This window comes from Lactuca sativa, chromosome 7, assembly GCF_002870075.4.
Source record: "Lactuca sativa cultivar Salinas chromosome 7, Lsat_Salinas_v11, whole genome shotgun sequence".
NCBI lineage: Eukaryota > Viridiplantae > Streptophyta > Magnoliopsida > Asterales > Asteraceae > Lactuca > Lactuca sativa.
Window position 1 is genome coordinate 103,232,042 of NC_056629.2, and position 72,089 is coordinate 103,304,130.

Here is a 72,089-nt window from a genome sequence, read left to right on the forward strand (position 1 = left end):
ATGCTCGAAACCCAACAAGAGCAACAAACGAGTACTATGTATGCCACTACAACGCCTGCTGCTTCAGCACCTGCCAGTCGATATGCTGGAAGCCTTCCGAAGTGTGGAAAGTGCAACTATCACCACACCGGGGTATGCCGGGAAATACAGTGTCTGAACTGCCACAGAAAGGGACACACAGTCCGTTTCTGCAGGGTACCGGCTCAACCGATCTCACAAATCCCCGGAAGTTGAAGAAAACTAAGCGTGCTATGGCAGTGGCGAGACTAGATACTACCAGAGGGACTGCCCGATAGTAAAGAACTCAGGCGCAAATGGACGCATTCTGATAATCACCGCAGGTGAATCAACCTCGAAGTCGCCAGCGAGCAGCGGTACGTTTTCGAAATAGTAATTATTTTAAAAATAAATTAATTTATATTTATATAAGATTAAAACTTGGGGAAAACCACTTAAAAAGTAATTATAATAACTCCCATATTGAAATAGATCACAGTATTCAAGAGAACTAAAAGATCTGTTCAAAGAAGCTATGATGGCTTAGCATATACATCAGGGTTGTGCCTAGCTAAGATGTTGTAGACTGAGAGTGAGTGAGTCCGCCTTAATTCATGTTCCTTGTTTGGTTGTGGATTTGAGGCAGATTTACTCATTCGACTGTCTTATTTATCATAATTATTCATAACTTGTATGTAACAGGCGATCATAGTGGTACCAAGTAGGATCGTAGTATAAAGTATCGACACCAGTTATGAAAACACTTTCATTGTATGTACTCGCACATATCGGTACGATACATAGAAATGTTAACATCAGAGGAAAAACAGAAAGCACTAGAACATTTACAAAGAATATATTGTCGAACACACTAGCGTTACATCATCGTATAATAGACGTTTCTTTCAAATTGGCCAAAACTTTGTACAGTAAAGAGTCTGTTACTATCATTCGTCATGAGTTGGTGTGGTCCTCACCATACTAAGTTCATATGTTTCTATCGCCTCGATCGTCAAGTTCTCGAAACCTTCATCATTCGTATCGACAGTCCGACCTAAACCTCGGTTTTATCTTTGGTATTCTAAACACCGAGGTACTCGTGCGAAGGATACTTTGTCCTCCGAAGCCTTATCGTCAGATGTCTGCAGGCCGTCACGAAATACCACTTGTCCAGCAGACCAAGTTCGAGCACAGAGGATAAGGACGAATACAGCCCACCTATCACTATTCAGTGTATACGCGAGGGTGGTATATGATTATGATTACGCATATCTAGTATGTGTGTTTCCGCCCTATCTCCTGTTCCTTGTTTGGTTGTGGACCTGGGGCAGAGTCGCACATCCGACTGTCTTACTAATCCTAATTATATACGACTTGTATACATGAGGTAATGATAGATGGACCGAGTATGAGTCCAATCATGAACACTAGGGTAGAATTTCCAGGTCTACAAGTGGGTATTCTACAAGTCAGAAGAGTACAACACCAGTAGTACTGTAAGAAAGCTAACTTCGGGACGAAATTTCATCTAACTGGGGGATGATGTGACAACCTGAAAAAAAATTTCTTTGAAAGCTCAGTCAGTCAACTCAAATGAGTGTCAAACTCATTCTTGCTATCATTTAGCTTTGTTTAGAGTCCGTTCAAAGGTTCAAAGCTCAGTACATTCAAGAATTGAGTATAGGATTGGATCGCGTACATGTAAAGCACCAAAATTGAGCCTTACACTCCAACATAAGGAGTGTACGGCGGCACACCCCTCTCCTGGCAACACACTCACGTTTATAAGTATAGATCTCAACCTTCTTTCATTCCTTCTCACCCTCCTAAGTCTAGAACTCGATTTCTCTCTCAACTAGCATCTATTGTCAGCCTAGAGCTTCAAGAACGTAAGTACTCTTTCCCTTTTGCTTGAATCTTGTTTAGAACACTTGATTAATCTTAAAAAAGGCCCAGAACTCATAATCATATGGTGTGTGTGGCTTTACACCCCTCAAAACACCCTAAAAACACCCCTAAAAGCTTCCATATCGTGAGTACCATCCTCTAAGCTTGTTACTTACTATATAAGAGCCTTAGAAAACGTCCAAACCAAGATCATCAAGGAGTGTGCAGCCGCACACACCCCATGTGGCCGTACACCCCTTTTTTTTGTGCTTAAGGGTCTCTAAAGCGCCTTTCCAGCTTCAACACTTGATGAACACTAGTCCTACAAGCCTCCCTACCATTGGAAAACGACCTTGTGCACTCTTTACCATGAGTGTGCGGCCGCACACTCCCTGGCCGCACACTCCTCAAAGTGGCCATACACTCCCCTTAGTTTAATCACATGTGATTCCAACACTTGGTCAAAGTGTTTCCTAGTCCCGTGAGGTGTTTCCTTGCATTTGTTTACTTCTAAACCCTATATTTATGTCAATATATGTCATTTAGGAGTTGTTAAGTCTTGGGAGTTCGTTCGTGGAGATTCTCATCCTTACACACGTATTCGTTTGATTCACCCATATCAGGTGAGTTCATACCCCGTAATCAATCGTTTAAACTGTTTTAAATGCTTTTAAGGGGGGGATACAAGTTGAACACAATTCATAATTCTGTAATTGTTTGTTAAAACATATTTCAAAGGTCGCTTATGTCTTTAATAAGTGATTAAAACATTTCAAAAACTCTTTTAAAGTTATGTTACTTTTTAGTTTAACAAAACTCCATCTATAAAGTACACGCATAACTTAGTAAAATGAGTCTTTTCAACAATAGTTAAAGTAAAACATTAGTAAACTTTAATGGGTATAGTTTTGTAATGCCCGAGTTTTAGGGCTAAGCATTTTTAGACAATGTAATAGTCTAGTTCAACTATTGTAAATCTTTTTGAAGTAATAAAAATGAAATATTTGAATTCTATGTGAATTATGTGTATTTGTGTGCTTATTACCTAATTATAAAGATATAGTTAATAAAGGATAAAAATAAGCATCAAAATTAAAGTGTGAAATAAGTCCGATATCTTTACATAAAATTGTAGTGGTCGAAACAAGGGTTCCGTACATATAAAGAACGCCGAAATCCGAGTTATAACGAAGAAGTTATGGCTCGTCGAAGTTTTACGGCAAAACCAGCACGGCACCCGGAGACATAAAAAGTGAATTTATGATAGAAGACTTTTTAGCCTTAGTGATCTAAACCAAAGTTGTATAGTATGTTAAACCGAGAAAATCCATGAAAAAGAACGCCTAAATCTGACTTCGTATGAGGAAGTTATGATTTTTCGAAGTTTCGGCTTAGCAGTGTACAGCCAGAAAGTCGAATTTTAGTTCGAGCGGTTTTTGGCTTACGCGACCTAAATGAGAGTTGAAGATCTCATTAATAGGAACTCAATGGTAAAAATATAGACAAAAATGGAGTCCGTATGAAGGAGTTACGAATTCTTCGCGGTCATTTAGCAGTCTAATCTCCTCCTACTGTTAATTTTAAGATCGGTCGAGAATTAGCCGATGGAGTCTAAATGAAAGTTGTAGATCTTGTTTTTACCTACGTGTGGAAAAAAGAACGTCAAAAACGGAGCTCGTATACAAGAGTTACGATTTTTCTAAGTCGGGAGGCTGCTGTGCGAAATCGGATGACGTGGCGCAATCCTAGCCGTTGCTTCCTCCCCAAGGCTAGCCACCAGATGGTGACACCTGGCCTGGAACTCGATGATTTTGAGGCCAACTTGACGAGTTTTTGGCTTTTCCAGCCTATAAAAAGGGAGCTGGGGCACCCTCATTTTTCACACCTTTCCCCACTTCTTTCTCTCTTTAAAATCTCTCTCTCTAACCCCCCCAAACCCCCCCTAAAAGCCTAGGTAAACCCCCTAGCACCCGAAGAAGCCCCGAGGCTCCCGGAGTCCCGAGAAAAAAGGGTCTTCGGTTCGGAAATGCTGCTCCGAGTAAAGCCCGGTTTTCTTTAAAATCCGCTATAAGTGAGCTACGCTTACACAATTTTTAATATAGCTTTCAAATAATTATAGTAATGTTATTTGGTCCTTAAAATAATTATTTGGGCTATTATTATGATTTATATTGGGTATTATTTAACGCTTATATAATAGTAATAACAGTCAGACTATTAATTTGTTGCGGTTAACGTTAGACTAAACCCTAGTGGTATTGACACTAGGTTTTATCGTGGGATAATTGTTTTGAGATAACGAAGCGCTGCTCGAAAGCAGAATCACCACCTTTTTCAGGTGAGTACATAGTTACTTTCAGCTTACACATAGATATGAAGTATTTTATATAAATTACATGCTATGTGTGCATATTATCTGAATACTTGCTATTTATGCTGGACGAACGTTTTTATACATGTTTTCAATGATTTAAACTGTATATGTATTTTATATCTACGAAAATGTAGGGGTAAAACATGGGTGGATGTAATAGGTGATGTGTGATAAAATGATGAGAAGCCTCAATGTTGATGTTGTTGATTCTGTCATCTAGCGGAGTGTGGATGACGATCACGGACTCTTCTAGACAGTCCAGTGGAACGCTAGCAGGCTCGCAACCTGTAGGTGTTTGTGAACGATGTGTTCACCGGTGTACTCCATCCCCCACATGGTTGCCTTAAGGACATTTATTTTTGAGGAATCCCCTTAGCAATAGTGTCCATCCCAATGATGATCCTTAGGCTAGGTCCCTTATGATAGGTGTCTAGGGATGTAAAGTGAGGATAACGGGAACAGGTAATCAGGTTATTGTTCAAAATAAATAACTTATTTATTGTGGGTTGAAAACCCTATGTGCTCACCAGGTTCCCAAGCCTGACCCACTCAGTTTCTTGTATTACAGGTAGTGGCGCATGAGCATAGATGTGATGTTTTTGGACGAGGGATTACGAATATAGTGATATGAACTAATGTAGTAAGGCTTATATTGTACTGTTTATGCTTTTGATCTGAAACGAACATGACATCCCAAGTCTTTTAATGAAATACATTTCTTTGGAAATGCTTTTGATAAATCTTTATCATATTTTGTTTTGGGACAAATTCCGCAACACTTTTATTTAAAATATTACTTTGATTTTCAAACAAAGCATAAACAAAATCGGTATTTTCTGGCCGTGAAAATGGGGATGTCACAGTTGGTATCAGAGCATTAGTTTAAGCGAACTAGGAATTTATAGGATTTCTAGACGTAAACTTAGAATGTTAAGCGATGATTGTGAGCTGTGAGCACTAGCTTATTTTAGGAATTATGCCTAAAATGCTTTTATGTGCTAAATGCTTTGTGCCTTATATGCTATTAATTATTCGGATCTATGGTATGTTGCCGACCGGATCTAAACATACGACTACGATATTAGAACTAGCATGTAAATGTTTCGGAGTGATAAGGATGATTTAAACGTCTATCCTAAATAAATATCTAAATTCACCTTATTCGGTGTATAGATCAAGATGGCAAGGACCTGTAGCGGAAACGTGAATGCAAATGGGAACAGAAACCAACCCCCAGTGGTTTATCAAATACCTGTTGTAGAAGAAGTTGCACCCGAGCCAATCACCATGGCTGGAGTACAAGCCATGATTCGGGCTATGCTAGCTGAACAAAGGGAAGAAATGAGATAGATGTTCCACGAAAATAGGGACGAACCTACCATACATGTTGAGCCAACCGAGCCAATTCCTGAGCAATCTGAGAAAGGGAACTACAACCGCCATGTGAGTCAAGTAGGGACTCAAGGTGAACGAAGGGATGGACCGGAAAGGAGAAACGACAAGGATGGGCGAATGTACAAGAATTTCTTGGGTGTGAAACCATCAAGTCTCTCAGGAAGCCCAAAGCCTGTTGAGATTATGGATTGGATCTTCGACATGGAGATGGTGTTTGAGAGCTGCAACTGCAGCGAAAAGCAGAAGACCGTCTTCGCTGCGAGACAATTGAAAACTGGAGTCTTTAGTTGGTGGACGCTATTGGCGGATACAATGCCGCGAGGAGAAGCTTTGAAAATGTCATGAGATGAGTTCTTAAAACAACTGAAGGCGCAGCACTGTTCGCACATAGATCTAATTGATCTGAACAAGGAGTTCCAAAACTTGAAGAAGGGAAGAATGAGCATCAATGACTATGTTGCTGTGTTCACAGAAAAGATGAAGTTGTTTCAATACGTAGTGCCAACCGAACTTTCCAAAATTGAGAAGTTCGCAAACACACTGCTGGCTGACTTTGGCCCAACAGTCAAGATGGCAACCACTCTGAAATCAGTTGTTCGAGCGGCTAAGAATGTGGAGACCCATCAGAATGAAAGGGGTCTGGAGAGGGCCGAAGTTGGTGAGAAGAGGAAATTTGACGGATCCTTGAGGTCCGGAAAGAAGAGTAAATTCTCGAAATCTGGTTGGAGAAGAGGAGGATCAGAAGCGAAGTGGTGTGACAAGTGCAAGAAGAAGCACTTTGGGAAGTGTGACGCAGGGGTCACTTGTTTCAAATGCGGAAAGCCTGGGCACTATGCCAACGAATGCAAGTTCACTAAGAAGGTTTGTTATGAGTGCAACGAGGAGGGGCACATTTCAAAGGATTGCCCAAAGAAGAAGGAGGTAGGAAGACCCAACATACCACCGAAGCCGAAGGCGAGAGCCTTCCAGATGACACTCGAGGCTGCAAAGGAGGCAGCAGACGTCGCTTCAGGTACCTTTCTTGTAAATGGTTTTCCTGCCAATATACTATTTGATTCCGGAGCCAACTACTCCTTTGTGTCGCATAAATTTGGTGGGAAATTAGCATTGCCTGTAGAAAAACTTGATAATGCGCTGATTGTAGAAGTTGCCAGTGGCAAATTCGTACCTGTTAGTAATTGTATTGGGAACATTGTCATCGACCTAAACGGAAATGAATTCCACGAAGAGCTATTACCCATAGAGTTAAACGGTTTCGACATCGTTTTGGGTATGGATTGGCTTAGCGCCAACAATGCTGAGATTCAATGTCGAAAGAAGATAGTAAGGGTGAACCCACCCGGAAAAGAATCATTTATGGTGTACGGGGACAAACGCAAAGTGAATTCTGGAATCATCTCCCTGATGAAAGCCAGGAAATTTTTGCCCGAAGGATGTGCATCATACTTGGCATTCATAATCGATGCTAAGAAAGAAAAGCAAGAGGTGCAGAATATACCGGTTGTGTGTGATTATTCGGAAGTCTTTCCCGAAGATCTTCCCAGATTACCACCTGATACACAAGTAGAGTTCCGAATAGACTTGTTACCAGGGACGGCACCAATAGAGAAAGAACCTTATCGGTTAGCACTGACGGAGATTAAGGAGCATATGACGCAACTTCAGGAGCTGTTGGAAAACGGTTTCATTCGACCTAGTTCATCACCCTGGGGAGCTCCGGTGTTATTCGTGAAGAAGAAGGATGGAAGCATGAGAATGTGTATAGACTACCGAGAGATGAACAAGGCAAAGGTGAAGAACAAGTATCCATTGCCAAGGATTGATGACCTATTCGATCAGCTGCAAGGTTCGAGCTACTTTTCAAAGATCGATCTTAGGTCGGGATATCATCAGTTGAAGGTGAGAGAGCAGGATATTGAGAAAACTGCATTCAGAACTAGATATGGACACTACGAGTTCTTGGTTATGTCATTTAGACTAACCAATACTCCAACAGCGTTCATGGATTTGATGAACAGGGTTTGTAAACCATTCCTTGATAAATCCGTGATAGTGTTCATCGAAGACATTCTGATCTACTCGAAACGCCAAGAGGAGCATGGAAAGCATCTACGGGAAGTGTTGGAAGTGTTAAAGAAGGAGAAGCTTTACGCTAAGTTCTTCAAATGCGACTTTTGGATACGAGAAGTCCAGTTCTTGGGTCACGTGGTTAACCAAGAAGGGATAATGGTTGACCCCGCAAAGATCAAGGCTGTGATGATGTGGGAAAGTCTGAAAACTCTCACAGAGATTCGAAGCTTTCTAGGACTAGCTGGATACTACCGACGATTTATCCAAGGCTTTTCTTCGATAGCCTCTCCATTGACAGCTTTGACCCACAAAGGAGCGACATATATGTGGAGTGAGCAACACAATGAGGCATTCGAGAAGCTAAAGAAGAAGTTATGTAAAGCACCGATACTTTCTCTACTCGATGGAGTTGAAGACTTCGCAGTATATAGTGACGCATCTGGAGTCGGGTTGGGTTGTGTTCTGACCCAAAGAGAAAAGGTGAAAGCATACGCATCTCGACAATTGAAAGAGCATGAAAACAACTACCCCACTCATGATCTAGAGTTGGCAGCGGTAGTATTTTACTTAAAATATGGAGGCATTACCTCTGTGGCACGAAGTGCAAGCTTTTCACTGATCATAAGAATCTACATTATCTCTTTAATCAAAAAGAATTGAACATGAGGCAACGATGTTGGCTAGAGTTACTCAAGGACTACGACTATGAGATACTTTACCACCCCGGTAAAGCAAATGTTGTTGCTGATGCTCTCAGTCAGAAAGTCAACCTTGAAAGGAAAAGGCCAAGAGCGTTGAGAATTGAAGTTGTCTCGACGATTGTGGAAAGTATCAGGAAAGCTCAAGAAGAAGCTTTAGAGAAGAATGACCGAAAGGAAGAACATTTGGGCAAAACGTTAGTGTTCGGTACAAACAGTCGAGGACTGAAGGTATTCCAAGATCGAATTTGGGTACCTAAGACGGGAGGAATAAGAGACCTTCTAATGGAAGAAGCACACAAGACCATGTACTCGATTCATCCCTGTAGCACTAAAATGTATAGGGACCTAAAACCCTACTACTGGTGGCCGACGATGAAGCTCGATGTTGAGAAGTACGTGGCCGAGTGTGTGACATGTGCGAGATTTAAGGCACAACATCAGAAACCGTATGGAATTTTAGAACCTTTACCTGTACCCATGGGTAAATGGGAAGACATAACCATGGATTTTGTGACTAAACTGCCCAGGATGAAGAACGGACAAGACATGATTTGGGTAGTCGTGGATCGTTTCACCAAGAGTGCACACTTCATAGCAACCAACGAGAAGTGGTCTATGGATGAGCTCACAAATTCTTACGTGAAGGAAATTGTAAGACTTCATGGTGTTCCTCTTACAATTGTATCAGATCGTGATAGTCGTTTCACGTTGAGGTTTTGGAGGAGTCTACAAGGAGAATTGGGTACGAAATTATGTTTGAGTACGACTTACCATCCACAGACTGATGGTTAGAGCGAAAGAACAATTCAGACACTGGAAGATATGCTGAGAGCATGTACCCTCGAGTTCCAAGGGAACTGGGACGAGCACTTACCTCTGGTAGAATTTTCCTACAACAATAGTTTTCACTCGAGCATCAAGATGGCGCCTTATCAAGCCTTGTATGGATAGAAGTTTCGTACGCCGTCTTATTGTCTTGAAGCCAGAGAGAAGCAGTTTATGGGCCCCGAGATAGTCCATGAGACTGCTGAGAAGTTAAAAGTGATTAGGGAAAGGATGTTAGCAGCTCAAGATCGTCAAAAGAGCTACGCTGACAAGAAAAGATGACCAATGACTTTTGAAGTTGGGGATTCCGTTTTGCTTAAAGTCTCACCGTGGAAGGGACTTATAATATTCAGGAAATGAGGGAAGTTGAGTCCAAGGTTCATTGGACCCTTCAAAGTTTTTCAGAAGATTGGGAACCAAGCTTACAAGCTGGTATTGCATGAAGAAATCGATGGTATTCATAACACCTTCCATGTGTGTTATCTGAGGAAATTCATGGGAGATGTTCCCGACATAATCCCGATCTCAAAGTTAAGGATGGATGAGAACAAGAGGTTGATTGAAGAGCCTGAGGCAATCGTTGACCGCAAGACTAAGAAGTTACGACGCAAGATGGTCGAATTAGTGCTAGTCCGATGGAAACATTTCAATGGGCCGAATCTCACATCTGTTTGCTAATTCATGATTCCGGGACGGAATCATCCTAAGGGGGAGAGAATTCTAACGCCCGGGTTTCAGGGCTAAGCATTTTTAGACAATGTAATAGTCTAGGTCAACTATTGTAAATCTTTTTGAAGTAATAAAAATGAAATATTTGAATTCTATGTGAGTTATGTGTATTTGTGTGCTTATTACTTAATTATAAAGATATAATTAATAAAGGATAAAAATAAGCGTCAAAATTAAAGTGTGAAATAGGCCCGATATCTTTACATAGAGTTGTAGTGGTCGAAACAAGGGTTTCGTACATATAAAGAATGCCGAAATCCGAGTTATAACGAAGAAGTTATGGCCCGTCGAAGTTTTACGGCAAAACCGGCACGGCACCGGGAGACGTAAAAAGTGAATTTCTGATAGAAGACATTTTAGCCTTAATGATCTAAACCAAAGTTGTAGAGTATGTTAAACCGAGAAAATCCATAAAAAGAACGCCCAAATCTGACTTCGTATGAGGAAGTTATGATTTTTCGAAGTTTCGGCTTAGCAGTGTACAACCCGAAACTCGAATTTTAGTTCGAGCGGTTTTTGGCTTACGCGACCAAAATGACAGTTGAAGATCTCATTAATAGGAACTCAACGGTAAAAAGACAGACGAAAACGGAGTATGTATGAAGGAGTTACGAATTCTTCGTGGCGCAATCCTGGCCGTTGCTTCCTCCCCAAGGCTAGCCACCAGATGGTGACACCTGGCCTGGAACTCGACGAGTTTGAGGCCAACTCGACGAGTTTTTGATTTTTCCAGCCTATAAAAAGGGATCTGGGGCACCCTCATTTTTCACACCTTTCCCCACTTCTTTCTCTCTCTAAACTCTCTCTCTAACCACCCAAACCCCCCTAAAAGCCTAGGTAAACCCCTAGCACCCAAAGAAGCCCCGAGGCTCCCAGAGTCCCGAGAAAAAAGGGTCTTTAGGTTCGGAAACGCTGCTCCGATTAAAGCCCGGTTTTCTTTAAAATCCGTTGTAAGTGAGCTATGCTTCCACAATTTTTAATATAGCTTTCAAATAATTATAGTAATGTTATTAGGTCCTTAAATAACTATTTAGGATATTATTATGATTTATATTGAGTATTATTTAACGCTTATATAATAGTAATAATAGTCAGACTATTAATTGTTCGCGGTTAACGTTAGACTAAACCCTAGTGGTATTGATACTAGGTTTTATCAAGGGATAATTGTTTTGAGATAACGAAGCGTTGCTCGAAGGCAGAATCACCACCTTTTTCAGGTGAGTACATAGTTACTTTCAGCTTACACATAGATATGAAGTATTTTATATAAATTACATGCTGTGTGTGCATATTATCTGAATACTTGCTATCTATGCAGGATGAACGTTTTTATACATGTTTTCAATGATTTAAACTGTATATGTATTTTATATCTACGAAAATGTTGGGGTAAAACATGGGTAGATGTAATAGGTGATGTGTGATAAAATGATGAGAGGCCTCGATGTTGATGTTGTTGATTCTGTCATCTAGCGGAGTGTGGATGACGACCACAGACTCTTCTAGACAGTCCAGTGGAACGCTAGCAGGCTCGCAACCTGTAGGTGTTTGTGAACGATGTGTTCACCGGTGTACTCCATCCCCCACATGGTTTCCTTAAGGACATTTATTGTTGAGGAATCCCCTTAGCAATAGTGTCCATCCCGATGATGATCCTTAGGCTAGGTCCCTTATGATAGGTGTCTAGGGACGTAAAGTGAGGATAACGGGAACGGGTAATCGGGTTATTGTTGAAAATAAATAACTTAGTTATTGTGGGTTGAAAACCCTATGTGCTCACTAGGTTCCCAAGCCTGACCCACTCAGTTTCTTGTATTACAGGTAGTGGCGCATGAGCATAGATGTGATGTTTTTGGACGAGGGATTACGAATATAGTGATATGAACTAATGTAGTAAGGCTTATATTGTACTGTTTATGCTTTTGATCTGTAACGAACATGACATCCCAAGTCTTTTAATGAAATACATTTCTTTGGAAATGCTTTTGATAAATCTTTATCATATTTTGTTTTGGGACAAATTCCGCAACACTTTTATTTAAAATATTACTCCGATTTTCAAACAAGGCATAAACAAAATCGGTCTTTTCTGGACGTGAAAATGGGGATGTCACAAGTTTAGAGGTTCAATTCGTACTAGATACGATACATGATAACATAAGAGAACACTATAAAGAGAAACAGGGAGGAAAATACAATACACGATAACCGAAAGAACATACTAAGATACTATAACAGAACAAACATAATAAGGTGCTATAGCATGGGACAACTAAAGGATCTAATTATAGCAATGAATCACTAACACATTTTTCTAAACAAAAGGTGATAGTTATATTGGGTATACATGATCATATAACCTTAGTGTGAAGTTGCACAACCTAGCAACTCATTTGCTGAAGTCAAGTTTGGTTCCAGAATCTTTTGACAAGGAGAGCGTTTAGTATGGGAACTAGCCTTCACTTATATTTTCCTATTACTTTCATAAAGTGACAGTTCCACTTGAAAGTTAATGCAAACTATTTTCAAGTCAAGATAGTTTTAAACTAGGGAAAAACTTACATCTTTTCAAACGACAAACAGAACAGTCGAATCTAGTACATTCAGTGGAAAGGGACCATAATGCTAACCTTATGATTCCTTAATGTATACATCAAGATATATATATATATATATATATATATATATATATATATATATATATATATATATATATATATATAATAATATCTGATAGGTAATAGGATGTATGCTTTCTGCTTCATTTCCTGTTCCTTGTTTGGTTGTGGGCTTAGAACGGATTCACTCAGCCTATTATCCATTCGATATTAGTTATATATATGTTTCATATACATTAAGTCATCATAAGGGGTACCAGGTATGGGTCAGGTCATAGGAAACTAATTCAATGCATAGTTTTCTAGTATAAAACATACTTTTCAAATCAGAACTTTGGATATACAAAACTAGAAACTTACTAGTAAAGGGTTTAATTCATTTTATTAAACCATCATTTTAAAGGACCTTAGGTAGTTAACTCTATAATACCTTAGTTTATACATCAAAGGTTATATATAATTAATATCCAATAAGTAGTTGGATGTGTGCCTTCCGCCTCATTTCTTGTTCCTTGTTTGGTTGTGGGCTTAGGGCAGATTTACACAATTAACTACCTGTTCGATATTAGATTATATATAGCTAGAATAAACTAAGTGATTATAGAAGGAACCACTATGGTTACTATCTTATTATAAGAAATAAGGGTTTTCTTAAAGAATCTTTTCATAAACTATAAAGGAACTATTACAGTTAACTCCATGAGTACTAAGGGAATACTCTAGGGTTATATACAACAAGGATCTAACAACCAATGGGATGTGTGTCATCCACCTAATTCCCTGTTCTTTGTTTGGTTGTGGGCTTAGGGCAGATACACACAATTGATTGCTTGTTTACTCTGAGTTTTATATAAGTTGTATCCATTTAGTACTCATAGAAGGGATTGTAGAGTCATTTTTACTTATCTTTCATCAATGCAGGAAATATAGGATTTTATGGAGGAACAGGCGAACTTTTCTAAAAAAACTTACAAATTACTACATTTTTCAACAACATTTTACAACTTATATACATCACTAAAATCTTATGAACTCACCAACTTAATTTCTAATAAACTCTTTCAAATAACTTGTGTTCTCAGGAAACAAGTAGACAGGTACTCGCGCTGGGAATTCAGAAGATGGAGCAGTATAGCTCCAAGTCTTGTTTTTTTATTTGCTTATGTACTCTATGTTTTGTGAACACACACATTGAAAACACTTCTTTCTAATGAAATGGTTGTTCATTACTTTGCTTACTATGATGCATGTCTTGTGATACTAAATAAGACGTCCTCCACCCCCGAACATTTCCGTCGTTCCAGTTTTGGGGTGTGACACATAACACTAGCAGAGATTAAAGAGACCAAATTTAAAATCCAAGATATTTTCAGTTTGTTATTCCTCATCGAAACAATGTAATTAATCGCTTCAGAAGCATTGGCTTGGGTAGAGAACCGCCAATGAATCCAGTCTTATTATTAATAGAAAGAGGAATTTACGTTGTTTGACTCCAAGTATTATAGTTTTCACCAGTAAGCAACTATGATACAAGGACAAAATCAAGGCTATCAGCATTATGAAGATAATACAGATGCATATGATCTTCCAAAGGTGAAACAATGGAATCGGAATTGGTAGAATTAGATACTGACATTTCGAAAGAACACAATTAATGATAACAACAATAGAATGAGTAATTGGAATAAAAAAAAATAGAAGAAGATGATCGGAAAAAAAGATCGAAGAAGATAATCAGAGAAACGATCAAAGAACTAACAAAAAGGAAAGCAGTTATTGATACTCTCTGATACACAAATCAATGAGAGATAAACTGTGTGTTGGATTAACAAACAATGAGCAAATCTCTTACAATACATATACAACTATATGGATGGAAATGGGGGGGGGGGGGGGGTTTGGGGCGGGGTTGACCCGAATCAATGAGAGAGAAATTGTGTATTGAATTAACAAACAATGACAAAATCTCTTACAATACATATAGAACTATAGGGATGGAAATGGGGCGGGTTTGGAGCGGGATTGACCATCACTATCCCCATCTCCGAGTGTCTAAACTTTTCCCCACCCCCATCCCCATCCCCGACGGATGCGGGGAATTAAGTCCCCTCCCCTTTGTATTTTGGGCTTTTCCGCAGTCCTTCTGTCACACCCTAAAACCGGAACAGCGGAAATGTTTTGGGATGGATGACGTCATGTCAAGTATCACAACGCATGCAGTTTAGTAATCAAAGTACAACAACCATTGCATTAATAGTAATAGTTTTACATAAGTTACATTTCATAGAGTCATTAAAGTAATACAGAAACTAGTGTAGAGGCAGCCTGATTCTAGACTGACTTCGCCAAAGCTCCCAGGTGTACCTGTCTATTGCTGACCTAAGAATACAAGTTATTTTGAAAGTGAGTATCAGCATTTTTATAAATGCTGGTGAGTTCATAAGTATTTAGTGTCATTTGTGTAAGTAAGCATTTTTATTCAAAATAACTTTATGAAGAGTAGTAGTTTAGAATCTACGGTGTATTAGCGTCCTTTCCAGAAAATCCTATATTTTCTAAATACAAGCAGTCTTCTACCAAGAATCGACAGAGTTAAGTTTTAAAGAGTAATTTTCCCTTACATACTATCATTACCAAAATATGGTATTTGACTTTAAAGAAAGAAGGAGAATATCACTAGTAAAAATATACTAGGGGAAAAATAACATATGCCTCAGCAGAAATACTGCTGACTAAGGCAAAAGAAAACATAGACTCCAGGCAGCTACACTTGCTGTAGTGGGGAAGGTTTCCTAGGTATGGTCTTCTTGAAGTCGGGATGGAAGGGCTGGCAGGGGTATTGACTGTCTCGGCTTGTTGCCCTTCGGAAGGTCCTTGAGCCGAGGTACTTCCCTCCTCGTTCTTGAACTTTCTCTTCAGTGGATTTGGTTGAGGTTCTTGGGTGGCTGGGTACACAGAGGTTGGTTACTGCTGTCCATTACTTGGATCGGGAATCCCGATAGGGCTCTTGCTAACATTGGCGTTGTTAGCATTTAGATGAGCCATGACAGCTGCTACGGCTTTCGAGACTGCAGCGTGGAATGTAGCTTCATCGAATAGGAGAGTCGGTTTCTCGCCAGCGGATTGGTTACGCTTCTTCAGAGGCATGGTTTTCCTACACGGAAAGGAACACAAGCTGATGAGAGTCGATGGTTAACCCTAGACGTATCTATCCTTACTATATTAGGCATAAATTTTTCCCACGCCTCAGATATTGGTTGTCTGAGTGTCGACCTACATCCCTATGATGTAGTCCGGGTATTCAAGGTAGGAGTAAAAGTATCGGAAAGCCATGAGATGGAAGTCGTTCCTAGTAGGTTATCTTTATGCTGGAAAGGTTCGCTCTCCGGCTTTGGAAAGATTTGAGGGATGCTCGGATAGAAATCACCGAAGAAAAGGCTCAATTGAGGTTTTGAGATCTGATCTAATCGTATGACTTGCGACGGGAAAAGGCGATTTACCTAACACATAGTGTGAGTAGTGTAATCACTAAGTCACTAAATTGTATTATTTTATGGGTGTATTAGCGCGACAATAACGAGGAAAATACACTTCTCAGGTTCCATGTATTGGCTCCCTCTATCTTCCTCCTATCCTAGACTGAGACAGGCATTGGTTTTCTTCAGATAGATACCTAGGGTTCTCTCCTCATGTAGACATACCGAATCTCTACTCCGCCTTACTTCTGATCCTGACTCTGAGTGTCATCGCTTCATGATGGATGACTGGAAATCTCGGAAGTTCAGGCGAATTTCCCACCGATGTCCCTAAAAGGTATAGGCAATTGGTGGTTTCAACAGTCTTGTCTTGGTTCATTTATTTCCGAACTGGAAATCTTCTCAATGAACCTCTTCTAGGTCTGAATCAACTCTTCTGCCGAACACTGAAGTGGATAGGGTTTTCTACCGGGTTTGTGCGAGAATGGAAATGTCTAGAGAATCCTAAGAGATTATTAACATTTCACTGGGCGATCCACATCGATTCCTGCTACAATTACATAGGGTACACAAATTATATATAACTTAGATCTGATAGGCCTTCAAATATGTGATACTACTCTATATCCACATCCCAACGAGGAAAAGGAAGTAGAGCGAAACCACGCATTCTCAGCCTATGGGATCCTTACTATGCATAACCTTGGAAGTATACTCTCTGAAATCATAGGTATATCGATAAGGATCTTTTTAGTTTTTCACACAAGGTTATCTATGGATCCTAAAATACCCCTATGGTATTTTATTTACTTGTTTGATTCTTAACTTCTAAATATAATTCTGGGATTAATGTGAGTCTTTTAGTATTCCAAAATACTCCCATAGTATTTTAAGCTTTATGTTTGGCTCTAGCATTCCTATTTGGTAAGTTTCAGACCTGTTGCAACCCCACTATCACTCCCTAGAACACGTTCATCGCATCTCGAATAAATGTAGTTGATCAGGTTACATTTATTCCAGCTTATGATTACATAACTGCCTAGTTTTCACGGTAATGCTCAACATCTAAAGACTTTTATTCTTGTTCTTCTTGTGATACTTCGTTCAGGTGCTTAGATTCTGGATGTTCTTATACTTTGGTAAAATATGGTTATATTTTAAAGTATAATTCTTGGTCAGAGTGTTTTATCCCTATGTATTTATAGGATGTATATCTTTTATGAATTGATATACTGAGCTCACTATAAACAATGCTTTGATACCAATCTGTCACACCCCAAAACCGGAACATCGGAAACGTTCTGGGGTGGATGACGTCATGTCAAGTATCACAACACATGCAGTATAGTGATCAAAGTACAACTACCATTGCATTAATAGTAATAGTTTTACATAAGTTACATGTCATAGAGACATTAAAGTAATTCAGAAACTAGTGTAGAGTAACCCTGATTCTAGACTGACTTCGCCAAAGCTCCCAGGTGTACTTGTCTATTGCTGACCTGAGAATACAAGTTATTTTGAAAGTGAGTATCAGCATTTTTATAAATGTTGGTGAGTTCATAAGTATTTAGTGTCATTTGTGTAAGTAAGCATTTTTATTCAAAATAACTTTATGAAGAGTAGTAGTTTAGAATACGGTGTATTAGCGTCCTTTCCAGAAAATCCTATATTTTCTAAATACAAGCAGTATTCTACCAAGACTCAACAGAGTTAAGTTTTAAAGAGTAATTTTCCCTTACATACTATCATTACCAAAATACGGTATTTGACTTTAAAGAAAGTAGGAGAATATCACTACTAAAAATATACTAGGGGAAAATAACATATGCCTCGGCAGAAATACTGCTGACTAAGGAAAAAGAAAACATAGACTCCAGGTAGCTACACTTGCTGCAGTGGGGAAGGTTTCCTAGGAATGGTCTTCTTGAAGTCGGGATGGAAGGGCTGGCAAGGGTATTGACTGTCTCAACTTGTTGCCCTTCGGAAGGTCCTTGAGCCGAGGTACTTCCCTCCTCGTTCTTGAACTTTCTCTTCAGTGGATTTGGTTGAGATTCTTAGGTGGCTGGGTACACAGAGGTTGGTTGCTGCTGTCCATTACTTGGATCGGGTCCTGATAGGGCTCTTGCTAACATTGGCGTTGTTAGCATTTAGATGAGCCATAACAGCTGCTACGGCTGCCGACACTGCAGCATGGAACGTAGCTTCATCGAATATGAAAGTCGGTTTCTTGCCAGCGGATTGGTTAGGCTTCTTCGGAGGCATGGTTTTCCTACACGGAAAGGAACACAAGCTGATGAGAGACGATGGTTAACCCTGGACGTATCTATCCTTACTATATTAGGCATAAATTTTTCCTGCGCCTCAGATATTGGTTGTCTGAGTGTCGACCTACATCCCTATGATGTAGTCCGGGTATTCAAGGTAGGAGTAAAAGTATCGGAAAGCCATGAGATGGAAGTCGTTCCTACTAGGTTATCTTTATGCTGGAAAGGTTCGCTCTCCGGCTTTGGAAAGATTTGAGGGATGTTCGGAACGAAATCACCGAAGAAAAGGCTCAATTGAGGTTTTGAGATCCGATCTAATCATATGACTTGCGACGGGAAAAGGCGATTTACCTAACACATAGTGTGAGTAGTGTAATCACTAAGTCACTAAATTGTATTATTTTATGGGTGTATTAGCGCGACAATAACGAGGAAAATACACTTCTCGGGTTCCATGTATTGGCTCCCTCTATCTTCCTCCTCTCCTAGACTGAGACAGGCATTGGTTTTCTTCAGATAGATACCTAGGGTTCTCTCCTCGTGTAGACATACCGAATCTCTACTGCGCCTTACTTCTGATCCTGACTCTGAGTGTCATCGCTTCATGATGGATGACTGGAAATCTCAGAAGTTCAGGAGAATTTCCCACCGATGTCCCTAAAAGGTATAGGCACTTGTTGGTTTCAATAGTCTTGTCTTGGTTCATTTATTTCCGAACTGGAAATCTTCTCAATGAACCTCTTCAGGGTCTGAATCAACTCTTCTGTCGAACACTAAAGTGGATCGGGTTTTCTACCGGGTTCGTGCGAGAATGGAAATGTTTAGAGAATCCTAAGAGATTATTAACATTTCACTAGGCGATCCACATCGAGTCCTGCTACAATTACATAGGGTACACAAATTATATATAAATTAGATCCGATAGGCCTTCGAATATGTGATACTACTCTATATCAACATCCCAACGAGGAAAAGGAAGTAGAGCGAAACCACGCATTCTCAGCCTATGGGATCCTTACTATGCATAACCTTGGAAGTATACCCTCTGAAATCATAGGTATATCAACAAGGATCTTTTTAGTTTTTCACACAAGGTTATCTATGGATCCTAAAATACCCCTATGGTATTTTATTTACATGTTTGATTCTTAACTTCTGAATATAATTATGGGATTAATGTGAGTCTTTTAGTATTCCAAAATAATCCCATAGTATTTTAATCTTTATGTTTGGCTATAGCATTCCTATGTGGTAAGTTTCAGACATGTTGCAACACCACTATCACTCCCAAGCACACGTTCATCGCATCTCGAATAAATGTAGTTGATCAGGTTACATTTATTCCAGCTTATGATTACATAACTGCCCAGGTTTGACGGTAATGCTCAACATCTGAAGACTTTTATTCTTGTTCTACTTGTTATACTTCGTTCGGGTGCTTAGATTCTGGATGTTCTTATACTTTGGTAAAATATGATTATATTTTAAAGTATAATTCTTGGTCAGAGTGTTTTATCCCTATGTATTTATAGGATGTATATCTTTTATGAATTGATATACTGAGCTCACTATAAACAATGCTCTGATACCAATCTGTCACACCCAAAACCAGAACGGCGGAAACGTTCTGGGGTGGATGACGTCATGTCAAGTATCACAACACATGTAGTATAGTAATCAAAGTACAACAACCATTGCATTAATAGTAATAGTTTTACATAAGTTACATTTCATAGAGACATTAAAGTAATACAGAAACTAGTGTAGAGGCAGCCTGATTCTAGACTGACTTCACCAAAGCTCCCAGGTGTACCTGTCTATTGCTGACCTGAGAATACAAGTTATTTTGAAAGCGAGTATCAGCATTTTTATAAATGCTGGTGAGTTCATAAGTATTTAGTGTCATTTGTGTAAGTAAGAATTTTTATTCAAAATAACTTCATGAAGAGTAGTAGTTTAGAATCTACGGTGTATTAGCGTCCTTTCCAGAAAATCCTATATTTTCTAAATACAAGCAGTCTTCTACCAAGACTCGACAGAGTTGAGTTTTAAAGAGTAATTTTCCCTTACATACTATCATTACCAAAATACGGTATTTGACTTTAAAGAAAGTAGGAGAATATCACTAGTAAAAATATACTAGGGGAAAATAACATATGCCTCAGCAGAAATACTGCTGACTAAGGCAAAAGAAAACATAGACTCCAGGGAAGTATCGAATGAATGATACGCCTGGGTCAGTTTAACAAAAGGAAACACCGACCCCAGACGGTATCAAATGAACGATACGGCTAGCAAGGTCTAAAACATCCGTTAATCCTAGGTGGTTTGTCTCGAAGTACAGTGTTGATTCTCGTTACCTTAAGGCCATGAATTATAAGGTAAATGTGGAGATACTTGTAACCATAGTAATTGACACTAGAGTACTTAACGCCCTGCAAGTGTCACACTCCAAAACCAAGAACAGCAGAAACGTTATGGGGCGGAAGACGTCATGTACAGTATTACAACAGTGAAAAGTAGTAAACAAGCAACAACATCATTCATTGCATTAATAATATAATTTTAATACAAGTGTGTTCTGTCAAATTATAATAGACACTAAAGTATAATCAAAATGATAGATGAGTCTTGATCGAGCTCCATCTTCTCTAAACCTTGCATCGGTACCCGTCTATCGTTGACCTGAGGATACAAGTTATTTTGAAAGAGAGTATCAGCTTTAAAGCTGGTGAGATCATAAGTATTAATGTGTCTTAATTTGTATGTAAGTATTTGTACGACATGTAATGAAAGACTTGAAAATGTTTCGAAAGAAAGTTCGTGTAAGTATGAAAATGTTTGTAAAACAACTGTAAACGTTTGAAAAACCCTAGAAATCCCTATGATTCCTACTAGTATAAAAGGGAGTCTTCTACCAAGACCTAACTATTCTAAATGTAGTATTCTATAAAGACCCAACTGTTCTAAATGTAGTCTTCTACCAAGACTTAAATGTGCTACTATTATTATTATTATAAGAAATTGTATCCTTTGGTACTAGGATACTCAAATAATTCACCTCATCGGTTATGTGAATGAGTCACAAGATAGAGGTAATAATATAAATAACCTAAGTGTTATCCTTTTGTACTAGGATAATTAACAGTGTCAACTGAAGACATCCGTAGACGTACATTTACCTCTGTTGCTAATAGCTGGGTATAGGAATAGTTAGTCCCTTAAAGTATACCTGTAATGGTATCAGCCGTTGACATCCGTGGATGTGCTTTTACCTCTGTAGCTAACAGAGATTTTAGGAATGGTTAATCCCGCAAAGTATCCTTTGGTACTAGGATATTAAATCCAATCTATCTCGCCGATTATGTGATTGTATCACAAAGTGAAGATAAGAATGAGGATTATATAACAGAATCTATACATATAAAATGTACTATTAATTCATCATATGTTATCTATGTAAACGTACTCATGTAAGTGTACTCATGTAAATGTGCTCACGTAGATGTATCTATGTAAATGTACTCATGTAAGTGTACTCATGTAAATGGGCTCATGTAGATGTATCTGTGTAAATGTACTCATGTAAGTGTACTCATGTAAATGTGCTCATGTAGATGTATCTATGTAAATGTACTCATGTAAGTGTACTCATGTAGATGTATCTATGTAAATGTACTCATGTAAGTGTACTCATGTAAATGTAATCATGTAAATGTATCTATGTAATAGTATAGTAATGTAATGTGTGTACTAGCTGTGATGTGTGTTCTCTCTCTATCTAGCAAGTATTGACTCATGAATGAACTGACTCATTGTATGATATCGTGTTCTAGTAATAGTTCTAGTATCTTCCTAAACTACCCATATGGTAGCTTACTAGTAATGTAACTAGCACGTATGAATATGGAAGTATACCCTTGCTACCCAAGGGTACTGAATGAACTGGAAGAACCTTTATGACTATATATGTACACATGATATATAACTAATATTTAAACGACCTTCGGACGGGTACCCGATATCCCACCAGACCACATCTCAAGCGCGAAAAGGAAATGGGGTGGATAGCCTTCCTAAGTCTTTTAAACGTTTCTTATATAACTATACATATATAGGCATGCAATTGATAATATAAAAGCATAAAATAAGTTTTGTAAAACCTTTGAACATAATTATTATCTAAGAAAAGATCGACTTGATGTCAATCTATAAAACGGTTTGAAAGCATGGGTTTGATAAAACAGTTTAAGTATAAAGGAATATTTGTTTGAAACACAGTTGTAAATGAGTTTGAAATGAAACATCCAGAGTAAAATGTACAACTTAATAAGGATTTTTAATCATATAAAATGCTTATGAAAATCATTTGAAGGAAACTGTTTGGTAAAACGACTAATGAGTAGTAAATCATTTGAAAGTTGCTTATTAATCACATGTGATTGATATAATAACTAGCATGATTCTACTTGTAAACCCCCCCCCCCCATAAAGTATTTAAAAACATTTAAAACGTTGATTAAGGGGTATGAACTCACCTGTAGCAAGTGGATCGGAAGGAAGTGTCGAATAGGTGCTTAGTGTCAAGTGAAGACTTAGACACACACAAAGATCCTAATAACATATCAAGACATATGTATATAAACAAATAGTCTTTAAACAAGTAATAAACAAAGTTAAGACTCTCTAGGACATGCTAAACACCTTATACAAGTGTTATAAGTCTCAAGGGTTGCATCTAAGTGTTGTAGGGAAAGGCTAGTGTGCTTGGGGTTCAAGGGTAAACTCCCTTGGGGTTTACGGTTTTCATGACCATTACCCAAGGAGTTTACGGCAGTAAAATCAAGGGTTTATGGTCATAAACTCTACACTTTATGACCATTTGTTGTTTTGAAGACTACTAAGCTATTCCAAGCATTCCTACTTCATGATTTAGCCTTAGGAAGTGTTGTGTGGCATCAAAACACTCCTAAATGGAGTTTACAGTCTAAGGACCTTTTCTTCATGAGTTTACTACCTTAAACTCATGAGTTTACTACCTTAAACACATAAGTTTATGGTATTTGGGGTTTTCAAGTCCTTAGCTCAATCATGGCACTAGTCTAGGTTAGATTTAGTCATAAGGAATAACCATGAGACTTTTATGGGATTTTTATACACCTTTTGGGGTGTTTACGGTTTTGGGACATCCCCAAACCGTAAACACATAAAAATGGAAGGTTTTGGTGCTTTTGTGTGATAAACTCATCAAGGATGAATCTAGACAAGTCCCTAAGGCATCTAGGCACCCTAAGACACCACTTTGGCCCTATTCTTGGTGTTTACGGTTTTGGGAGCCTCCAAAAACCGTGAACACTTTGTTCTTGGTGTTCTTGGGACTTTTCTTTGATATTAACATGTATAGCAAGCTTTATATGACTCTAGGATAGAAGCACTTACTTTGTGGAAGCTTGATATGAACTTGAAGTCCAAGAACACTAGTGTGTGTTCTTGGTGTTCTTGGTGTTTTGGAAAACTAGTCAAAACACATAAATGGATGGATTAAACGATGTACAATCACTAGATTAAGTGATATACTAACTTGAAAAGGCTAGAAACACTTACTAGATTGAAGATTTTGAATAAAAACTTGGATGATACTTGAGAGAGTTTTTGGAGTTTACTATTTTTGAGTTTGGGGAGTAAACACAAAATGACTAGTTTTTGGGGAGTAAACTCATGCTTATGCATGAGTTCACGATTTTTGGATGAATTTTCCTCCCAAACATAAAAGTTTGGCCGTGAACTTCTTAGACACGAGGTGTTTGCGGTTTAGAAATTTCAAGTCCCGAGACGGCCCATCCGTTCACCCGTTCGTTTAAAGATTAATTAATAAAATAACAAAACGAACTTTAATTTCCTAAAAACAAGTAAAAGTGAACTTGACTTATAATATGGAGTGATTGACTTTTAGGGTTTGACCGAACGAAAATTCCGGGTTGTCACAGCTAGCGTCGGAATAAATGTGACATTTGTCACCCCTTGGCTTGGTAAGCCGAGGACTGTAGCTAGCAGTCAGGTTGCGGGAGTGTCAGTCCCATATAGATCTATACACACAATGCCCGCTCTCCCTCCAAGAGACTTTGGTTACCAACTTGACAACGGGGAAATCCGTGTCCTGAAGATGTATCTCGTATCCGGAATTCTGTTAGAGGCGCTGGAATAATGATACAGACTCATGAATGAACTGACTCCTTTAGAATTCTCATACTAGAAAGAGTAAATAGAACCTCCTAACTATTCCTATAATAGTTACTAGTGTCTCTAATCTATGAATGATGAATGGAAGGATGCCCTTGCTACCCAAGGGAAATGAACCGGTCGATGTAAACCTTTATGTCCATACATGTATACATGATATATAACTAATGTTTAAACGACCTTCGGACGGATATCCGATACCCACCAGACCACATCCCAACGAGGAAAAAGAAATAGGGCGAACTAGCCTTCCTAAGTCTTTTAATCATTATTTATATAACTACATAAGTACAGGCATCCATTTAACGAAGTAGAAGCATAGAATCATAGAAGAAAACTTTGGTAAAACCATTGGAAAACCTTTAAAAATAAGAATTCATGACTTGATATCGTTATGTAAAACAAGCTTTGAAAACCGTTCATAAACATGTTTTGAATATAATTTGATAAAACAATATAAGTAAAGAAAACCTTTGTTTAAAACCCTACTGTAACTGGTTTTGAAGTAAAACATGCGGCGCGAGAGACAATTTGAGAAAAGATTTAAACAAGTAAAGACGTTTTGGAAAACCATCTATAGTATTATACTTGGTAAAACAGCTGAAAGTGTGATAAATCCTTTTGCATGCGGGTTATTAATCACATATGATTGATATGATAACTAGCAGGTTTTAACTTGTATTCCCCCCCCCCCCCATAAAAGCATGTAAAAACGTTTAAAAGGTTAATTCAGGGGTATGAACTCACCTGACGTTGGCGTTTCGGATGAATGGACGGTATAGGATGCTAAGTGTCAAGTGAGGACCTGACCACACACGCGAATCCTATTTAACATGTAATGATACGTTTAAGTATCTAATTAGTCATTTAATAACTAATTAAGCAAGTAAGGATGTCTTACTACATAAAAACACTTTGCTACAAGTGCTAGAAGTACTAAGGGTCGCATAGAAGGTGTGTATGGACTCACATTGGAGTTTACTCTTCAAATGATGGCCCTTATGGGTGTTTACGGTTTCAAGACCACTTCCCCCATGATTTTACGGTCGTAAACTCATGGTAGTGGTGTCATGGGATGTTTAAAGGTCTTATCTCACTCAGAGAATCATGCTAGAGTCGAATCAAGGGCTAAGGAAGTGATTGGGGCTCAAAATGGACACAATAGGGAGTTTATGGTCCTTGGACCACTCCTTGAGGAGTTTATGGCCGTAAACACATGATTTTACAGTCGTAAACTCATGTTAGTCCATTTCTTTTGTGCTTTGGTGGTTCTAGGCTATGTAGGCAAGGCTCTAGTCACTTATATGAGCATAGGAAGGTGTTAAAGGCACTTAAACACCTTGGAAAGGTGTTTATGGTCTATGAAGGTGTTGTTGGTGAGTTTACTACCTTAAACACATGAGTTTACGGCTGTAAACTCATGTTTGTCCATGAATCATGTGTTTTGGTGGTTGTAGGTTAAGCATACAAAGTTCTAGGTCCAATTCTAAGCCATACAAAGTGTTTAGGGCACTTCAACACCCTTTGGGGTGTTTATGGTCTAAGAAGGGGTGTTTACGGTTTTGGGAGACCTTCCCAAACCGTAAACTCAAGTGTTGCTCATTGGGGCATGTTTTGGTGCATCTCATGAAGGATTACAAGGCTCTAGGCACTCATGGAAGCTTTTGGAGGCGTTTGAGGGGTAATTTAACACCCAAAAAGGTGTTTATGGTCCTTGAAGATGGGTTTACGGTCCAAGAATGTTCTTAGACCGTAAACTCATGTTTACTTCCCATATGTTGAGATTTTTTAGTTCTAAGTCCTTTCATGTAAGCCCCTAAGTCATAACTAAGCTCCATAAGTGGTTTGGAAGGGTTTTTGGGCATCAAAACCCCATTTATGAGTGTTTACAGTCCAAGAGTGTTCTTGGACCGTAAACTCATGATCTTGAGGGTTTTGGGTAATTTAAACACGAATTTGTAAGTTAAATGAGCTAGACAACAAGTTATGATAGATCACTTACTAGTTTGGGGCTTGAAAGAGGCGATTTTTGGCCAAACCCGATTTGTAGAGAGAGAAAGTAGAGAGAGAGAGAGAGAGATAAAGAGACTCCTAAGGTGTGAAAAGGGTTGGAATGAAACCCACTCAATCCTTATATAGGGTGGAGTTTATAGCTTAGTTGGGGGTCCACTTGACACCAACCGCGAACGAGGTTTTTCACGACTACCGTTAAACACGGAAATTTTAAAATTATACCGCCTTATTTTTGGTTTGCTTGACAAATATTATTTAAAATATTCCAATGGGTTTAATTCCGGTCAAAAATATTTTTGGGATAAATTTGGCTAATTTTTGACATACTTAATTTCGACGTTAAAACTAACGGAAATTTTTGGGTTGTCACACCTTCCCCGACCCATTCCCAACCCATCCACAATCTATCAACATAATAAACTCAACTTACAAAAAAAGCGATCAAAACCAGATGCCATATTCAGATTTTGTTTACATCAATCATAAAGTTTAACAAGCATCAAAACGAAAAGTGACGATTTGGTATACAGATCGTCAATCGAAGTGACGATAGACGAACTCTTGGAATTGGGAACACAATTTGATATAAAAACTCTATCTATGATAGTCTAATATAGATCAATTCATTTTAGTGGACTTAATTCAAATTCAATAAATGATCCATATACAATATACTATATATATATATATATATATATATATATATATATATATATATATATATATATATATATATATATATATAGTCATCAAAGCGGGGGCGGGACGGGTTAATTGGGGATTGTTATACCCGGCCCCGGCCCCGGCCCTATCCCCGGTTTTAGCATAATAGGAATCCTCGGCCCCATACCCAGTACCCATTTTGGCAGGGAATACTCGTCCCCGATTGGGGTGGGTCAACTGGGTTCCCCATCGGGTCGGGTGAAATTTTCATCCCTATACAACTATACAAAGAGTAACAAACTCTAACAACAAATATAGAAAGATAAAATATCAACCATGAACAATTTACAAATGTACAATAGTAGTCCTAATTATGTGGTCACCTTGACTTGGCTTTCTAGGATTAGTTTTTTAATTCCAGTAATTTTATTTCAATAGTTGATATCTTATTTAGATTTATACGTCCATCCACTACTAGAAAAACGGCCTTTAATGACGCGCAAACAATGACGTGCAGTGATTTACGATACGTAAAAACATGCGTCCTAAAATAAATGCCATCTCTTATAAAATTTGAAAGATAGAGGACGCGTATTTGTGCGTGCCCTGAAATTAGTGTTAGAAAAGAGAAAAAAAAAAAAAAAGAAATACGGAGGACGCCTATTGTAAAATGTGTGTCATGTAAGTATGTCGTTTTATATTTTTTAATGAAACACGTGTTTTGAGCGGGAAATGAAATCCCCAAAAATTAAAAACCCCCCAATGTGAAAAATTAAAACCCCCTCCGCTTCCAATCAGCAAGAAAGAAACCTAGGTCTTCGTCTTCCTTTCTCTCTCTCTAACCTAAAACCCAACCTGTGATTTCACAGAGATCTCCCAAGGCTTTGCATATCTCACTTAAATTGTAATAACGATCAATCATTATCTTCACTTATTGACTCGACAGCCATCGTCCGATGCCGGCTTTGCGTCCTCAGCCCATCACCGTATGAGCCACCACCTCAGTCGGCTGCTTCTTCACCCTCCGCTGAATCCTCTCTTTTTCACATCTCATCGGTTTCCAAAAAATCCTTCACCAACACCGATGACTTTCCCTTCTCCACTGCTCTTTGGACATACTATCGCTTCCTCTTTAACTCTAAACAGTTCGCATGTTGCCCACCACCATCCTCTCCCACCTCTAACATTGCCTACCTATGCTAATACTAATGTACTCAAATCCCAGCGACGGAAGGAAACTCTCTATCACAGCAACAGAAAGTCGGAGACTGGAATGGGAGAAAGAGAAATAGAAATCGGGAAATCGACTTATACAGTAAATGGGGAAGAATCGATGATGCACACAACGTGTTTGATAAAATGCCTCATCCGCCATGGTCTTAATCTACAAGTCTCTCTCTCTCTCTCTCTCACTCTCTCGCTCTACCCCATACTGCTCGACAACCACCCAGGCACCCACCACCCTTCGTCTTCTCTCTAGTTCACCACACTTCTCCTTCCTATGTTTGTTAGATTCGTCATCTGATTGGCGAGTGTTCTGTAAAAAATGACTTTTCTGTTTCATATTTTATGGATACCTTAATCTTCCGTGATGATTATGAATGTAGTCATAGAGTACTCGCTCCACTATCATTTTCAATCATTTTAGGGCACGGAGAGGTAATTTTTCTAGTCGGGGAGGGTTTCAATTATATATCTACTATATCTATTTCTAACTTTTTTACAGAGGATCGTTATGATTTAGGTTTCATTTTAGGGGCTTGCATATGTTATCACTTGTTGTTGGATCAAAAATAACCGACGGTGCTGATGAGGTACTTATTGTCTCTTTGTTTCTCTTTAATTTGAGGCAAATTAGGACTCACAATCATGTTGTTTCTCCTGGAAAGTATGTGAATAAGTGGATTACCATCGCAACCCCTTTCCAAGGTATGACCCATTTTTATTAACTGTTGTTTAACAAAAATGATGTTAAAGAATATTTTTATGTGTGGTTAAGAAACCCAAGTGATTTTCCCTGAAACCAAGTATGTGTGTTTTTTGTATCTGTCTCATATTTACATCTTTTAATTTTTTTCACATGAGGGAGTAGTAAATACTAAATACTTTTGAGCAAGCTAATGTTTAGGTATATCATATGTGTATCAGGTGCACCAGGATGCATCAATGATTCTCTGTTAACTAGATTACAGTTTGTGGAGGGACTTGAAAGCTATTTCTTTGTGTCAAGGTGGCCATTCATGTCCCAATAGCCATCATAATGTTAAGCTTATATCTATATAGATTATATAAAAAAATTTATAACCATATTGATTACATGTTTTTGTGTCAACGTGGCCATTCATGTGCATACCACAGGCTATCTTAGGAATGGATTTTATCTGTCAAGCCAAGTCTGGAATGGGGAAAACTGATGTTTTTGTTCTCACTACACTACAATAAATCGATCCTATAGCAGTTCAAGTTGCTGTACTTGTCCTTTGCCACACCAGAGAACTAGCTTATCATGTCAGATTTTCATTTGTAACCCTCCAACAATTTGAAAATGTTAATTTTCACCCATGTCATACTCTTTGTGTCTTGGGTGAGATTTGTTGTAGAGAACTAGCTTATCAGGTCAAATTTTTATTTGAACTAGCTTTCTCATTTCTATAAATTATACAAGATTGTATCTCATGCAAAATATTTATAATGTCTCTGTTTTTTATTGCTGAACAAAGGAAGGATACCCTTCAATATGATGTCCCTGTTCAAATAATTGATATTTATAACGAGCAAGTTCGGGATAGCCTTCAATATGATATTCTTTTCATTTAAAAAATTTTCTCATCTCATTAAATGAAATCTTTGCACCGAATCCTCTTGTTTGGTTTACGGTTGATCAAAATAATTTTTCGTTATTTATACTGCTGATCTTGATCCTAGTCAAGACTGTTGGGTAATGAGTTTCATTAGAGTTTTTTACAAATTCTCTTTTCATGCATATGCCTCCAACAAAGCCACTTAGTGAAATGAGGCCATTCTAGTACGTGTAAATCTTGAAGAAGCTAAGTGTTACTTTTTCTCTTTGAGGGAATAATAATATTCACTGATATTATGATATATGATGTTGCCTTCTCAGGAACTGAAGTCAATGTAAGTCAAAACATGAGAAATATATAAGATCTATAGGAAAAAATTACTGATAGAGGTGTCTGGATGACTTCATCAATACATAAGGGTAAAGAAGAAGGTGATGTGATGATTAACTGATTACTAAAAATTTTAACATTCTTTTAACAGAAGTGATAATACATTTTGGTTGCTATTTGGCGAATCTTTGTTAGGCATGTGCTATATCAACTGATGAAAAATATGTTAATTTATATCTCCATCATTATACAGGTAAGATTGGTGAAAAATAGAGACAAGAATGAAATCAAGGGTTTTGTATTAATTTGTAGCATTCAAGCATCCATGGAATCCATTCACGACTCTCTTGTTGAGGCGTTGGTTAAATTGACAGAGGAGATAGAGTTTCCTTTTTTTCATTATGTTATACATTTTGGATGATAAATGTCTATATTACCCTTTGATCTCATATGATTTTTTTGGTGCAGTGTGAAAAATTATGGTCAAAAGTGTATGTTGTCTAGCCTAAAAGCAGAACTACAAGCATTAAGACAAAGGCACTCTGATGTACTGTAGTTGATGGGTGAAAGAGATGAGGAGGTAAAATTACCTTTTCACCCTTCATTGATTAAGGGTAGTTTTGGTATTTTCATATAACTAGTACCATCTTGGTAGTTATATCTTATTTTGTTTGTTTACTTATTTTATTATCACTAGTTTGTTTTATCATAGTAACAAACAGAATAACTTACTCGTTTCATGGTAATTTTGCTTCTATGTTGCTGGGAGAGCTTTGTGCTAATATTGTGGACCTGAAGGAGATGTACAGAGAACAAGTACACATGCTTGTAAATAAGGTAAAAGAATATATATTTTATAAATTTAGTAAAATGAAATTGATAAAAAAGTATACTTTATAAAAATCAATAGCTACATAATAGTTTGGTGGCGAAATTCAAAAAAATTGAGTATACATTGTTTTTTTCCTGTATATAACCTTTCCAAAATGAGGTAAACCAAATAAAATAATGTTTTTTTTAACCATCATAAAACATATAAGTGTTCGATCACTACAGAAAATACCTAAATGGCTAAAACAATAAAAAATGAAGAATCTCTATTTTGTTTATGTTATTAAATGTTTGTATCTGCAGATTGCTGCTTCAGGGTAGTTTCTTACAAGTGAATTTCAATCAATGATACATGGTGTAGTATATGGTGGGTAATACATTATAACATTAAGATTTTTTTTATGTTTATTTCGGTCTTCTTAACGCATATATGTATAAATACCTGAAAGATTTGACACACTAAATTATTAACCAGAAAACATAAGAAAATTGGATAAAAATATCTCACAATATGACACTTACATTTGTTTCTGATCATTCTTGTGATACGAACTTTTAGAATGATTTGTAGTTGAATACAACTTTTCTATAACATTTCTAAAGTCCTATAGAAAAGAAATCAATTTGTGTATCTTAATGCACCATATAAGTAGCAATTATTACATGGTGATTGGAGACAAAATCGACACGTGTGGATTTCTATAAAAAAAAGTTAAAAACTAATCATTTTTTGTTTTAAAAATTCATATTTACGGACCTTCTGTCACCTTATCAGTCCAACTGGTGGTATTTTCCCTGAAACAGGAACGACATCATTTTGTCCTCAATTCCCATTTCCCCCTACTCCTCTACTAATGATGCAAGAACGGTTCCAAAGTGTTATCAGTCAACTTTTTCAATGTGAGTTGCTGCATCTTTAGCCTTACTTACAGTTCTGACTTCTGACTTCACTTATATACCTCTATGTGGTGTTCATAGAGAATTATCCATATGCTCACACAAATTTCTGTAGCTGATTACACATTGATTTAATTATGCAGGTTTTGAAGTTTTTGATGGAAAAGAATAGTGTTAATGCTCTTCATAGAAAAGTATGTTGGTATTTTAGGAAATTTGGCTAATAATTTAGTTAATTATATAAAAAATGTTGAAATGTTACATTTGTTTACTATTGGAATGATTATTTGTATGACATTAACTTTTGTGCAATGTATTGTATTTTTTGTATATGGTATTTTATTTTCTATTATGAGACATGATATGCAAATTTAATTTGAAATTCAGTAAATCTATAAATAATTTTTTTTAAAAAAAAATTAAAATTACGATACGCAAAAATGTGTGTCGTCTTCATTTATGACAGGGGCTTCCTTGATACGCAATGCATGTCATAAACACGCGCGTCGTAAGGTTACGACACGCAAATGCATATGACAGGGCCTTCCTTGATACGCATTGCGTGTCATAACCGCGCGTCGTAAATGTGTGTCATAAATGCGCGTCGTAAATGCGCGTCGTCTCTCTTTATGACAGGGCCTTTCTTGACATGCATTTGCGCGTCGTCTGAGCGTCTTACGACGCGCAATGAGCGTCGTAAAAGGCTGTTTTTCTAGTAGTGATCTAATGTATTGTTACGAAACTCTCATCAATAAGAATATAACCAATTAAATATTATTGAAACATGTTTTAAATATTTAGTTTTTAATGTCTCTAAAGTCGGAAAACATTTTATTTTCTAACTAGAAATTGGCCGCTCTCCACATCACGGGAGACGCATGGGTATTCGTACATTGTCAATTGAGGTGTGGTTTCGGAGACTTTTTGGTTCACTATTTTATTGTTTTGAGTTTACATGACCAACTTCAATTTATATCGTCGTGTGAAAACGTATTATATTGATTAAAGATAGGGAAAATGACCATGTAGCACAATAAACTTTTGCTATTTTCCCGATTTGGTCATTAACGTTTTTTTTACGCAGTAGGTCTTTAAAGTGTCATTTTACCTATTAAATAGGGGAAGCTTGTAAATTACTTCTCATTTCATCAGTTTCCTTAGCTTAGGTCGCCTTTTTGGATATTTTAAAATTTTAAAAACCAAATATTTTTATGTATGTGGCTTTTCTTTTTCCCCAAGTTTAAAACCCATTCCTCATATCTTTCCTCCTCATGAGTTTGAAGAACCATCGCCGCTGTTACTTCTTCTCCGGTCCCAGAACCAACCCTAGCCTCCATCATCATCTCTAAGATTCTGAGCTTCTACGTCAGCCACCAATCGAGCTCCCACATGGCATGTCATTGATTGAAGCTTCAATTTGTGTAAAAATTTTGCTGAAAATGTGTTTCAGTTGTTCTCCACGTCCCTCTATGTGAACTCCTTCCATACTTCAAGTTGTTCGGACTCACATAGAGGTATATCAATTTCCGTTTTTATTATTATTGTAGATTAGATGATGGATTTTGTTCTCGATTTGGACTTTTCAAGATTTCCCGATTTCAAATTTTGGGTTTTGTTTTGATTCTAATTATGATTTTTGCATTTAAGAATTCGTTTTGTTCCGATTTTGATTCTGATATATGCATCTGCAAATTCATTTTCTTCCATATTTGTTCCACATACTTTGTTTTTTTCATCTAGGTTTCTTTGATTTTGGTAGTATTTTTTTTATCTATGTTCTTTGACCTCTAAAGGAAAAAAAATCAGGCTTCATTTTATAAATGAATCGTTGAATGCTTTGATTTTTATTTTGCAGTTAAGTAAAGAAATGGTATTCGATTTGTGTTCTCATTCAGGAACCCATATGAATGATTGATTTATGATTTGCGGTTTCTGGAACTAATGACTAAAGACTGATGTTGTAGGTCTATTTCATCTTACCTGGATACAAATTTTTGGGTGGGTGTTTATTTTTAGTTTCCGGCTACGATTTCCGATTTTGGAGAAGTGCTAGACGAGGTTATGACTAAAGGTAGGGGTGAGGTTAGGTGGTGTGGGTTGTAGAGAGATGAACACAATGGATTCCATGAAGTCCATTTGGTGAACCAGTCATGTCAATCTCCATCTAATTACTTTCTCTACTAATGATTCTTCTCCGTTTTCATGTCCTGCAACATCAATCTCCAGATTTTGTTGGTGATGTTGAACGGTGATGGTGGTGGTGGGAGGTGAGTTAGAGGAAGATGAATAGTGGTGGTTGCGGTTCCAAAAGAATAAAGACAAACCAATGTTGATTAACAACATAGTTCTCAAAAAATAAAAAATAAAAACAAATAATTTTTTAACAAAAAATAAAAACTAATAATTTTTTTAACAATGTAAAGTTTATTTAAAAACTAGCAAGAAGCTAGAAAAGAACAATTACATAAGTAAAGCAGCAAAAGTTGGATTATGTAACCAAGAAGACCATCCAAACTTTACTTTCCTACACCTATTAGAAATCGAAAAAAATGCCCTATAAACAATATCATCAAAAATGTTCGATTTCATAGGAAGTGTAACAACGTAAATTTTCCAACCAAAATTTTCATTTAAATTTAATGTAAAACATATCTCATATCATTCCCAAAAATCTCAAGTATAATTATTCACAAATTCTCAAAAACAATTATTAGAAATCCAGGATCATCACTCTTCTTGATTCAGGTGTACAATCATGCCGGAGCTTTCCCGTGGTCCTCGGAAGTACCTGAAACACATAACACATAACACGGTAAGCATAAATGCTTAGTGAGTTTCCCAAAATACCACACACAGCTCATTAGCCACTCGAGGTTGTAACTCATTAAGACCCTTTGGTCAATGTGTCTCAGTGGGACCCTCCGGTCCCATAACTCAGTTTGGATCCTCTGATCCCTCTACTCGGTACACAATAAACATGGCATACATATCACAAGCAATAAACAGAATATCTCAATACACAAATAACATGATATCTCAACACAAAGTATGCACATAAGACCCTCCGGTTACACATAGGTTACCACTCAAGGTAAGTATAGTGAGAAGACTCACCTCGTGACTAGTAGGTAATATATACACACGTGGTAATCCGGACTAGCCTCCACCTAACAATATAAATGAGGAACTCAATTAAGAACACTATTTTTCCCCTTTATATCTAAAGTCCTCTTTGTTCACTCTCTAACCCTCAGGATAGGTAAAAAGACCCTTATACCCCTATGGATATCCAAAAATCCCTAACTGACCCACACACGAAGTCAACAGACAAGGTTGACCCGACTCACTGAGTTCACCCATGTGACTCGCCGAGTCCAATCGCGAATCTTCACTAATCTTACCGAGATTCACTCAACTCGTCGAGTTGACTCCCAACTCGATAAGTTGTCACTGGGTCAATGGTACTGGTTCAAACCCGATCCGACTCGTCAAGACGTTTCATAGACTCGGCAAGTCGTCTCAATAACTCTCTCCTCTGATCAACTGAGGTCACATTTGCAACTCTAAACCACAAATCTTGCCTCCTAGCATCTGAAAGTTTCGTAAAGGTCCTATCTTGGGGTTCATGCTGATGGGTTTTGGTCAAAAGAACATCCTATGAGCTCATACAAACCCTAATGCTTGGATCTAGGTTTCTCTATTGTACATGCAATTTATCCAAGACTATAAACCCTAGATCTAGAATATGATAATCAATATAACATATAAATAAGGGTTTAGATCATACCTTGATTGTTATGTACCAATAACAATCCCAAATCCTTCTTGTATTGACTTTAGAAAGCTTCGAGTCATAAATGTCATTCCTCTAATGGTTCACAAACACCAAGAGCAAGAGGATGAAGAGGAGAAGAGTAGGAGGCTCTCAAAAACGTGTGGAAACCCTAGACCATTTGTTCACCACGTTTTTGGAGCATAAGGGTTCTATATATAGTGAGGCTATTAGGGTTATCTAACAAGGAAACCCTAATTTGGATGTTTAAGCCCTAAGCAACCCGTGGACTCCTTTCCTTAAAGGCCTTGGACGATTTCTAATGGGTTTCCCCATAGAATTCGTCCAACCTTATAATATAAGGCAATCCATAGCCCAATTGCAATTATCTTATAATTACAATTCTAGTCCCTTAAGTTTAATTAATCTCTTTTAGTCACAAACTTAATTCTTATTAATTCTTGACTAATATTAATTAAACAATATGATTTCTCCTTTAATATATTATTCTCATAATATATTAATAAATCATATTTAATCCTTTCTCTCCATAATTCATCCTATCAAGTTGCTTTGGTGAAGGCAACCCAAAAGGACCATGCACCATCGGGTCAAGTACATACCAAAATAGTTATGGACTTAGACACTAATCCAACAGTCTCCCACTTGGATAAGTCTAATAACTATTATGCGTATGACTTCAGATCCTGATCTGCAATCGTAGCTTTCCAAAGCCGCTGTCAACTTTGATCCTATTAGATACGCGTGTCCTTTAGATAAGGGATCATATATTCCTCCATTCTAGATATCGTATGAGACATGATTTCTAATCATTCTCTCTGTACTATTTCTCGACTTCCGATTTATGACGACTGACTAATTGAACAAATCAAATTAGCCCTAGCCCGGCCGAGCATTTACGTTTGTCATCACTAAATCATCGAGGGGCCCAAAGATATCGCTTTTATCCTACTTTGGATAAAAGTAACGGATAAACTTTGATTCAATGCTCGCTTGCACTCACTCACCGAATCACACACAACAATATGTTTTATGACACCAAGTTACTGGTGCGTTTACATATTATCAATGTGCAACCGATTTGCAAGATACAACTCACACATCTCGATTTCAAGAGTATAAGATGTTATCGTCTCACCAATCACTCGTGATATAATTCATGGAGTGATCCAAGTGAGCGTGGGTTTAACCCAATGCTCAAATCATATTCATAAGCACTCATGAACGTTGCAGCAAACATTTGCTTATGTCTAATACTCTTTAGACAATCCACACACCAATTCATGACAGTCTTCATTCATACCTACTTCCAACATATGAACGACTGTGGCCCGTTCGAATAATTTGACTGTTCTAAACCAATTAAATTATTCAAGAAGTCAAAACATGCAAAGTGAAACACAAGGATAATACTAATCCCATATGGCCTCAAACCTTTGAGTATAAATAAAACACCTTTTATTTATCACCATATCGATTACTCATTATTTGTTGTTTCGGGTAATCAACTTCTTACTTGAATTAATACTACACTTGTCCCATGCTCCTAGCATGCACACAATGTTTACCTATGGTTCTTCCTTTGTGAAATAGATCAAATGAACACATTTCCAATCATACTCATTTCACAACTCCCAATCCTTTTCACAAGTGAAAGAATATCAAATTCTTGCCACTTATGGAATATGTTAGATTCTAACATTTTATGCAATGATCCTTTCGTAATGTCATAGCACAAAAGTAACAATGACTATTGCCAATGAAAAGACAATTCCTTAGATATGATGTTTCTCACTCAAACTACATTCCTTTGAACATCCTTTTGCATAAAAGTTTCTAATCTAGACATAGTTTTTCAATATTCAATTCCCAATATGGAAACGTTTCCATATTTTCCATATGACAACTCATTCTTAATAGAATCTTTTCTATTCATAATAATGTCAATATGGTCCATCCAATATTATACTTCCAACTACTCACAAGCGACCAATCCTCGGCGAACTTTGGATTGTCCTTTGATAGTTGTTTAATTATCTTAGTCAAAGCCGATTCTTGTCCTTTTTCCCTCTAAATGCGCTAGACATTTAGAAAATTTTAGAATGGTCAAATATTAAAGCATTTGCAATCGATCCTATACCCGAAGCGTATGGGACACGATGCATAATGGCTTTCATAAAAATTTGATACTTTATCAATCTTCTGCCATAATATTTTATGTGCTACATTCTCAAAATTCGAACCATGAAGAGCAATGTCGTAGTCATAATCGAAATTTGATAACACACAATGTATCCTTGACTAAATTATTAACATTCCACAACCTAAGCCTTTAGATTTGAAATGAAGCATAATATCCTCTCCCTTAATTATAGCAAAACAACTTTTCAACTATTGCGACTTTGCAAAGTATAACTCTTGTTTTCTATAATTAATATTGCTAACTTGCAATACTTTCCATAATAATCATACTATCATAACATTTATGCTCCCACTATCATGATGATTATTATAAACATAACACTTATGCTCCCACTAGCTTTGACATGTATTCAGAAACCAGCTTAACTTCCAGAAAAACAATACTTATTGAATTTCTTAAGTTCATGTTTCTAATACCTAATGCTTTGATAATCCTTTATCTAAGCTTATACACCTTTGCCTTAGATAGCTCATATGTGTGTCTAAACAATTTAGACTAATTGTCAAATCTCACAATTTAAATTATGGAAAGGGATACCGTAACCATAATCGAATTCGAGAATACAATTTTCACAATCACTATCCTTTTAAAATCTCTCTTAGTGAAAGCATTTCCTCACAATAATTTTCATGAAGGAGGGAATCTTATGACACTTAGATTTTAATGGTGTATGTTTTCTTATCCATGTGAATTTGTCAAAACTAAAGTTTGCGAAAAATTCAAACTCATATGGACCGAACTTTCTTAATCTTGATTTCTTGCCTTATGGTAGCACAGCTGCCCACCATGTCTTCCAAGTAGTTAAGCAGCTCACCCTTTCCTATCAATGTACTTTTCATTGATCAAGGTCCTTGCCTTTTATGCATTCAAATGCGAACTCATAGAACTCATATGCATAATTAACTCAATTTGAATGGCACAGAAACAAAATAGTGTCAACACGATAGTTTGTAAACCTCAACTCGTGTGCTAGTGATGATCGATAAGGTTTATTTTGATTAAGACTCCCACTGACTCCTTGACATATAAGATTCTCTTGTCAATAAACATTTCTTGACAAACAAATATTCAAGAGTTAGTGTAGTTTTTATCAAAACACTTCATAAATTGGTCCTAGTTGGTCTTTGTCTTATCCAAGACATCACAACTTTCCACATTTGATGAATGCTATAAACCTTCTTAATACTTTTCACTCAATATCACAATCTTAACTCTAAGACTTGTTTTGGAACGAAGTATGATTGACTTCTTGATTTAACCATTTCTTCAATTCTTGATTCCTCTTCTTAGACATACAATTGTACTAAGACTCACTTACAGGATCAATTGAGATATGGTTCTTAATCATTAAGACCTATCATAAAGCATAAAAGGTACTCTCCCTTCTTCTTAGAATGGAGAAACTTTTATCTTTCTGCCTACTTGATTCTTCTTATTCATTCTGCTATTGATTTAAACTTTTTCAATCAATTCAGAATTACACTTAATCTTATAAGTATAATCATATTTACTAAACCTTTAGTAAATCATGACGAATATCTTGTTACTCTTATGGTGGACTTGATCAACACGCAACTTTGTGTACTTGATATCCTAGTCCTTCACTTGACACTTTGTCAATGAATTAGTCTAATTTCCAAATATGAAATTTCTCATTCATCGTGCAACCAAGTTGTATGATTCCAAGTTTCTGTCCAATTGAAACTTGGGCGATGAGAAACTCTCCCTATTTGGTAAATTCTCGACATTTCCACAAACAACATAATTAAGAATCAAATCCATTATTGCTCATATTAGAAACATTCAAACATCAATTTTTCATACACGCCATTGCAAGGATAAATAAATAATATAAAATCAAAATTTATTTTATTGCGGAAAAATTTGTCCTTACAATGCAATTCATTGAAAAACTATGATAATACATATTTCTTAGCAATCTTATTCTAACTCTAAGTAGTAGCTCAAGAATCTAATCTTCAAGTAATGCGATCGAAATCCATTTCTTCACGGTTAGATTCTGCTCACTTCTTCCCTTAAGCTTCCTCTCTTTTCTTCGATCCTACAAAACATCAATTGTAATCTTATCACATTATGTATTAAGAATCTAGAATAGGAGCTTAAAAGAGCTGGTCAATGGATTTTACCTAAAGCAGAGCCATACGTTTTGACTCTCCCATCTCTTAGATCTCTTAGGTAAATAGGGCAGCTTCGTCTCCAATACCCCTTCTCTTGGCAATAAAAGCAAATTGACTCTTTTGGAACAGGACATGGAACTACTTCATACATTGACTTTCTCTTATGATCAAACTTTTCGATCATAGCATGTCTTTCGTTGCCATTGTCTATATCCATAGAGGTCTTGAAGGCAGATTCACCAATCAACTTTGATTTTCTATTGCGCCAAACCATTGCTGATTCAGCAGCAATAAGCATATAGGTGAGATCTATAAGGGTCACGTCGCAGTTTATCATATAGTACTCTCTTACGAACTCACTATACAAGTTAGGAAGTGACTGAAGAACCAAGTTAGAAGTGACTGAAGAACCCAGTCAACAGCCATCTCCTCATAGACAACGGATCCCAACATTCTTATCCTATCAATGTGTGACTTCATCCCTAGTACGTGTGCACACACCGACTTTCCTTCTTTATGTTTACTTGCCAAAAGGGCTTGAGTGAGCTTGAACTTTTCAAGCCTTCGAACTTGTGGGTTAGGGAGAATAATTGGAGGAGGTGGAGGAAGCGAAGCATGATTTCTAGTTCCTCGATCGAATCGTGGAATATCATCTTCATGTGGAAAGCTTGTTCCACAGAATTTGGGAAGACCATAGTTGTCAAACTTTGATATCTACAAAACGGGAGAAAACAAATTCAAGTTAGTTGATTGATTGAGTCCTTAGTAAATCACCCAAATGAGATACTAAGGCTAGGACCCAACACAATATGCTACAACCTAGAAAAGGGATGCCGTAAGCTAGTTGCAGAATATTTGAAGGTAAGTGAATGACGATTCACTAATTTCCACCATGAAAAACGAAAAAGAAATTTAAGTTTTAAATCTATGAAAAACTCCTAGATCTTTTGAGATTCATTGAACATTTCAATGGCATGTTAAAATCTCGATATGCCCCTCTAGTTTGTGACTGGGATGCCGAGGATCACAAAGCGGGTGTGAATAACCATGCAAACTTACATGGTGCCCTCACATGTTACAATCATCTATTCGATGTGCCGGTAAACCACACACGCTCCACCGAACTATGACAAACATTGAGTCACCCTTTGCTACCTTTGCTTAGAACCATTTAGTGTGCCGGTTAACCACACACGCTCCACTAACGTCTTCGCAAGGGCACAAAGTGTAATTTCATGGAATTGCATCAATTCACTTTTGCCTAAGTAACTAAGATTGGGAATTTGTAAAACATTTAGTTACTTTTGTACTTCATTATACTTATAATGGAAGGTTTTTGTCCTATCCTACCCGTTCGGGTAACGACCCTCCACTAATCAAGAGTGCGGTGGGTAAGAGTGGATACCCATTCAATCGTCATTTTATAGGCAATTTCCTTAAACACCCCTTATAGACCAGCTTCGTGAATGAGGCCTACTAACGGTAAGACTGACTTTTACTCATACATATATATAATGTTAGACTTTTAATGTTATATATAGTATAGGGTGTATTTTATACTTTTAAAATACTAGGAGGTCAAATTTAACAATTATACTTTTAATTCAATTAAATTGTAAACCTAAACTTTTATGGATTTATTAAACCTCTTTTAATTATACACCATAATTAATTAATAAAACCATAAGGGTGTGATATGAACTATTCAAAACATCACTAGGGTTTTAGAATTTAACATTCCTAAATTAAAACTTTTAATCAACTTTTAAATTCCAAAACTTGAGGGCAAGTTTTGAAACATTTCAAAACATTTAGGTTTAGAATTTAAATATACATCAAAATTAAACTTTTAATCAAAATTTAAATTCCAAAACTTGAGGGCAAGTTTTGAAACCTTTTCAAAACATTAGGGTTTCAACTATTTAAATTTCAAAACTAAACTTTTTGAGTTTAAATTTAAACTATAAAACCTAAAGGGGAAAAATTGAAACTTTTCATAACACAAGGATCAAATAACAAATAATATAAATTAAACAATTAATTTTGTCATTATCTATATTTGACCTAATTTCAATTGCTTGCAAAATAAGTTATCCAATTAATACAAATAATTAACTTTAATCATATAAGGAAGTAAATATTTTATTAATTGATAAATATCTTCAATTAGATCAAGAATATACTCATATATATCATAAAATCGGATTTATGTTGATCTAATATGATAAAGGCAAGTATCTCAAAGATAAACAGCAAGAAATCCCGATATTTGCTCTTTCTGACGCTTAGACTCGCCGAGTCGAGCCGACTCGCCGAGTCCACTATGGGACTCGCCGAGTCCATCAGACAGATTCACAAAAATCGAATTTTTCAACTTGAACAAACATACAAGTCATCAATACAATAGAAACTAATCAAGGCTCCGATACCACTGATGGGTTTTGGTCAAAAGAACATCCTATGTGCTCATACAAACCCTAATGCTTGGATCTAGGTTTCTCTATTGTACATGTAATTTATCCAAGACTATAAACCCTAGATCTAGAATATGATAATCAATATAACATATAAATAAGGGTTTAGATCATACCTTGATTGTTATGTAGCAATAACAATCCTAAATCCTTCTTGTATTGACTTTAGAAAGCTTAGAGTCACAAATGTCACTCCTCTAATGGTTCACAAACACCAAGAGCAAGAGGATGAAGAAGAGAAGAGAATGAGGCTTTAAAAAACGTGTGGAAACCCTAGACCATTAATTCACCACGTTTTTGGAGCATAAGGGTTCTATATATAGTGAGGCTATTAGGGTTATCTAACAAGGAAACCCTAATTTGGATGTTTAAGCCCTAAGCAACCTATGGAATCCTTTCCTTAAAGGCCTTGGACGATTTCTAATGGGTTTCCCCATAGAATTCATCCAACCTTATAATATAAGGCAATCCATAGCCCAATTGCAATTATCTTATAATTACAATTCTAGTCCCTTAAGTTTAATTAATCTCTTTTAGTCACAAACTTAATTCTTATTAATTCTTGACTAATATTAATTAGATAATATGATTTCTCCTTTAATATATTATTCTCATAATATATTAATAAATCATATTTAATCCTTTCTCTCCATAATTCATCCTATCAAGTTGATTTGGTGAAGGCAACCCAAAAGGACCATGCACCATCGGGTCAAGTACATACCAAAATAGTTATGGACTTAGACACTAATCCAGCACATGCATGGTGTATATTGCTCTATAAACCATTATGACTCCATTAAAGCTTCATAGCTTCTAAGCTCCAAGGTTACTCAATCATGGCATCCTACTTTCTGATTCTCTGGACCTCATAAGGTCTAGATCTAAGAGATGACTCAAAAAAAGGGTTTGGATGCATCCAAAACCCCAACCAAAAGATGATACAAGCCCTAACTTCTCAATAAAAGGGAAATCTATTCAATCACAAAGGAAGACATGAGTTTATACCAGATCTGAAGCCTGAAATGAAGATGAAATCGATCCACCCACTCTCCTCCTTGATCCTTGCAACACTCTTGATCTTCTTCACAAAGAAATGACCTTCTATTAGCCTCTTTCCCTCTCTAGCTCACAAAGGACTCTAGGGTTTCTCTCAAGGGACGAATGGCACAGATAGGAGGTGTCAAGGAGGCTATAAGGGCCTTTAAATAGGCCAAGCCCGAGAAAATTAGGGTTTATGTCCACAGTGTTGACTTGTCGAGTCGGCTCATCGAATCGGTGAGTCGGCTCATTAATCTACATCACCAAGTCTCGACACTACTCGACGAGTTGAGGCACCAACTCACCTAGTCCTTCTAAAATTCTCAAATTAAAATAATAAAATATTATACCTTGAAAACCGGATGTTACAGAAAGAATCTTGCCGAAAACCAAATTATTATGGAAGTTCAACAAATACCAAAAAGTAGTAAAAATCACCACTTAAAAGACCTTTCATTGACCATCCCTCAAAGAAATCGAATTTGATCAAGAAAAAAGAGATTGCACGGTAATCTGAGCTGGAGTCTAAACACCCCACCAAATAGCAATATGTGAACATATATCAATCAACTCACTACATCTAGAAAAAAGATGGTCAACTGTCTCAACATGATAATTACACACAGGACACAAGATGGATTCCACCATGATTCCTCTTTGAGAAAGTGTCTCTCGAGTGGGGATACTATGTAACCGAATTCTCCAAATAAGAATATTAATTTTGATGGGAATCCAATTATTCCATCGAGTCTCTGCCCCTCCCGAAAACAACATACCTCCATCTAGAAAGGATCTAGCAGACGAAACCAAAAAAAATATCTGAGACATCAAGGACCCATCCCAATCTATCTGGACATGGCTCCAAGTGAAGATCCTGCATCATGGAAATAAAATTATTCCATTGCGTCTGCTCGACACCACCTCTAGGAGCACATCTAAAATTCTCTAACTCCCAACCAATGTCAACTCGGTCTCTAACTCTACAATAACGATGGTTATCAAGGGCATAAATTCTATGGAAAATAAGTGATAGGGGCGAATCTTCCATCCACACATCATGCCAAAACGAAGTAAATCACCCATCTCTGACTCTAAAAGGACACATAGGCTGAAGATCAAGACCTTTATCCTGAAGCTGACCCATCATACGAATAATACCATTCCAAGGACCAAAATAAGATCTTTTAGGTATCAAAGATCTAAAACCACTATCTATACCATAAATAGATTTGATCAAACGAACCCATAATAAATTGGGGGAATGATAAAATCGCCACCATCACCGGAAAACCATAACTCTATTATAAGAGAACAAACTACCAACACCTAACCCACCCTCTCCTCTAGACGCAAGGACTCTATCCCATCGAACCCAATGCATATGTCTCTTATCTAAGTCTGCACCCCAGAAAAAAAATTGCCCTCAAAGCCTCCAAAGTGGAAATAACAGAAAGAGGAGTCACAAACATCGACATCAAATAACTTCTGCGAGAACCCAAAACAGACTGGACGAAAGTAAGACGACCACCAATGGAGAGATTCTTAGCCTTCCACCCCGGTAATCTACTCCAAAACCGATCTAGCAAAGGATACCAAGCAGTGATCCGGGACATTCTGACCAATCGGGATACCTAGATGAATGAAAGGAGGCATAACTGGATTACAACCAATCATATCTGCCATCTCAACGACCTGATTATATGGAACTCCAACTCCGATCAATTTACTTTTATGTAAATTGATCCTAAGACCCAAAGCCATATAAAAACATTTGATGATACATATAATACGGTTTATATTCTCAGGATCCCAATCAGTTAAAATCATGACATCATCAACATAAAGAAGGTGTGACAACTCAGTCCCAGAAATTAAAATCCCAGTAAAGATATTAGCCTCCCAAGTTCTAGATAAAGCCACATGAAGACACTCCATGGCCAGAATAAATAAAAATGGAGAGAGCGGATTTCCCTGCCTCAAACCTCGGTGAATCTGAAACTCTCCGGTAGGAGAACCATTAACTAAAATCGACGCTCTAGCAGATCTCAACATCTCTAAAATCCAGCCACACCATCAAGAACCGAATCCCATAATCTGCATAATCTCAAGAAGATACTCCCTAGAAAAAGAATCATAAGCCTTCTGAAAGTTAAACCACTTGGGTTGTGGTGACTTGGTAAGGCATGTGGAAGATATAGTGGATAACCTATTGACCCATGTTCAGATCCTGGCACTACTAAGCCCTTGTGGCCATGGAGGTTCGCCTGCAGTGACTCCAGGGCATGAGGCAAAGCCTCATGTTTGCAGCGGGGGATTAGTCGGTGCGCGAAAGTTGGCCCGGAAACCCTCGTTAGGGAAGTTCCCTTTCAAAAAAAAAAAACCTTCTGAAAGTCCACCTTGAACATCATTAATGGATTTCCATAAGCCTTACTCCAAGCCACCACCTCATTTAATGACATATCGGAAAATTTGATTTTTTAATTTTTAAAATATTTTTAAAAAAAATCCACCTGAGTTGAGGTAACCAATGAAACTGGAAGTAGTTTACAAGATTCCTCTATTTAACATGTAAAATAATACTGTAAAGACCTATTGCAAAAAAAAAAAAAAAAAAAAAAAAAAAAAAAAAAAAAAAAAAAAAAAAAAAAAAAAAACCTAAATCAGGCAAATAGCAAAAGTTTATTTTGCTACAGTGTTATTTTCCTTTAAAGTTATACGTAGAAAATGTACATTAAAATAAATACAAAAATGTATACAAATTTATGTCAAAACGTAAAGCTCGAATTTACAACATACATAAAAATAATTAAGCTTTTATAAGTTAATAAACGAAAGTTTAAATAATCAAAGTTTAAGTTAATGAACAAAAGTTCAAATAATCGAAAACGCATTATACATGGTCTGACTCATACGTAGGAAGCGTATATAAATAAAAGCACGGAAATTTAAAAATAATACATCGAAACGTAGACAAACTCGAACTTATATATATTATGAGGATAAATATGAAAGTTTAGAAAATGGAGATGGTGAAAACGATATTTTATAAAGTTTAAAATTGAAGGTTGAAAATGATATTTTTAAAAGTAGAATGTCATTTTACAAACTACAGAAAAAAAAAATATATAAGAGTAAAAGATGTCATTTTAGAATGGTGCAAAGATTGCTTTTTAATATATATTAAATTACCGTGTTTTATGGGGATGTAATTTATAATTTTTGTATTACATGAACAATTTTTGTAATTTTTTTAAACCTATAGACCATCTTGTCATTTTAAAATTTTCTATTATATATGGACTATCTTTGTAAATTTTAAACAAGTGGACAATTTCTATAAAAATAAAAAAATAATAAAAAAATAAAAAATAAAAAACTACATAGAACCTCTTTAAATTATAGAGACAGCGATTGTAATTTTATTTCTATATAGGGATTAAACCTGTCTGAATACAAAACTCTTATGACCAAAATCATATAAACAAAAAGTTTGTGGTAAAAGTCCTAGTGTAAATAACTTTACTATTTACTCACTCTTTTGCTTTTTATTTTATAAAACAATTAAACATTATCATGTTTGCGCCTATGCCTTTTGATTTGATACAGTAATTAGGTGTGAGGCCTGTGTATTATACGGGTTGATTTAAAAAAAATTTAAACATTAAATTAAAGTGTAAATAGAAAATATTTTTAATGTACAACTTTAAAATAAGAAATGAATAAACGTATTTATTGCAATTTAATATCATATATATGATATTTAATACTTTACATTTATAGTATATGACTTTAATTTTAAAAATTGAAACAAACCAAAAATTGACAAGTGGATAATATTTATTTCAAAAATACCACAAAATGACAAGTGTCAAAACTCATGAGAGATTGACATGTGGCAAAAAAATCTTCATTTATTAAGGAGGATACGCCAAACAATAGCATGTTTTTTCTATAATATTACACTCCAATTTACAAATTTTGTTTTAAAAAAAATAATAATTCGGATAATATTATATTTATAAGATATTAAGGCCACCGGATATACCCAAAGATTGTCATCTAAACAACGAAATTAAATAAAACTGCTACATTTTCATTAAAATAAAAACATTATATAGATTAAAATAAAAAATTCCGAAAAAATAACCAGAAAAAATAACAAACATTGAAAAAATTTACATATTCCTATACTTATTTTTGATTATTTCTTTGACCGCAAGAAATATCTGAAGATCTATCAATCTTCATCTTTCATCCTCAAAATTTCCAAATAATTCTATTTTTTCATCATAAGTTGTGTTTGTTTGTAATCTTCTTTTGCTTCTTCCATGATATCAATCTTCCATTCTTTGAGATTTACATATCGATGGAATTTCTATTTAAAATGATTGATACCGCTACTCTCTGAATTTTTGAAGAAGAACCGGAAGCTGCTTTTTTCGCTTACTTCTAATGGGTTGACACAGAGGTTCCTCTACTTCTAAGTCATCCGGTTCATCATTTATGTCCATAAATGTTCATCCGTCTGATTGTTGTGATTGAGATTTCCTTCAACGCTTTAAGTTGGATGAAACTGATTCTTAATTGAGAAGCCATTTGTAATATTTTTTAGCTCATAGCAAGCATTCACATATGGAAAAGGTCTTCGTATTGGTTGCGACTCTTGGTACCGCTTAAGCGTCACCGCAAATACATTAAAATCATTCGTCCCACTTTTGTGCATATTCTTCAAGTTGTTGAGAATCCGTTGAATTTGGTAATTTTTAGCCTCATATCACACCATTTGGAAGTTAGTTGGTCGATCATTCGATACTCTCCTTATGAGCCGGTTCTTCATGGAAATGTTTATAACGGTTTCCCAAAAACTATATCCTGTTTGCGCATTCCCTTTGATCAGTCTTAGCCAAATTGGTTTCTACTTTTTCTATCAAATTTCACATGTGGATTGAAATGGGTTTATGTTTTTTGCCTTTTTGCTTGGCTTTTTTAGGTTTCTCGAATTGTGTTTCTTGTTATTCATTGGGAGAAGAAGGGTAGCTTCTGGCTAAGAAAATGGTGGTTGTGATAGTGGTGGTTGCACAAAAGATGGCAAACGAAAGCGGAGTGATGGAAATAATTTGTGGTGGGTAATGCTGTTGGAAGAGTTGTTGTGGGATAGGAGAGTCATGAAACATTTGTTATTGAGGAATAGGAGAGCTTTAGAGCAAATTCTTGAAACCACCTTGTGGTCATGCTAGGAGAATTGTCTAGGAGTTGTGTCTAACATAAATGCACCATCGCGATTTCGGATGAGATTTGTAGGTAGGGTGTTGGGATTTTGTTCCATAGTCGGTAAGATGGCACAATCTTTGGGTATATGTTAAAAGAAGAAAAGATTAGTGTAAATTTTTGTTGTGAATTGGTTAATTTATAGAGTAAATTTTAATAAAAAATTTTTAAAAAAATAGCAATACCCAACAGCTAGAAACAAAAGCATGCATCGTTGATTCGTCGTTGTACTCCGTCCTCAACGTCACAAACCACCACGATCATGGCACCTGGGATGTTGTGCACAATCGTGGTGACATTGTCACCTCATCCACGAAAATATCCTTCTTGTTTATAGTTTTATTCGGTGTTTAAATTATAAAAATTTTGACTAGGTCTCGATTAATCTTTATTTAGTCCATAAGTGTCAAACGATAAAATTTGAACATTTTGAAGAAGTTATATCTCAATACAAACTATTTAAAGATTGAAGATTGATTAATATTGTATTAATTATATTAACATATTTCATTATGATAATAGTCATATTTAATTTTTTAAAATATTAGCAATTTAAAGTCCCCGAATCATCGTCTAACCGATTAATCATTTAAACTCGGTCCATCAACTAGCTAAAGTCAAACTTTTTTACAACCTTGATTTTACAATTAAGTTATTTAACAATGTTATACATTCGATGAAACCATGATTTTTTTTTGTTGTCCGATTAAAACATCTAACTTATAGGTAAAGACATGCTTGTAACATTTAAATAAGACAAATAAAAAGTAATCATTTGATCACAAGAAAAAATATTGAATTGTATATAATGTTCAACACCGATTTTTTTATCACTACAAAAAAAATACATAACATGACTAAATTGATAAAATGAGAAAAGCACGTCGTGCTAAATTGTTAAATTGTTGTACTTGTAAGACCCAAAATGAAGGCTCACAAAAACTTGTCTGCGGTATCAAGATTGCTCATGATTTCTGACTTGACTGATTCTGGAAGTGGAGCAGATGGGCCCGCCTTTGAGTAGAAACTTGCCAGTGCTCTAATTGCTTTCACAATCACAACATATGATTCCTGCACCACAATTTACCCCAAAGAAATTTACATTACATTGCTATTTCTTATAGAGTAAATTACACGAATGGTCCCTATCATTTAGAGTGATTTGTACGTTTGGTCCTCAACTTATTTTTTTAACTTTGAAGGTCTCTACTGTTTGTTTTTATTACGCGTTTGGTCTCTTTCTTATCTAAAAAGACTATTTTGCCTTTGATTTTTTAATTTTTTAAATAAACACACCCCGACCTCACCATTTGTCTTACCTTACCTACCCCACAATTTTTTCTCTATTTAAATAATAGTTTTTTTAGGTAAGAAATTGACAAGCGTGTAACAAAAACACACAGTATGGACGTAACAAAAACAAACACTAGGGACCTTCTGAGTTAAAAAAATAAGTTAGAGACCAAACGTGCAAATTAACCTAAATCATAGGGACCATTCGTGTAATTTTACTCTTTGTTATATTTACAATTTACCCCAAAGAAATTTACCTCGTTTATTACTGTTTTCTCTCCCCTCCAACTGCCTAGGTACTCACGTATGGATGCCTTAGCTGCATCCGCAGTGCGTCTAAATTTTGCCATGTCATTCGGATCTTCATTTAATGATTCCCTTAAAGTCTTCACTACTTCTCGTGCTGAATTCAAGTACGCCTTTGGCAACACTTTCCCGGATTTTGTCTTCTCATTAGGGTCAAATAATGACTTAAATGCCCCTACTAAACTTTCATCTTTCTCCTCTTGCTCATTTTCAGCCCAAGCTAGTGGCAATCCATAGTTGAATGCTAAGATTGAAACACCGCCACTTGCTATGACATGCCGCCTGTTGTTGTTGTTACACCATGTGTCTTTACAAACAATGTGACAGGTGGACTGCGGTTTATGTTTATCTGATAAGTAAAAAAACAGGTTAAATGCAAAAAGTAGGAATTTACTTTTATTTATTTGTGTAGTACTTGTAATTAAAATGTAAAGTAGCACTTACTTTCGTTTTCTGGTGTGATTTTATTGATTGAATTGAATATATAAGGGAATCGGATCTTCAATGAGAGGAAAGATGTCATTTCCTGTTTCAATTTTATGTAATTACCTTTAGCACAAGAATCATCAAAAAGGTGAAACATTGTTGCATAAAATTGGTAAATTTGAAACATTGTTGTATTCTAAAGATGCATTTTAACTCATGAGTTAACGGGTCCCGGTTATAATGTTGCATATTTTTGTCCTAGAATGAAACAGGGTTGCGCATATTTCGTCTAAAAAACAATTGATTATCAAATAAATAAGCATTTAACCCTATTATAAAAATCAATACATGTCTGTAAACATATAAAATCGGTTAGTTTCTGTCATTTTCCCGATGTAAAACAATAAATCCAGATGGATTTGTAAGAACCACCTTGGTAAGTGCTTTAATCACTGAATGTTAGATTGTCATTATCAGCTTCATAACTAGCTCATCAACAGACCAAATTATGGCCTAGATAATGTGATGGTAACTATTATTTACAGTATATATATATATATATATATATATATATATATATATATATATATATATATATATATATATATATATATATATATATATATATATATATATAACTCATGCGATGAGTCAAACAAAACTACAAACTGATGCACCCACAATCTGTAACATAAGTCAACAGCAAGATGATTGAAATGCATGTCTTGGATACTCATCAGGGCCGGCCCTAGGGGGTGGGCAAGTTGGGTGACCGCCCCGGGCCTCACCAAATCTCGGGGCCCCTTCAAATAATGATTAGCATATATATGTATCTAGTTTTCTGCTAATATAAAAAAATAACGCCGAACAAATAAACTAAAACATATGTAGTTGATTTGGATGAAGCGCTTCATTATCTAATTACATGTCCAGAGTTCGAAACTAGAGTTGGCCAAAGGTTTTTTTTTGCTTTGTTTTTTCTTACATTTTACTTGTAAGGCCTAGGGCCCAACGATTTCTATGTAATTCTATTTGTTTCTTACTTGTAGTTTGGCTAAGGGCCAGCAATTACCATCTCTGTATCTTTTCCCTCCCTTTAATATTAGTCTTATTGCTATTAATTAAAATATATTAATATTAGTTTTGGTTATTAGCGATGTTTTATATCTAGGCTTTATTCAACTAAGTATTTTCGTTAATTTGAGTTCTAGAGTTCAATTAAATATGATTTTTAGTATTTTTTTTTACTGAAATTTTGTAACTCAGTGTACATGTTTTATGTATATCTTTTACAGACTTTGCAATTGAAAACTTTAATTATTAATTTGTACTAATCATAGATCTTGAAACGAACTACACCTCACTAAAGTAAGTATTTGCATAAAGAGTGTTATTGTATTAACTTTTTAATTTAAAAAAAATTTCCGAGATGCCGTATTTCATTAACAAAAAGAAATCGTTATGAGGGTCTCGTTTTTTATTTTGCCCCGGGCCTCAAATCAGCTTGGACCGGCCCTGATACTCATGTATAAAATTTAGAGTATCTGAATCAAAGTTAAATCTTGGGATTGAATTCTTCTTAAATACAGTTAAGTTTGATAAGGCTGTGTTAGTTCGTCGACCTACTTGTTTGATGCTTAATTTGGAAGAACGAGTGATTCCCAGGTATAAAATTTTAAATATTTTGACATCAAAAAAAGGTTTTGAAGAAGACACCAAAGTTTCTTAATGTGATGTGGTTGCCTGAAGATGAGTTCTTGGAGAAGTTCATATCTAAGAACGGAGATATTGCTGATGAGTTCTTGGAGAAGTTCAAATTGAAGATGAGTTCTTATACAGTATAACCCAGAGATTTACTTGGCTATTATATAATTTTTTAACAACAGTCAATTTTTATTAAGAATCTAGCCTAGTTCTCCAAAAGAGCAAGTTAGACTTTGACACACTTAACACCCTTAAGTGGGTACGTAACCTTGCTCCTAATACCGTAATACGTGTCATCAGTGAGTAAATGAAAGGATTTCATAGCGAAAGGAATCGTTAATCAGCATAGAGAATCATAATCAGTAAAAGAATCATTAATCTCACCTGTGGAGCCGGAGAAGTCGTCGCAGCCTCCCAGGTATGTCGGATTCAAAGAAACGAGTCGGCGGCGTGCACCATGGACACTGAATTGAACACGTCGTCGATTGAAGTAAGAACGACTTAAGCTGGAGCGATGATGCGAGAAGGATATGCGATTGAAGTAGGCTACAGCGAGAGTGCGAGAACGAGACACTCAAATCTTGTGTGTGGTTGTGAATTGTGTTTTGTGAATGTTAGCGGCCAAGACATACAGCGACAACTAAAGAGTAAAGACCAAAGTCATAAAACCCTGTCCGGGTGTCTTTTAGTAATTTAACTTTTGCATATAATTTTTATTAAGAAATATATTAAACAATACTATTAAAAAAACTATTAAAAGACCGGGTATCCACCGGTTCTGGTTCCGGTTACCCACCGGTTCCGGGTGCCCAGTATAAAAACCGAAACCGCCGGTTACCCAACGGATAACGGTCCCAAGATAATGAGAACCGGAACCGGAACCGCTTAAGGCGGTTCTTATATTTTAGGAACCATAGGGCTTTACTGGCATTAGGTAACCGGTAGGTTACTTGGAAACCAACTATAAGGGTAAAAATGAACATATTAAACAAAACTTCGAGCTTTACTGGACCTAAAACACGTCCAAGGGTAAAACCGTCATTTTTGTAAAAACTTAAGGGCTTTTATGTCATTTTCACTTGGTTTTAAACGTCTTAAAATAATTATTTTATCTCTCACCCATTAAAGTGAAAAATTATATATCATTTACATCGTTTTGAAAGAGATGAAGCTGTCACCAAGTAATTAAGTGATGTGGACTTTGACCTCCGATTTCATCACTTAAATGACATGTAAGCAATACTATGTAGATTTTGGTTTAAATAAAGTGTTTGAGAAAGGTTTCATTTACACTCACATTTCTACATAGTCGTTTTCTTCAATCGTTGAGGAGCAAAACATAATTTTCTCCCTCAACTCGAGTAAGTTTCTTCTCATCTTGGGTTCTTTTGAAGTTTGGTTTTTTATAGAGGTGAAGTGCATGGCTAACGAAAACCCTAACTTTGTTTATTTGAAAGTGTATTTGCATTTTAATGGTGTTTTTACAAGATATCCATATATATATATATATATATATATATATATATATATATATATATATATATATATATATATATATATTGTAACACTCTGTTTGGATCATTCTATGATTCAGAGCTCGTGGGTCGTAAATCAATTATGTGAAGACTTTAGGGCTTTGAGAAAGTAAAGTTTAGGCCTTATTGAAGGTTAACAAGTTTGGTTGTGAGATCTAAGTCTTTGAGTCGTGAGTGGGAATCAAGGATGAACTGGGGAAAGATAGGTGTCAGACTGCTTGCAAGGACTATAGTTTTGAGTTCCACTTGTGTTAAGCTAAATTTAACTAGAGAGGGTTGTATAGATTTTCGATACCTTTTCGTGGGTATAAAGAACGCCGAAATCAGAGTTGGAACGAATAAGTTATGGTCATTTGAAGTTTAAATTAGAAGCGGGACTTTATCCAGTACGATGGGTGTACCTAATTACGATGGGCGTAATTATACAGGGTGAAAACCCTATTTTTTCGAGTTTAAGTCCTATTTAAGCAACTTAACTTCTGTAAACTCTCTCCATATTCAGCCTCCGTCCTCTCCAAATCTTCATCTTGAAACCCGACCCCCATTTGTGAAGATTTTGAGCCTCTTGAGTGTTTATGAGTATTTTTGGGTATATCTTGAAGAAGAAGTCCACCATTGAAGCTTGGTGAAGCTCAAGCTCTTAGATCTTAAACTCATTTGTCATTCCTTAACCTCAAAAGGTATAAAACTTAAATATGTATAGCTCATTTCACTAGATCTAGAATTGGCTCATGTTTTGGTTATTTCTTGGTTCCATGGCTTGGATCTTGTGAGTAAAAGTTACTCCATAACCTTTGAGCATCACTTCCGGTCCTTATGAGGCTTTTAAGTCATAAAAATCAGATCTTGGGGGTGTAGTTCATCGTCCATGAGTTGTTAACCTTTTTATGAAGTTATGGACCTAGGGCTTGGTGTGGGGCTCCATTAAGCCATCCAAAAGCTAAAAGTTGTCAACTTTATCAGTTAAGACCTTTTTTGGAGTTAGATCTGAGTATTGGATGAGTTGTCATAAAGGATTAATCACTCAAAGTAGAGATTCGGACATCAGCGAGTTACGTCGGGCATACCATCTTGGTATGTTGCGCGTAACGGGTTTCTACCCAATTCCCTTTCTTCGATCGAACAGTACGTCGTGCATACTGGGTTGGTATACAGGGCCATTTTTGCGCCCTGGGTCATTTTGTGTCACACCCCTAAACCGGAACGGTGGAAACGTTCGGGGACGGAGGACATCATGTTTAGTATCACAAGACATGCATCATAGTAATCAAAGTAATAAATAACCATTTCATTAGAAAGAAAGTGTTTACAAAGTATGTGGCTCACCTAACATAGACTACATAAGTCAACAACAAGATGATTGAAATGCATGTCTTGGATACTCATACACTATGGCCAGTGTACCCTCACTTGGGCATTTACACAAACAGATTGTGTGCATAAAATGTACTTTTGAAAGTACTACCTTCAATGAACTCATGCACTTTGATTTCTGCCAATCAAACAATAACAGCAGAAGCAAATGAAAAACGCAAAACGGGAGCAGCAACAAAAAATCTGAACAAGAATTTCGATCAAGAAATTCAATTAAAAGAGCAGCAAAAAAACGCAAAGTAGAAGGAGAAATAGCAGGAAATTCGGTTATTTCGATCATTCCTTTAAACAACAAAAACACTAGAGCAATACCGTGTTTGTCGCTAGAATTCGGGGACGCGTGACCAAGGAAGCAGACATTCTTAGAAAACACTGTCGGCCAAAAAGTAAAACACTTAAGATGGGTGTTGTAATCGTCCACAAATGAGTCGAACCCAGATCGAAAACCCAACTACAATGCTAAAGTAATCACCCAAAATCTAATTTGTGGTGGTTGTGTGGTGGGTTTCAAATTAGAGAGATGGGGTAGGACTGCAGGTGAAGGCGAAGATGGAGATAATGAAAACCACACATGAGGCAACAAAAGCTAAGCTGCGTTACCCTTCTCTTTCTTGAGTTTGAATCGAGAAATGTTGAAAATTCAATCAAGTAGGCAGCAAAAAATAGCAAAGTCGAAGGAGAAATAGCAAGAAATTCGATACATACCTGTGCTGATGCTGATGAAATGAGGAAATAGCAGAGGCGATGCTGATGAAATCGTAGAGTAGAATAGCAGAGTAAGGAGAAACGAGAAAGGACAAGTGGATGAAACGAATGGTAATCGTAACCGATTTTATATACATGTATCGATTTTTATAATAGGGTTAAATGCTTATTTATTTAATAATCAATTGTTTTTTGAGTAAATTACACGAATGGTCCTTATGGTTTGGGATAATTTGCACGCTTGGTCCCTAACTTATTTTTTTTAACTCGGAAGGTCCCTACTATTTGTTTTTGTTACGCGCTTGGTCCCTACTGTTTGTTTTTGTTACGCACTTGGTCCCTGTATTATCTAAAAATACCATTATTTAAATAGGCAAAAATGGTAGGGTAGGTAAAGTAAGGTGAGAGGGGTGGGGTTGAGGGTGTGTTTGTTTAAATAAATTAAAAAATCAATGGAAAAATAGTCTTTTTAGGTAAGATAGAGACCAAGTGCGTAACAAAAACAAACAGTAGGGACCTTCCGAGTTAAAAAAATAAGTTAGGGACCAAACGCGCAAATTACCCTAAACCATAAGGACCATTCGTGTAATTTACTCTTGTTTTTTAGACGAAATACACACAACCCTGATTCCTTCTAGGACCAAAATATGCAACATTATAACCGGGACCTGTTAACTCATGAGTTAAAATGCATCTTTAGAATACAACAATGTTTCAAATTTACCAATTTTATGCAACAATGTTTCACCTGTTTGATGATTCTTGTGCTAAAGGTAATTACATTGTATGCACACAATCTGTTTGTGTAAATGCCCAAGTGAGGGTACACTCGCCTTAGTGTATGAGTATCCAAGACACGCATTTCAATCATCTTGTTGTTGACTTATGTTACAGACAAGGTTTAAAAAGGCGGTTTGAGGCGTAAGCCTCAAGGCTAGCCTCGGCTAAGGCGTGAGAAAAAAGCCTCAAATCCTAAGCCTCAGATGGCCAAAATGAGGCTGAAGCCTCACCGGAGTGAGGCAGCTTGAGGCGTCGAGGATTAAGATTCATAGACATGTTTTTATTGACTTTTTTTTTTGACTTTTTTGTATTTTATTCCCTTTTTGACTTTGACTCTTCGACTCTAACTTATTTTTCTATACATATTTATAAACTTCATAAACCGTTTCTAACCTAGTCAGTCGCCATCGTTTCTTTTCTCTCTCGTCATCGCACCCTCTTAAATTCTCTCTAGCGAACCGAAGGCTTCAAGATTTACGATGGCTGGTAAGGGATCACGAACATATCCAACTTGGCGGTATGGTGGAGAAAAGGAGGTGCCAGCATAGGGTGCAAAGAAAGGGTATAAATATCTAATGTGCAAGTTTTGTGAGAAAATTATCACCGGAGGAGTATATAGGTTGAATACACATCTTGCTGGTACGCACAAAAATACATCTCCTTGTCCTCTAGTGCCTCCGGAAGTGAAAGAAGAGATGAAGCAAATCTTGAAAGACTTTGAAAGTTCAAAATTCAGATACCAACGGAATTTTGAGGAGACTATTAATGGTGGAGCATACTTTGTAGGTAGTGGAGGTGTAAATGGGAGTGTGCGTGTCAATGCACCAAAGCATGGCAACTGCTATCCAAGTGTCCAAAAGGGTGTTAGAGGGCCAATGGATCGATTTGTGAATACCCCAGGAGACGATGAAGAAGGGCCAACTTCAGGTGGAAAATGACACCAACCACAGTTAAAGAGCAACGAAACAAGGTTTGCTTAGACCTCGGGAGATTCTTTTATGAGAATGGGATCCCGTTTAATGTAGCAAATAGTCCTTCATTCGTTAGTATGCTATGTTCTGTTGGTAACTATGGTCGAGGATTGAAACCTCCTACCATGTACAAGTTGAGAAATTGGATCTTACAAGAAGAAGTCAAAACAACAAACACAATTGTGGACGAGATAAAGGCAACATGGAAGACTACTAGAGTTTCATTATTATCGGATGGATGGTCAGATATGAGAAATAGAAGCTTGATCAACTTCTTAGTGAACAATCAACATGGTAAACTTTTCTTAAAAACAGTTGATGCATAAGATTGTATCACAAATGCTTTAAAATTATTCGAGTTGCTTGATGGGGTAATTGAGGAAATCAGTGAAGATGTCGTTATTCAAGTGGTGACTGATAATGCGAGTGCTTACAAAGCCGTTGGAACATTGCTGATGGAGAAAAGAAAGAGTTTGTATTGGACCCCATGTGCTGCTCATTGCATCAACCTGATGTTTGAGAAAATTGAGGACTTGACACAACAAAAAATGTCTTGATCAAAGCAAAAAAAGGTTAGCAACTTCATTTACAATCATCAGTGTGTTTTAATTTTAGCTAGAAAGTATTTAAAAAAAAGATCTTCTTAGACCAGTAGCCACGAGATTTGCCACAACATTTTAGACTATACAAAGCATGTATGAATTAAAAGAACCATTGCAACAGATGTTTGTTTCAACAGAATAGGGGAGATATAATTGGGCAAAGAAAGCTGATGGAAAAGAGATAAAGAAAATAATCATGGACGAGAGAAGTTTTTGGCCTAGTGTTGTTTGTTCTCTTAAAACCACAAAGCCACTTGTCGAAGTGTTGAGGATTGTTGATGGTGATCTAATGCCCCGATTCTCAGGTATTGTTTTAAATAAGATGTATTGGGTTAAGCTCTACTCGACGAGTTGATTTCCCTACTCGTCGAGTAGCAACGGGGTGGGATCGCGTGTTAAGTGACCTACTCGGCGAGTAGGAGCTGGCAGATGAAACCCTAAATCCCGGGGTTTGTATCCCTATTTAAAAGGACCTTAGCGGCTTAGCCTCCCTTGGACCTCTTTACAGTTCTAAAGAGTCCTTGAGAGCCCTTATTCGTGTGTGTGTGTGCCTTGTGTATGTGTTGAAGCTTGAAAAGAGGATTTTTGGAAGGAGAAGACTTGGAGGAGAAGGAGGGTTGGAGCAATTAGAGTGTGGAAATCAATATTCATTTCAAATATCATCTTCCAGAGGTACCTGAACCGTCATTTTCCTTATAGATATCCTCTATTAATTGAGTTTTAGGGTTTTCTTGGAATATCAAGTTGGTATGATGAGCTAAGGGCTAGATCTGAAATTGTAACTTCAGATATGGACCCTCTTCGGATTCTAGAAGCATAAAGTTATAGTTTTGGTCGTGATTGAGGTCCCTCTTGGGCATGAAGCCCCATTAAGAGCTTAGATTTGGCATTTGGAGCATTTAAAGCCATGCATGTACGTAAAGTTTGCAACTTTACGTGACAAGCATGCCCTAGAAGCTTGGATATGTGAGTTGGAGCCGCTGCATGGCTCAAAATAGGTCTGTATGGAAAAAGGACTGAATTGACTCAGCGAGTTACATGAAGATGACCGTGGACTCGACGAGTTGGATGAACAACTCGGCGAGTCCGATGATGATTGCCATAGACTCGACGAGTTGAAGAACAACTCGGCGAGTCGGATGAGTTTTCTCCTGGATATATGTATGAGTGTGTATCCGTCGAGTTGCAAGGAGGGAACTTGATGGGTGGCCTTAAAGTTTGTCCAAGAATCGAAGGAACTTGACGAGTCACCCTAATGACTCGGCGAGTTGGAATGTGCTTCAAGGAACTCGGCGAGTAGCCGAGGGTACTCGGCGAGTCAAGGTCAACATGGATTGTTGACCTTGACTAAGGGCTTTGACTTTGATCAGGGGTTGACTAGTGGGTTATGGAGTACCTTATAAGGTTAAAGACTTACGAACATATTGTGCTATAGGTGGTGGAGCCTGTGTCAAGTGATCTAAGAGTTGGAGCTTACCTTCCGATTCGACATCTGCGAGGTGAGTTATCCTCACTATATCGATAGGTTCTACGGCACCAAGGCTGGCCCTTTAGTTGTTATTGTTATGGTATGCTATATGTGGTTATGATCTGTTAGATCGGAATCAGGGTAGACAATATGCTATGCTCTTATGATCCGTAGGGATTGGTATATTAGTGACCTGCTAGGTCGGTACTCTAGTTACGAGAGAATTCTATGATTGATGACCAGTGATAAATATGCTTGATGTTTATATATGCCAGTAGATGATAGTTATGTGCACATAGTATTTGCTTGTTGGTTGGGTTGAGGCGGACCTGCTTTGTGTTGTAGGCCAACACACCCTATGAGCGGTATGGGGAGACTGTAGGCCCCAGTGGCGGACCAGTCATGCCGAAGGCTCGGGATAGATCCAGATAGACTGTAGGCCCTGTAGGGCGGTCCAGTCAGGCCGATGGCCCAATGTGCATGTTGATTGATTGATTATTACTAATATGGTATTGTCAGTGTGGTATTGGTATTTTAGGGGTAGCTCACTAAGCCCTCGGGCTTATAGTTTTCAGTTTATTGTTTCAGGTACTTCAGGAGATCATAGAAAGGCGAAGGCGTGACTGTACCGCTCCTCATCCTTATGTTATGATTTTTGGGACACTCTGATGGATAATGATTTGAAAACATTTTGTAAACAATGCTATTTGGTTTTTATTTATGATTGAAAAGTTTAAATTTGGCGTAAAATTTATGGATGTTGCAAGTTGGTATTAAAGCCTTGGTTTGAGTGAACTGGAGGAACACTCGTGTGAATCCACTCTCAAATCAAGGAGATTTTCGAAAAGTAAGTTTTAAAATGGTTTTCAAAATAAAGGATGGAGGATGCAGAGGGTACGATCAACCGAAACCTATAAGTAAACCCTAAAATACCATGTAGTTATTTGATATTCTGATATGTTAGAACAGCATGCTAGTGCTAGGCTAGGGATCTTTAGGAATCGCATGATAGATTTGCCTGATTACATGATGCCTATTAGCCTAGGGTTTCTTGTACGTGAAATTGACATCATAACTGTAGATGTTTAGTGTATGCATCACGGTTGTGCATAATAAAGACCTTATAGCCTGAGAATGTTGATTCGGCCTTCGGGTAGGATTGGATATTTAAAAGTCTATTGGGTCCAACGTTATGTGCAGCTAGCGTGCACTGGCGCTACAGGGGATGATGGAAGTTTCATGGATGTGTGAGTCGTGATAAGTGATGAGACTAGATGCGAGATATTTGGTATTCCCCTAGAAGTGAGGACTGAGCGCATTTCCTATGTTGATGATATTGTTAGGGTGTTGTGGTGATACTTGAGACAAATATGGGTAGGTTTGGAAGGTAGTATGGGCCCGTACTACTAGAAGCACAGGACCCATACGGGTAGTAAGGAAATCACAACCCCTAGGGTTTGTGGGTTTTGGTCTCCCGACATTATGTTATTTATCTGATGACTTGTATATATATTTCAGTATGGTGGTGACGAGACGTGTTGCTTCAGGATCCGGATCAGGATCAGGATCGGGGTTGGGAGACGGAGAGTTGGAGGTGTCGGTAGCACCTGAGCCCGTGGTTCAGATAGGGACCGAGGAGTTAGATGTCAGGATTCGAGAGATCATACACGACGAGATTGATGCTGCATTCCGAGTGCAGCTACCAGAGATGTTTAGGTCGATTGAGACCGCGATGGTGGAGTACTTTGATGAGCGATATGCAGCTTTAGCAAAGACAGCTGCCGCTGCAGCCACTTCGGCTGTAACTGCGACAGGGGTTGGAGGAGGAACCGACAGGGCTTTCTAGTACCGGGACTTCGATAATATGAATCCCCGGACATTTGATGGTACATAAGATGTGATCAGGGCTATGCAGTGGTTGTCTGACGTGGAGGGCTGTTTCTTCATGTGCTCATGTCCTGCTGACCAGAAGGTTAGGTGTGCTCTGAACCTGCTTAGGCTCGGGGCAAAGGACTGGTGGAGATTGACGACAGGTTCAAATTCTGATGATCAACGGGCTGCTATTACTTGGGAGCAGTTCCGGGATATGTTTCGCACCCGCTACGTTCCGCGCGTGGAACAGGAGCGACTTGCTCAGGAGTTTTTGACATGGAGACAGGATGGGGAGTCTGTGATGGAGATCTCCTAGATGTTCACTGAGAGGGCTATGTTTTTGCCGGAGTTTGCGTTAGAGCAGTCTCAGATGACTCGTTATCTGAGTATGCTCAAGACGGATATACAGCAGTTTGTGGCTACACAGCGTTGTGATACCCTCTTGAACCTTCAGGAATCCACAAGGCGACGTGAGTTGGAGATAGAGCTGCAGCTGAAGGAGCAGCGTCAGGCACCGGCACAGTCTCAGTCGGCGCCTAAGCGGTCTAAGACCGCTGATACACAGTCTGGGGGCCATCAGAGCCGCACTTGTGGAAAGTGTGGCAAGGCTCATTCAGGGTTTTTTCGAGCAGGAGGTGGGTGCCACAAATATGGCAAGGAGGGGCACTATGCCAGGGACTGTCCTCAGTCCACCCCTCCAGCAGATATGAGGATTTGTTACCAGTGTCATCAGTTTGGTCATGTGAAGACCAACTGTTCGCAGCTCGCCGCCAAGTCGGTGCAGGGTTCCGCGCCAGCTACTGTGAGGATTGGAGACGGGAGGCCAGTCAAAGTGGAGCCTCCGAAGGCTCAGGGTCGCGCCTTCCCGCTCACGGCCGAGGAGGCCAAGTCAGCACTGGATGTGGTTGTTGGTACGTTTCTATTCTCTGTCTCAGTTATTGTATTTGTGTTATGCTTATTGATTGCACCTGTGATTAGGTACGTTTTTAGTAAATTCTTTGCCCGCTTTGGTATTATTTGACTCGGGGGCGAGTCGATCGTTTGTATCTCAGACCTTCTCTAGAGGGTTCAGTGTGCTGATGAATGACCTTGAGTGCATGTTGCGAGTTTTGATCACCAACGAGCACGGGGTTTCTGCTTCTTCGGTCTACCGAGGATGCGAGTTGGAGATTTTCGTGGTGCCCTTCCCGATAGATTTGATTCCTATCCCCATGGGGGATGTATGCGTGATTGTAGGGATGGATTGGCTTAGCCGTTTTGGCGCCATGATCGACTGTGAGGGACAGCGGGTGGTGGTTCGAACCCCAAGTGGGGGAGAACTTGTAGTATATGGTGAGGGCACCAGGTTGGGATCAGGGTTTTGTTCGGCAGCCAGGGCTCGATAGTATATTCAACACGGGTGTGCCAGTTATTTGGCGTATGTGGTAGATATGCGGGTTAGAGAGCAGCTCTCAGTTTCTGAGGTCCCGGTGGTGAGGGAGTTTGCTGATGTGTTTCCGGAGGAGTTACCCGGAGTGCCTCCGGAGAGGCAGGTAGTTTAGGATTGACCTAGTGCCAGGTGTGGCCCCTATCGCCAAGGCGCCGTACCGATTGGCACCGCTTGAGATGCAGGAGTTATCATCTCAGTTGCAGGAGATGCTGGGTAAGCATTTTATTCGTCCGAGTAGTTCAACCTTGGGAGCACCGATCCTTTTCGTCAGGAAGAAGGACAGTTCACACAGGATGTACATTGACTACAGGGAGCTGAACAAATTAACGATGAAGAATCGTTATCCGCTCCTGATGATAGACGATCTTTTCGATCAGCTGCAGGGTGCATCTTGGTTTTCCAAGATTGACTTGAGATCAGGATATCACCAGATAAGGGTGAGGGAGGAAGACGTGGAGAAGACCGTGTTTCGGGCTCGTTATGGTCATTACGAGTTCGTGGTGATGTCGTTTGGGCTCACAAACGTACCAACAGTGTTCATGGATCTAATGAACTGATTCTGCAGACCGATGCTCGATCGCTCGGTCATTGTGTTTATAGATGATATCTTGGTGTATTCCAAGACCCGAGAGCAGCATGAGGAGCATCTCAAGGAGCTGTTGGAGGTTCTACGACGAGAACGACTGTATGCCAAATTCTCGAAGTGTGAGTTTTGGTTGCGAGAGGTCTAGTTCCTCGGACATCTCGTTAACCAGGATGGGATTTTGATCAATCCGGCCAAGGTGGAGGCAGTTATGCAGTGGGAGACTCCGAAATCTCCCTCAGACATTAGGAGTTTATTGGGTTTAGCAGAGTATTATCGGAGATTCATTCATGATTTCTCCAAGATTGTCATACCCCTCACTCATCTAACAAGGAAGAGGGTAGATTTCCGGTGGGGCCCTGAGCAACAAAGGGCATTTGAGACCCTGCGGCGATGTTTATGCGAGGCGTCGGTGTTGACACTCCCCGAGGGAGTTGAGGATTTTGTGATGTTTTGTGATGCCTCCATCACAGGTTTGGGGGCAGTCCTCATGCAGAGGGGACGAATGATAGCTTATACATCGAGGCAGCTGAAGCTGGACAAGACGAGATACCCCACGCACGATCTTGAGTTGGGAGTGGTGGTCTTCGCTCTCAAGATTTGGAGGCACTATCTGTATGGGGTCTGTTGTACTATATACACGGATCACAAGAGTTTGAGACATATCATGGATCAGCCGAACCTGAACATGAGGCAGCGCAAGTGGCTGGATGTGGTCAAGGACTATGATTGTGAGATCCTTTACCATCCTGGTAAAGCGAACATGGTTGCGGATGCTCTGAGCCGCAAGTCGGCTGGGTCCTCTACCCCAGCCAAGTGTATGAGGATAACGGTGGATTCCCCGCTGGTGGGTTTGGTCAGGGATGCTCTGATTGAGGGTATGAGGCCGAAGAACTGGAAGTTGGAAAGGATTAAGGGCGAAAGCGCCCGGTTTGTTTAGGATAGCTGCGAATTGTTGACCCATTACGGTCGGGTTTGGGTTCCGATGTCCGGAGGGGTCCGGCAGACCGTGATGGAAGAGGCTCATCAGTCTCGGTTTTCTATTCACCCGGGAGCCACCAAGATGTACCGTGATTTGAGCTCGAGTTATTGGTGGCCTGGTATGAAGCGAGATATCGCTTGGTTTGTTGAGAGGTGTTTGACATGTAGGATGGTCAAGGCCGAACATCAGAGGTCGCACGGTAAGCTGCAGCCTCTGGAAATTCCCATGTGGAAATGGGAATGGATCGCGATGGATTTCATCACGAAGTTACCGAAGATGGCAAAGGGGTTCGATGCTATATGGGTCATCGTGGATCGATTGACCAAGAGTGCCCATTTCCTAGCCATATGGGAGAATTCGTCGGCAGAGAAGTTGGCAGACCTGTACGTCCGTGAGATTGTCTCTCGCCATGCGGTCCTAGTTTCCATTGTGTCCGATCGAGATGTCATATTTACTTCCTGTTTTTGGCAGAAGTTCCACGAGGAACTAGGTACGAGACTGCATTTTAGCATGGCATTCCATCCGCAGACTGATGGGCAGAGTGAGCAGACCATTCAGACCCTCTAGGATATGTTGAGGGCGTGCGTCATTGATTTTTGTGGGAGTTGGGATTCCCACATACCGCTTGCAGAGTTCGCTTACAATAACAGTTATCATTGCAGTATTGGCGCCCCACCTTTCGAGCAGTTGTACGGGCGGAAGTGTAGGACCCCAGTCTGCTGGGGTGAGATTGGGCACAGGGTAATGGGTCGGACAGAGGCAGTTCTGCAAACTACCGAGATGATACAGCAGATTAGATAGCGACTGCAGACCGCTCAGAGCCGGCAGAAAAGTTATGCCGACCAACGCCGATCTGAGCTGGAATTTCAGGTGGGTGACATGGTCCTCCTGAAAGTCTCACCCTGGAAGGGTGTGATCTGCTTCAGGAAGAAGGGAAAATTGGGTCCCCGTTACATTGGGCCGTTCAGGATTGTTGCCAAGGTCGGCAGGGTAGCTTATAGGTTAGAGCTTCTAGAGGAGCTCAGCCGGATCCACAGCACATTTCATGTTTCGCAATTACGAAAAGGCATTATGCATCAGGAGGGAGTGGTATCGTTGGATGTCATTCAGGTCGATGAGCGCCTGAACTATCTGGAGAGGCCTGTGGCTATTTTGGAAAAGAAGAAGAAGATTTTGTGGAACAAGGAATTTCCTTTGGTAAAGGTACAGTGGGAACATCGGAGGGGATCCGAGTGGACATGGGATCCGGAGGCGGAGATGCGCGAAAATTACCCGACCTTATTTATTCCAGCGGACTTCGTGGGCAAAGTCTAGTTCAAGTGGGGGAGAGTTGTAACGCCCCGATTCTTAGGTATTGTTTTAAATAAGATGTATTGGGTTAATCTCTACTCGACGATTTTATTGCCCTACTTGTTGAGTAGCAACGGGGTGGGATCGCGTGTTAGGTGACCTACTCGGCGAGTAGGAGCTGGCAGATGAAACCCTAAATCACGGGGTTTGTATCCCTATTTAAAGGGACCTTAGCCTCCCTTGGACCTCTTTACAGTTCTAAATAGTCCTTGAGAGCCCTTATTCGTGTGTGTGCCTTGTGTATGTGTTGAAGCTTGAAAAGAGGATTTTTGGAAGGAGAAGACTTGGAGGAAAAGGAGGTTGGAGCAATTAGAGTGTGGAAATCAACATTCATCTCAAATATCATCTTCTAGAGGTACCTAAACTGTCATTTTCCTTATAGATCTCCTCTATTAGTTGAGTTTTAGGGTTTTCTTGGAATATCAAGTTGGTATGATGAGCTAAGGGCAAGATCTGAAGTTGTAACTTCAGATCTAGACCCTCTTCAGATTCTGGAAGCATAAAGTTACAGTTTTGGTCGTGATTGAGGTCCCTCTTGGGCATGAAGCCCCATTAAGGGCTTAGATTTGGCATTTGGAGCATTTAAAGTCATGCATGTGTTGGGTTTTGAGTATTCTAACACTCCTAAGGTGTACATGCAACCCTAATAACCTTGGATCTATGTTTTCTCTAAATACATGAAAAAAATGATTTCTAAGGTTACTTCCTAACTAGCATAGCATAAGGATCTTGAATCATAAAACTACTAGTAGAAAGACGTACCTTTTGATTGTGATTGCTTGCTTGGAGTTTGAGAGCCTAGCACCAATAGTGTGAATGCCTCAAGTGGAATCACAAATCACCACAAACTTTGGAAACTTGAGAGAATATGTATATGCACTCTTGAAATCGGCCACCACTTAGTTCTCACACAACTAGTTGTCATTTCAAGCATCACAAGCATCTTTATATAGTGTGGAGGATTAGGGTAAACCCTAATAACCCATGTCTTTTCCTTTCCAAGGATCCATGGGTTAAAAGCTCCATGGATCATCCTTGGACCTCCATGCATGCTTAGCCCATTCCTAATGAGTGTAAGCCCACATTATATAAAATGCAATAGTCCGTGTTTAATTAGTCGCCTTTTGATCACTAAATTAATTCATAATTAATTTAAGATCAATACTAATTAAACAATGTGATTTCATATTAATATATTATAACTTATAATATATTAATAAATCATAAACATACTATTCTCATAAGATTATCCATAATAATTGTTCGGGTGAAGTGCAACCCAAATGGACCATGCCAGGTCGGGTCAATTATATACCAAATAAGTTATGGACTTAGACACCTTATCCAATAGTCTACCACTTGGATAAGTCTAATAACTATATTTTCCTATATTACTTCAGGAACCAACCAGCAATCGTAGCTTTCGAAAACTCTGTTGAACTATGAAGTGCCATTTTAGATAAGTGATCATCTAATCCTCTGTTCTCATGATATCGGTCGGACAAATACATGGAACAACATCGTACTTATTGTCCAGCAGTTTGTTTCCCGATTTCCGATTTCTTTAACAATGAACTTAATCGAACACATCAATTTAGTTTTGACCGGGCCCGGTACATAGGTCAAAACAAAATCATCGAGGGGCCCAGATATCGCTTCTATTTCTAGAAGGAACATATAAACTTCGACTCATATGCTTGTTCTACTACTTGTTGAATTGTACACAAAGGCACGTTTTATAACACATCAAGTTACTGATGCGTTTTCGTGCAATCAATGCACAACCAACTCATAGGCAACAACTCATATCTCTAGGTTTGAAGACTTATATGATATTACCGACTCACGATCACTCGAGATAAATTCCATGAAGTGATACAAGTGAGCGTGAGTTAATTCCAATACTCATAACTTATGAGTACTCATGAATGTTGTAGGAACCATTGTTATGTCTAAACACGTTTAGCCATCTACAAACTTGATTCATGACAGTATTAATTCATACCTACTTCCAACATATGAACGACTGTGGAGTGTTTAAGTAACTTAGTTATTCGGAAAGAATAACTTAGTTATTCTGGAAGTCAAAACATGCAAAGTGAAACACAATAATAATCGAATCCAATATGGTCTCAGAACCCTTTTGAATATAAATAGAACCACCTTTTATTTATCACCATATTGATTACACATTATTCATTGTATAATGTTTCAAATAATCAACTTAATACTTGAATAAAACAACAATTGTCCCATGCTCGTAGCATGTACACTTTGTTTTCTAAACCATGGTTATGTCATACTCCATGTATGCAAACTATGTTTGTCTATGATCCTAACTTTGTGAAATAGATCAATTGAACATGATTCCAATGATGCTTATTTCACAATCCCAAATCCTTATTGTAAATATAAGAATTCCTAATTCTCACCATTTACCGAAATCAGTTAGATTTTAAACTTATATGCAATGTTCCTCTTGTAATGATTATGCATAAAGTCACCAAAACCTTGTCACTAGTCATTACAGAGTATTCCAAAGAAGATCAACTCTATGGAAACGAAGTATCATATTCAAAGTACATTGCTTTGAACATCCTTCTTGCATTAAGGTTTTCTAATCTTACACAGATTGAATAAGTTCCACCAATGGAGACATTTCCATAGTCCCATTTTGACTATCACTTCTGAACAAGAGTTGCCTCTTTTCAGAAAATATCAATATGGTCCTGCCAAAATTAACACTATGCTTCCAAATGTCCCTGAGCAACCAATCTTTGGCAAACCTCAGATTGTTCTCGACAATTGCTTAATCACTTTAGTCATATCCAGTTCTAGACTTTTCCCTTTTAAATGCCCTGAGCATTTGGAAAATTTAGAAAGGATGAATATTATAGCACATGAAATCAATCCTATATCCAAAGCATATGGGACACGATTCATGATGTCTCACATAAAGACATGATACTAGACCAGTCTTTTGCTACAATATTTTTTATTTGCCATGTTTTCAAAGTTTAACCATTCCAACATAAAATACATATACATATATATATATATATATATATATATATATATATATATATATATATATATATATATATATATATATATATATATCCTTGACTAAAGATGATTAAAATCTCAATCTAAGCTTTTAGAATTGAATTGAAGTATAATTTCGTCTCCCTTATTTATAGCAAAACAATTTTTGAACCCCTACAACTTCACGAATTGAAACTTTTGTTTTTCTATAATTAACATTGCTAGCTTGCAATGATAATCATAATTATCATGCTCCCACTAACATGATGATTATTAGCATAACACTTATGCTCCCACTAGCTTTGACATGTATTCAGAAATCGGTTGGAATTCTAAAATTTAGATTCATACACCCTTCCGTAGATAGCTCACATGTGTGTCTAAACAATTTCAAGAACTATGAAAAGGGATGTCGTAATCATAGTCTCAATTGTTTAGACCTTTTCTATTTCTCACAAGTCCATGTTAGTGTGCCGGTTAACCACACACGCTCCACTAACGACTTTTGAAAATGCAAATAACACAATTGCTATATGCTTAAAATCTACTTAGTGAAAGCGTTTCCTCACCATCATTCTCATGAATCAGAGAGAAACCTTATGACACTTAGATTTTATGGTGTATGAGTTCCTATCCGTGTGAATTTGTCAAAACCATAATCACAAGACAAGGTTAGTGTCAAATTCAGCCTTACATGGATTGAACTTGGTAAATCTTAATTTCTTGTCACCTAGTAGCACAAGGCCCACCAATGCTTCCAAGCTGTTATGCTCACAATTTATAACTAACATAACTCATATGCATAGTCAACTTAATTGGCACAAGAATTGTGTCAACATGATAGGTTAGAAACCTCAAGTCATGTACTAGTGATAAAACGCAGGTTTTACTCTTGATTAAATCTTGAAACTCTTTCAGGATCTTTAAGGCTCCCACTGTCCTCTTGACATATAAGTTTCCCTAGTCAAGGACCATTCCTTGACAGAAAAAATATTCGAGAGTTGGTGCGGATTCTTATCACGATAAACACTTCACATAATTGGTCTTAGTTGGTCTTTGTCTTATCCAAGACATCACAACTTACCAATTTCAAATGTACAAGAGTAGAAAACATTTTACACTACATTTGATAAGTTTTTTAAACCTTACTTTATGTCACTCAAGGTTATAATCTTGGAGTATTACTCTAAGAATTGTTTTGGAATGAAGTATGATTCATCTTATTGATTTTAACCATTCCAATAATTCATGACTCCTCTTCTCAGCCATAAGAATACACTAAGATGTCCTTAGAGGATCAAATTGTGATATGGTTTCAAAATCATTAAGATGATCATAAAACATGATACTAAAGTACTCTCCCATCTTTTCAGATTTGAGAAACTTTTATCTCTTTGCCAAATTTGATTCTTCCCATCCGTTCTGCCATACATTAAAACCTTTTCAATATTACAGAGTTATACTTAAACTTGCAAGTATAACCATACTTACTAGACTTTAGTAAATCATGACGAATCGATCTTTGTGGTGGACCTTGACCAACACACACCCAGTGTACCTGATCCCTTAGTCCTTTAATTGACTCACATTTGCATGTGATCAATGAATTAGTCTTAATTTTCCAAAGATGAAAATTCCCATTCATCATACATTACAGCCTGTATGATTCCAAGTTTCTGTCCAATTGAAACTTGGGTGATGAGAACCTTTCCTTATTTGGTAAATTCAGACACTACCACAAATGAGAGAATTAAACTCATATTTCCAATATTGCTAGAAACACACAAACACCAATTTTCCGTAAATGCCATTGTAAGGGGATATAGTATAAAATAAAATAAACAAAACTTTTATTTCTTTATTAAAATGCGGAAAAATATTCCTTACAATGCAACTTTAAATGGAAACTATGCTATTACATATTCCCTAGCAATCTATCATAACTTCTAAGTAGTAGCTCAAAAATCCAATCCTCGAACCATGCGATAGAAATCCATATTCGCGATCAGATTTTGCACACTCTTCTTTTAACCTTCCTTTTGCTCGATCCTGCTAAACATCAAGATGCAATCTAGTCACATCATGTAATAGGAATCAACAATTAGGAACTTTAATAAAGTTAGATAGTGGACTTACCTGAAGCAGAGTCAACCATTTTGTCTCTACTTGCTTTCAAATCTTTCAGGTATTCAGGGCAACTTCGCTTCCAATGTCCCTTCTCATGACAATAAAAACATATAGACTCTTTGGAAACTGTACACGAGACAATCACAGACTTAGCCTTTCCCTTTACCTTTCGGTCAACCGGGTTGACCAAGGTCGATCCCTTTCCATTGGGAAGAGAAAGCTTTTCTGGACTTCCAATGTTACCATTATCCATGTGCATGGAAGTTTGAGAATTTGATCTTTCACCAATATTTACTTTTCCAGTGCGCCAAAACATTTCTGATTCAGCAGCAATGAGCAAATAAGAAAGATCAATAAGAGTCATGTCGTGATCTGTCACATAGTAGTCCTTAATGAACTCATTATATGACTCCGGAAGCGTCTGAAGAACCGAGTCAGCAGCCAACTTCCTTGAGATATCGACACCTAACATTCTCAACCTGTCAATGTGTGACTTCATTTCC

General features: G+C 37.6%; 1 protein-coding gene across 2 annotated transcripts; it reads right to left on the reverse strand.

Moving 5' to 3' along the window:
• Positions 1 to 49,808: 49,808 nt before the first annotated feature.
• On the reverse strand, positions 49,809 to 56,507 carry LOC111900862 (photosystem II D1 precursor processing protein PSB27-H2, chloroplastic). 2 transcript variants are annotated; one of them, XM_042896458.2, is made up of 5 exons: positions 56,378 to 56,482; positions 53,148 to 53,403; positions 51,078 to 51,159; positions 50,585 to 50,982; positions 49,809 to 50,105 (listed from the first exon to the last, which is right to left on the reverse strand). In XM_042896458.2, exons 3-5 carry the CDS (start codon positions 51,154 to 51,156, stop codon positions 49,968 to 49,970), a joined length of 615 nt encoding a protein of 204 aa, XP_042752392.1. In that variant the 5' UTR covers positions 51,157 to 51,159; positions 53,148 to 53,403; positions 56,378 to 56,482; the 3' UTR covers positions 49,809 to 49,967. The 2 variants fall into 2 exon arrangements, with proteins under 2 accessions (XP_042752392.1, XP_023752512.1); XM_023896744.2 differs by lacking the exon at positions 53,148 to 53,403 and having other exon boundaries at positions 56,378 to 56,507.
• Positions 56,508 to 72,089: the final 15,582 nt, after the last annotated feature.

Excerpts from the sequence above, each read along its gene's own strand:
- LOC111900862 (XM_023896744.2), bottom strand. The coding sequence starts at position 51,156 with ATGACATCTTTCCTCTCATTGAAGATCCGATTCCCTTATATATTCAAT. Across the intron at positions 50,983-51,077 it reads AATCACACCAGAAAACGAAA|ATAAACATAAACCGCAGTCC; the intron begins GTAAGTGCTACT and ends TTTACTTATCAG. Across the intron at positions 50,106-50,584 it reads AGAAAACAGTAATAAACGAG|GAATCATATGTTGTGATTGT; the intron begins GTAAATTTCTTT and ends ATTGTGGTGCAG.